The 71,829-nt window shown below is 37.4% G+C and overlaps 6 protein-coding genes across 6 annotated transcripts; all 6 read right to left on the bottom strand.

Annotated features, from left to right (window-relative positions):
• Positions 1 to 3,265: 3,265 nt before the first annotated feature.
• On the bottom strand, positions 3,266 to 23,874 carry LOC139120762 (uncharacterized). Its single transcript, XM_070685314.1, has 14 exons — positions 23,651 to 23,874; positions 22,198 to 22,358; positions 21,755 to 21,887; positions 20,818 to 21,006; positions 19,913 to 20,155; positions 19,664 to 19,690; positions 17,446 to 17,556; positions 16,764 to 16,880; positions 15,514 to 15,684; positions 14,950 to 15,199; positions 14,247 to 14,420; positions 13,923 to 14,041; positions 3,982 to 4,174; positions 3,266 to 3,620 (listed from the first exon to the last, which is right to left on the bottom strand). Exons 1-10 carry the CDS (start codon positions 23,667 to 23,669, stop codon positions 15,096 to 15,098), a joined length of 1,275 nt encoding a protein of 424 aa, XP_070541415.1. The 5' UTR covers positions 23,670 to 23,874; the 3' UTR covers positions 3,266 to 3,620; positions 3,982 to 4,174; positions 13,923 to 14,041; positions 14,247 to 14,420; positions 14,950 to 15,095.
• Positions 23,875 to 23,990: 116 nt separating this feature from the next.
• On the bottom strand, positions 23,991 to 25,103 carry LOC139119582 (snaclec coagulation factor IX/factor X-binding protein subunit B-like). Its single transcript, XM_070683426.1, has 3 exons — positions 24,898 to 25,103; positions 24,263 to 24,387; positions 23,991 to 24,136 (listed from the first exon to the last, which is right to left on the bottom strand). Exons 1-3 carry the CDS (start codon positions 25,101 to 25,103, stop codon positions 23,991 to 23,993), a joined length of 477 nt encoding a protein of 158 aa, XP_070539527.1.
• A 4,657-nt stretch (positions 25,104 to 29,760) lies between these two features.
• On the bottom strand, positions 29,761 to 33,189 carry LOC139119583 (uncharacterized). The gene is made up of 5 exons (XM_070683427.1): positions 33,103 to 33,189; positions 32,720 to 32,764; positions 30,604 to 30,798; positions 30,124 to 30,308; positions 29,761 to 29,940 (listed from the first exon to the last, which is right to left on the bottom strand). Exons 1-5 carry the CDS (start codon positions 33,179 to 33,181, stop codon positions 29,761 to 29,763), a joined length of 684 nt encoding a protein of 227 aa, XP_070539528.1. The 5' UTR covers positions 33,182 to 33,189.
• A 468-nt stretch (positions 33,190 to 33,657) lies between these two features.
• Positions 33,658 to 40,464, bottom strand: LOC139120764 (uncharacterized). Its single transcript, XM_070685316.1, has 9 exons — positions 40,330 to 40,464; positions 39,142 to 39,252; positions 38,605 to 38,720; positions 38,058 to 38,228; positions 37,597 to 37,848; positions 36,798 to 36,971; positions 36,439 to 36,557; positions 35,894 to 36,086; positions 33,658 to 35,429 (listed from the first exon to the last, which is right to left on the bottom strand). Exons 3-9 carry the CDS (start codon positions 38,669 to 38,671, stop codon positions 35,167 to 35,169), a joined length of 1,239 nt encoding a protein of 412 aa, XP_070541417.1. The 5' UTR covers positions 38,672 to 38,720; positions 39,142 to 39,252; positions 40,330 to 40,464; the 3' UTR covers positions 33,658 to 35,166.
• Positions 40,465 to 41,083: 619 nt separating this feature from the next.
• Positions 41,084 to 46,183, bottom strand: LOC139120765 (neurexin-4-like). The gene is made up of 9 exons (XM_070685318.1): positions 46,148 to 46,183; positions 45,703 to 45,889; positions 44,973 to 45,097; positions 44,768 to 44,878; positions 44,309 to 44,434; positions 43,548 to 43,708; positions 42,375 to 42,504; positions 41,673 to 41,861; positions 41,084 to 41,332 (listed from the first exon to the last, which is right to left on the bottom strand). The coding sequence occupies exons 1-9, from the start codon at positions 46,170 to 46,172 to the stop codon at positions 41,157 to 41,159; spliced, it is 1,230 nt and encodes a 409-aa protein (XP_070541419.1). The 5' UTR covers positions 46,173 to 46,183; the 3' UTR covers positions 41,084 to 41,156.
• Positions 46,184 to 46,252: 69 nt separating this feature from the next.
• Positions 46,253 to 53,004, bottom strand: LOC139119584 (uncharacterized). The gene is made up of 9 exons (XM_070683428.1): positions 52,854 to 53,004; positions 52,399 to 52,446; positions 51,343 to 51,537; positions 50,381 to 50,563; positions 49,949 to 50,125; positions 49,550 to 49,725; positions 48,489 to 48,646; positions 47,710 to 48,001; positions 46,253 to 46,270 (listed from the first exon to the last, which is right to left on the bottom strand). The coding sequence occupies exons 1-9, from the start codon at positions 52,873 to 52,875 to the stop codon at positions 46,253 to 46,255; spliced, it is 1,269 nt and encodes a 422-aa protein (XP_070539529.1). The 5' UTR covers positions 52,876 to 53,004.
• Positions 53,005 to 71,829: the final 18,825 nt, after the last annotated feature.

Consider the following 71,829-nt stretch of genomic DNA (forward strand, 5'->3'; position numbering starts at 1 on the left):
GATATATGGAGTGAACTTTCGGACATGACGTAGATATTGAATAATTAAAAATGTAAGTTTAGAAGTCCCGAATATTAAAATGCTGCGAAAAGAGAAACTCTGCTAAACGTCTCATTGAAATCTATTTGAGGTTTCTGCAGATCTGCTCGCGTAAATCATTTAATAAATGTTCGTAATATGTGAATTCAAAATAAGAAAGGAAAGCACTTTAAATGTGAGTGAAAGGCCAGTATGATTTCACCCCACATTACGCATGTCAAAAGGAATCAGCTTGGAAGATTTTCAACCTTGCTGTAAAAAGGAGACAAATGCAACTGACTCAAGTTGTAATCTAGGTTACGAACATGGCCAAAATAAAAGTTACAAAATGACGGATGATTTATATCCGAAGAAGGGATATCTCTGAATATATTGTAAGTTGAATGGCTGTTTTACAAAGACAGAGATTTATAAAAGCCTCGTCCACTAACAGTGAGTGGTGTTACAGTACGACAGGTGGCACACAAAGACGACCTTCTAAAAAGGAATTAAATAAAGCCATAACGGACAAATTTCCTTGACGACATCGGAATGTTTAATTAGTGCAGACATACTATGAAAATGGTCGGTGGCATTGAGCTGATTGATGGCGACAGCTGGAAACAAAAATCTATTGTTTACGCATATCTTGACTACAAGGAACGTTTTTGTTTTCTATGTTTAAAATATATTCTATACGATATGCGTAGCATAAATTTTAAGCTAGGTGTTATTAAATTGAAATTCAAAGAATCGTGTCGATATCCCTCGCCGATCGCCGATCCAACCCGCAAATTTTTGGATCGACCACTATGATTTAACTCTGAAATTACTAGCACGGTCATACGTGGTCTTTCAGTCCCTTGATAGTTTTTTCTTCCTTGAAAAGCATACAGGTCAGCTAAGTTAATAAACCAACTTCGTCGCCATGTTCAAACGGTCATCAAAAATAAAAGTTAATTTTGTCAAATAAGTCTACCAATATTAGTACTGCTTCCTAACTCTATCAACTGAGGCCCAAGGTTCTCTGCTCTATAACCAACCTCCCTTAAAAAAACCAAACCTTTTCCCCGATTGAGCGACAACCTGACTGGCCGTCATTCACGATGTCGAACTGTCGAGAATGATCAGCTTCTGTAAATTTTGGTTCAAACGATATGATTTGTTGAGATGTAAAATCTAGTATATCTGTCTTAGTAGTCCGATTTGTGACGCCAGGTCAGGGTCCGAAACAGAAGTGAAAAATAGGCAACTTGAGATCTTTTATTCTCCAGCAAAATTTGATATTCGATTCACTCCAAGGATATCATGACGCGATGTCTTCGCCCATTTTAACAACTATGTACGTATAAGAGATATCCCCAGTCAAGATTTCAATCTTCATGGAACATTAACTGGTCACATAATGTATGAAAATTTGGGTGGCCTGACAATATGCCACTGATGCCACGGACAATAAACATTTCCCAATTTTTTATGAGACGCTAATATTGAAACTTCAAAAGCATAATGTTTTGGCTAAGCTATGTCTTATAGATAAACACTTCCCGATTTGAAAGAACGTTTGAGGTGTTGGCTAAGCCGGGTCATGTATTTCTCTTTCATTCTTCGACTGTGTTATGTGTACAGGTACTTTGTCATGTGCTGTTCTGTATTTTCCCTATACTATAAATATGCAATACGACTTTTGAGTTATGATTTTTATATAAAAGATGTGTATGATTGCTATTTCTTATAGGTAAACAATTTCCAAATATTTAAAAGAAAGCTATTGATGTTGAAATCTCAATCAAACGTAGTATAAACAATATTCTATCCTAAATAGATCTAACTTTGATACACATTCAGAATGGGTAAAATTTATTTGTGTCAAATATCATATTTTTATGTATCCTGGGGCCAAATGCGTAAAGTATATACTAAAACGTGGTTTGCCTAACTTCAGCCACAGCATGCCAGGGAGCTACTACTCACACTCTGTTTTTTAAGCTGTTGTAAGACAAGCCTGTAAGCTTGTTAAGACAAGACGTTAGTAAGACAGAAAACACATATACTTGAATATTACTTCTTGTGCTGTGTCACGTGATTGAACCTAAGCCAATAACGATCACTGAATGATACTCGAGGTATAATAGCTCTCGATATGTATAAAGTCGGTTTTATTTTGTACAGAGAATTCAAAAGCAAATCATATTCAAAGTCATTCAAATGTAGCTACATCGGTAACTTCCCATTAAAACATATATATCGGTATTTCTGAACAATAAAATATAGCATGTTAAAAACAGTAACTGTTGCTAACATATAAATATGGCCCCTGAAAATATTAAAAAGTGTAAATATTGTCGGTAGAGTGCTTAAGATTGGCATGTAGATCTAATAAGATTAAAACGCACCATACCAAAATTTCTTATCAAAATTTGAACCCTCACTTAAAGCGATGAAATTCGTTTCTTCGCTTCGATAAAGTGTGTGTATGTGCGATGTATGATAGTGAGCATGCGTGCGTGAGTGCTTCACGAGCTCTACAGCGTGTTGAGCGGTCTCAGTCAGAAAAATGTAACAACTTAGCCGGCTATTGAACCATAGACCCTCGAGAGGATCTATGATTGAACCACTCTTTATTGGGAGTGGAGATTTAGCCGAGCGGTTCTCTCTGTGGCCTCTCAGCTAGGCGACGATGCCGTATGTTGTGGGTTCGAATCCGATTGAAAACTAGCCGTATAATTTATGACCAATTATTAGTTATCTGATTTCGTCACACACCTTGCATTTTTCTAATGTGGTTTGTAATTTTGGTACCTCATGTCATGTTCATTTCGAGGTAGCATACAACTACGATATTGCCATGCAGGTGCGCGCAATCACGCCTGCATCGCCTCTCACACACCTATTTTAAGAACATGCATATCAGAACATTTACAACATTCAAACCCTGTAGTTTTTTAGGAGTATCACTGTTTATGATGAATTACGCAATCTCTTGCTGTTCTCAAGCACTAGCAGACCGAAACAAGTGCGAAAAATAATTTCCATAGAAGATTACACCAAGAGGACCAGTTCCTTATGCTCCAAGTATGATCCCTTAAAACCTGTTATAAGCTGCAAGTTCAACACTTTTCTTTCTATAATCACATGGCAGTGAAGCGACATGTTGTTCGACGTTGCAAAAGCTTTCAAAATCGATACCCTAAATTTTACTTTATAATAAATTAAATATTCTCGTTAGAATTTGACGCTCTCGGTGTATTTCCTTAATGTTGTCATCGAGACAGTCCTCAGTGTTCAAATCTTTATATTACGCCATACCTTTCTGTGGGCATATTAGAATGATGTTAATTATAGTCCGGCGTATATGTAGTCATTGTCATCTGTGAGGTCACTTGTGTATGCTTCCTTGACCGCATCGTTCATTTCACAGGTTTTCTTCTCTGATGAGCCGTTCTCATGAAAGTTTACCGATTGACAGGATTTCACGGCAGTGCAGATATTAACACAATGTTTCAGGCTGTAGGCTTGTCTTGAAGATATCTGATGATTTTGTAAATATTTGCCATTTGCAAGTCGGTAGACACTCAAAGCATAGGTACTTCCACGCACCTCTGTTCAATATAAAGACAGAATATTGCGATGATGAATTAATGTTTTGCAACTTTTTGATTGAAAATGAAAGAATATATGACGAGGCATAAAAACGTACTAAAAATGTAAGGCATAAGGATATGGCTCTATAATATCAAACATAATTGGGGGGGGGGGGGTTAATCACTTTTGTATACTTATCTTAAGTTACAAAATCCAGAACAATAGGCTTCATGTTAAAGAAAGAAAAGTTGATATGTAAGTGCAGGAAACTTAGTCAATAAATGTAAGTGCCAGGCCAGAGGAGGTGATTTGTACGAAGTAGTATAGAGTTGATGTAATTCCAAAGCCAATATATAGAATTTTATGCCTCATACTTACTTGATGACCTAGTTGTAAAATTACCCGGTGGATCTGACTGAGGTCCTTCGCCATAACTGTTGTAGGCTACCATGTAATACTCATAGCTGGTCTCTTGTACGAGTGAATTTAACGTTAACGTGTAAGTCGTGGCAGATTCTACCAGCTCGGAAGTGGTAGTTTCGCTTTGCCTGTCTTTTATCCAATAGTAGAACTACAAAAAGTGAAAACCAAGCCATCTTCCATATTAGGCTACCGCAATAAAAAAATAACTAAATATATATGATGAAATATAGATATTAAGAAATCGCCTGGTTTTAAAAGGTCAAAGCAAACTGAATTCATTAAACTGTGTCAATAAGTAAGCTGAAAATAATCTTGTATTAGCGGAACGATTCGTCTCTAAATAATGAGAAGTCAACAATTAAGGAATATATTGTATTATTTGAATAGATTGCAATATATACATTATTTACACCCCCTCCATAAGCGCAATATACTTATGACAAAACATGGAAGAACGTCATTATTTAACCTTTAGGTCGAAAAAAAATTAAATCTCCACTATCTGTTCTATAATGAATCAAACGTACAAAACAAATATATGACACCCCGCAGTAAGTGTAACAACGCCAGTTTACATTTAGCTGGACGCATTGAAACCTGCCACTGATATAAATGTTCTATTGTATCGTGATATTAAGTCTAGGCATAAGTGGACACCATATACCAAAATGAAATACGTCAGAAACACCATGAAGTGTCAATAATGATTAAATTCTTAGTTTTCTTTAGACAGGTTAGTTTGCGCTACATACAGCCTTGGTGTTGCTATTGTTTTCGTACAGGTCACTCGTTAATACTACGCCTGTTCAAGATCAGTGCATTCAACTTTATGACAGAACACGATTCAAAGTGTAAATTATCCTGTTATCATGTATCATGCTCATCAGACTTTGGGTGTAACTGAATCTGGGTATGATGATTGTACCTCTAAAGTCACTTTGGACATATGGCCTAACAAAAGTTCACTAAACATCCAAACGGTCTATTGATCATGCTCGGCAAAACATATAACCAACATGTAACCAATGCACCTAAGGAATTCATTTAATATGCAAATTAGCTAAACACCCTCATCAAACGTTGAGTTAAACGAACTCAGAGTAAGACCAGTTAACCTCAGATGACCGATCGAATTCAGTTATTCAATTTTAATATGTTACCTAATTACGTAAAGTTATCAAGTGGACGTTGCACCCAACACAGCATATTTTGCTCAAAAATCACTTTTTTGCAAATATTCATTCAATTTGAATTAATTTGTTAACCCAAGAATAAGATATTGTTTGGTTCACCTTTTAGCTTGTCAAGCAGTCGGAAGTAGCGTGATAAAGAAGTGTTAATTTATGAAAATATATGCATATCACCCAATTTCCTGGCTTCTTTTTCTCCCAATTTCAAGATTGTCAAACAATTTAACTCCACTCTGGCCGGTCAAATTTTCTGAAATTTTCACATTATATGTTGCTTAAATGGTATATAAGAAAAATATTATTTTTTTGCAATAAAGTTCTTACATTTTAAAATAGAGGCAATTTAATTTCGCTCATCATGATTTTAAAACTTTTATTTGAGTATCAGTCTTTCAACCCATGCCATTTTAGAATGACGACAGATAATGCAAAATGCAAAATAAAATAGTCATTTTTTTCCTACATGTACTCTTTTTCAAGTGAAATATAACATTTCAGAAAATAGCGTCGTATTTGACTTAAATTATTTTACTTATTTATTTATTTATTTTAATTATTATACCAAAATTTAGGATTTTACCCTAAATATACACCCACTTCATCCTTCGAGTAAACTATTGCTACCATACTAAACTTTAGAGTCTCTGCTTTTTGAAAATATAGAGTATGAGGGGTTTCCTTGTCATCTCTGATTAGAAATATTGCTTTGAAAAAAAACTATGATGGCAACAGGCAACTCCACCTCAAATATGCAAATGGACTAATAATGATACATTACACTCATCAACTTTTCGAGAGCAACTAAATCTAGCAAGGGTAATCTAGAAGTTTGATCAAATTCAGAATGTTCAATTTGGTGCTGTCAACTATGATATGAGGCAAGTTTGCGCAATTTACTGTATTGACAATGAGCCAATTATGAACATATCGTGCCCTTGAACTTTCAGTGTATTCAAACCTAACCAGATGTCATATCAAAATCAGTACGTTTAGCATCGAAATTTACAAATGCGTTTATCATCCTGAATTTCTTCCTTATCAAAGTTGATGCTTAAACTTAGTAAGACCATTATCTCAGAGCCTTAGTGGACACCTATGCATTCAGTATCAATACATAGTATAATTACAGAAATTCATTCAATATGCAAATGAGGTTATAAAAAGTATGCCATGCTCCTCAAAGTTTGACTATAAGTCCATATGAGTACATCGTCTGCTCGCACGGGTCCGTTACTTCCCTCTAACCAACTACTGACCAGCTGCCCGAACAAAAGACCTTGGAAAGCGAAGATGATACAAGTAGACTAGAGTATCGTAGAAGGCCCACATAATTCGATCAATCGCAAAATCCTTCAAATGCCGACACCTTTATACATTGTTATGTAGGTCATTTCCCCCACACTCATCATGACCTGAGTTCAATTAGTCTAGAACATTCTCAAGGTCACTGCCCTTGATGACCTCACAACCTTGAATTCAATTAGTCATGTTTGGAATGTTCTGGAAAGTTGATTAGTTGTGTAAGGGAGATAATTTTAGAACAGTAATTAGCATGTCAATAAAAGTTCTAGATTGTTCTTATATGCCTTTATAAAAGGGACGTGCTCAGCTTCCAGTCAGACTTTTGGGATCGTGTCTCTTGTGTGTTGTTAAAACTCCAGCAGTAGTCATTCTCAAGACTTTTCAAGACCTTCACTGCCAACGCTGGATTTATACTGTGGACTTTGTGCAGCTTCAAGCCTGCAAGCCGAAGGACTGTTCATTCATCCGACTGACTGTTACAACTCTGAGACTGGAGCTTTGCCGTCCCAGCTGAGATAAGTAGTCTGTACACTTTAAAGCTTGTATTCTATCCCTAACTTAGCAATTAGTTTTATTTTCGTAATAAATTTTGTTTAAACGGAAACTGCTGAGTTCACCCTTTTGTTCGTTTTCTCTGCACGTAACAAATTGGGGGCTTGTCCGGGATACGAATATTTTGAGCCGTTTGACAACATTTTGACAGCCTTTTCAAAACTACTGTATACTGTGAACTCAGCAAAATTTAATTATGGCGGAATTTAAACCAGAGGAAATGGATGACCTTGATCAGGACACATTTAATTCCCTCAGAAAAGACAACCTCATAGCACTGGCAAATTTCCTTAAAGTAGATGTCAAAAGATCTATGCGCAAGCGAGAAATTCAGTTCAAGATTGCAAAACATTTAGTTAATTCTGGCCATTTTGAAGAGTCTGCCTTAAAAGATTATGAGCCTGAGTCTTCCTTCGAACTCAAAAAATTAGAATTAGAAATACAGGCAGATTTGGAGCTTAAGAAATTGGAATTAGAAAAGGAAAAATTGCAAATGGAAGAAAGGGAAAGGCAGGAAAAATTACAAATGAAAGACAAAGAATTACAAATGGAAGAAAGACAGAGAGAAAAAAGAGAGAGAATTGGAAGAACATCGACTACAGTTAGAAATGAGACGTTTAGAGCTTGGACAGTCAGGAAAATTCTTCCCTTCAGACAAGTTTGACATCACTAAGCATTTCAGGTTAGTTCCCCCTTTCCAAGAAAAGGATGTTGATAAATATTTCTCCATTTTGAGAAAATTGCTCAGAGTCTGAATTGGCCTAAGGAGTCCTGGTCTATGCTTTTGCAGAGTGCTTTGGTGGGTAAAGCCAGAGAAATTTACATTCAGTTGTCAGTAGAGCAGGCTTCAGATTATGATTCTGTGAAGGAATTAATTCTCAAGGGCTATGAGTTGGTGCCTGAAGCTTACCGTCAGAAATTAGGGATTGTGAGAAGGTGAAGGATCAAACTTATGTTGAATTTGCTCGAACAAAAGAACAACTGTTTGATCGTTGGTGTTCTTCTGAAAAGGTCAGTCAGAATTATGACAAATTACGACAGCTTGTTTTGATTGAGGAATTTAAAAGGTGCATCCGGAGTGACATCAAGACGTTTATCAATGAACAAAAGGCAGATACATTGGAGGTTGCTGCACGTTGGCCGATGATTATTCATTGACCCACAAATCTTCCTTTCTCAGCAAACCATCCCAGTCCTTTTCATACAGAAACAATGCAGGTAAATTTAACTCCTCCTTTTCATCCAAGAATTTCTCAAAGGACAGTAGAAAATCAAATGACAACAGTTCACAAAATTCAAGTAACACTCCCACATCATCAGATCCCAAGTCTCAATCTCCTTCTGACAAACAGTTCGGTACACTTTCTTGTAATTATTGTAAGAAAGACGGCCATTTAATGTCAGATTGTTTCAAATTGAAAAGAAAACGTGAAGGTCAAAGTAGTCAAAGTGGATCTAAGCCCACCGGCTTTATTTCTTCATCAACTCGATTAGAGTCTAATAATGTGTGCAACACATTTTCTGAGGTTAAATCCCTCTCATCCCCAATTAGTGAGGTCAAGGTCAATTCTTCTCAAGATAGCATTATGGGTATTTTCGAACCATTTATTCACGATGGTTTTATATCACTTTCTAGTGATTTTTCTTCCGCTACCCCTGTCAAAATTTTAAGAGATACCGGGGCTTCCCAGTCTCTTTTGTTGGCAGATACCCTGCCGTTTTCTGAAAAGTCATTTCAGGTTCTAAAGTTCTTATTAAGGGGGTAGATTGCAATGACTACATTCCTGTTCCTCTCCATAATGTCTATTTGTCTTCGGACTTTGTTTCTGGACCTGTGACTTTAGGTATTAGGCCATTTTTGCCTTTTGAAGGGATTCACTTCTTCTTGGAAACGACCTTGCTGGGGACAAGGTCATTACTAATCCACTTGTGACTGATAATCCTAGTTTAGATCAGGATCCAGAGCCAATGAACAGAATTGAACAAGAGATACCCGATTTATTTCCTTCATGTGCAATTACTCGAGCCATGTCAAAGAAAACTTCCGAGAATCAAAATACTCTCAAAAATAATGTCACAGATGTTGACTAAATGACACCTTTCTCAGTCAGGTGTTTGACACGGATCATTCCGTTAATCCCTCTTGGATTTGAAACTTCCAGTAAAACTTCTGCTGACCAAAGTCAGACATTTTCTAGATCAAATCCCATTGCAGAACAACACAAAGACCCAGATATTTTGTCTTTGTTTGACAGGGAAGATGATGAAGATAAAACTTCAGATAGCTCTGTTTCCTATTATACAAAATCTGGTATTCTCATGCGTAAATGGAGACCTCCAGATGTCTTGGTTGATGACGATTGGGCTATAAAACATCAAATTGTGGTTCCAAAGCCCTACCGTGCTGAAATATTGCGCCTGGCCCATGAAACGCCCTGGGCTGGTCACTTAGGAGTCAGGAAAACTTATCATAAAATTCTCAGTCACTTTTATTGGCCTAATCTCAGGCAGGATGTAGCACATTTCTGTAAAACTTGTCACACATGTCAAATGGTAGGAAAGCCAAATCAGACCATTCCAAAGGCCCCTTTACAGCCAATTCCTGCATTTCAAGAACCATTTAGTAGGATACTAATAGACTGTGTTGGGCCCCTACCAAAAACAAGATCAGGAAATGAGTACATGTTGACAATTATGTGTACATCAACTCGGTTCCCAGAAGCCATACCACTGAGAAACATAAAGACAAAGACTATAGTGAGAGCTTTAGTCAAATTTTTCACTTTATTCGGCCTCCCTAAATGCGTCCAGTCCGATCAAGGCTCCAACTTTATGTCTGGTATTTTTCAACAAGTAATGGATCAGCTAGGCATTAAACAGTATAGGTCATCCGCCTATCATCCAGAAAGTCAGGGTGCTCTTGAGCGATTTCATCAAACTTTGAAAAACATGATTAGGACCTACTGTTTTGACACAGAGAAGCAGTGGGATGAAGGAATTCATTTTTTGCTCTTTGCTGTTAGAGAGTCAATTCAAGAGTCTCTTGGTTTTAGCCCATTTGAGCTTGTATTTGGACATACAGTCCGTGGCCCACTTAAGCTCGTTAAAGAGAAATTCCTATCAGACGATGATGATTGTCTGAATATTTTGCAATATGTCTCAGATTTTCGTACAAAGCTCTCAAAAGCATGTGAATTAGCCAGAGAAAATCTTGAGTCATCTCAGCAGTCAATGAAAACCAAATATGATAAAACACCTCAAAACGGAAGTTTGAACCAGGTCAAAAAGTTCTTGTTCTACTTCCAATTCCTGGCAAACCACTCCATGCTCGTTACTTTGGGCCATACCTAATTGATAAGAAATTGAGTGATTTAAATTACATCATAATAACACCTGACAGGCGAAAACAAAAACAGCTATGTCACATAAATATGCTTAAGCCATATTTGGATAGGGATAATCCTACTATAACTCAGCCTGTCAGTGCAGTCAGTTCAAGCCATTATGAAGATAGTGATACTGAAACTGACTTGAGTGAAAATACTCTAAACTCAAAGCTGGGCTCGGTCAAGCTTCAGAACTCAGAAATCCCGGAGAAGCTGGAGTCTACAAAGTTGGCACACCTCGAGCCGTCACAACAAGAGTTGAAAGAACTGCTCCAAGAATATAAACACCTGTTTCAAGATGTTCCAATGACGACCAACGTCATCTATCACGACATAGATGCTAGGGACAGTAAGCCTGTAAAACAACATCCATACAGACTGAATCCAACGAAAGCGAAATATTTCCAGGAAGAAGTCAAATACCTGCTGAACAATGACTTTATTGAACCCAGTAAAAGTAACTGGAGTTCGCCGTGCATACTTGTTCCCAAATCAGATCACAGTTATCGTATGTGCACGGACTTTAGGAAAGTCAACACTTTAACAAAGACAGACACTTTCCCAATCCCGAGGATTGATGACTGCATCGACCGAGTGGGAAAAGCCAAGTATGTGACGAAATTTGACCCACTGAAGGGATTTTGGCAAGTCCCTCTGACGGATCGTGCTCGTGAAATATCCGCCTTTGTTACACCAGACGGATTGTTCCAGTACAAGGTGATGCCATTCGGAATGAAGAACTCTCTGGCAACGTTCCAACGGATGATCAACGACGTCATATCCGGGCTAGACGGGTGTGCAGCGTACGTTGACGACGTCGTCCTGTATAGTGACACCTGGGAGGAACACATCAAGCTCATGCGGAAGTTCTTTGAGAGACTGAGCAAAGCAATGTTGACTGTCAACCTTGCCAAATCTGAGTTTGGTTGGGCTAGGGTAACTTACCTCGGACATACTGTAGGACAGGGTGAGGTAAAACCTGTTGATGCCAAAATCAGTGCCATTTCAAGTTTTCCCATACCAAACTGCAAACGACAACTGATGCGCTTTCTCGGTATGGCTGGTTACTACAGAAAATTCTGTCCAAATTTCTCCACAATTACTGAGCCTTTGACTAACTTACTTAAAAAGAAAGTAAAGTTTGTTTGGTCAGAGCAATGCCAACAGGCATTTGATACACTTAAAGCCATACTGCAAAGTGCTCCAGTGTTGTCTGCACCAGATTTCACTTTGCCATTCAAATTAGCTGTGGATGCTAGTGATACGGCTGCTGGTGCTGTTTTATTGCAAGAGGATAGTCATGGTGTAGATCATCCTGTTTGCTATTTTTCACGCAAATTTAACAAATCCCAGAGAAACTACTCTACAATTGAAAAAGAGTGTTTATCTTTGATATTAGCTTTACAGCATTTTGAAGTTTATGTTACTTCTTCAAATCAGCCAATAGTGGTTTATATTGATCACAACCCTCTTGTTGTTCTGCAGAAATTTAAAGGCAAAATCAGAGATTGCTAAGATGGAGTTTAATGTTACAGGAGTTTAATCTTGACATTAGACATATCAAAGGCAGAGACAATTTAATTGCAGACTGTCTCTCTCGTATTTAGAGTTTATTGTTGTTCACTTTCAAGAAATTTTACTTTAGAGTAAAACAAATTTGAGTACTTAAATCCTTTTCAAGATTACATTTGTAAAAGAAAGATTTTTCTTTGAAAAATTTCTTTTTTTGAAGAGGGGGTGTGTTATGTAGGTCATTTCCCCCACACTCATCATGACCTGAGTTCAATTAGTCTAGAACATTCTCAAGGTCACTGCCCTTGATGACCTCACAACCTTGAATTCAATTAGTCATGTTTGGAATGTTCTGGAAAGTTGATTAGTTGTGTAAGGGAGATAATTTTAGAACAGTAATTAGCATGTCAATAAAAGTTCTAGATTGTTCTTATATGCCTTTATAAAAGGGACGTGCACAGCTTCCAGTCAGACTTTTGGGATCGTGTCTCTTGTGTGTTGCTAAACTCCAGCAGTAGTCATTCTCAAGACTTCTCAAGACCTTCACTGCCAACGCTGGATTTACTCTGTGGACTTTGTGCAGCTTCAAGCCTGCAAGCCGAAGGACTGTTCATTCATCCGACTGACTGTTACAACTCTGAGACTGGAGCTTTGCCGTCCCAGCTGAGATAAGTAGTCTGTACACTTTAAAGCTTGTATTCTATCCCTAACCTAGCAATTAGTTTTATTTTCGTAATAAATTTTGTTTAAACGGAAACTGCTGAGTTCACCCTTTTGTTCGTTTTCTCTGCACGTAACAACATCAATGTTTTGCACTAGAAGAAGAAAATATTGCAAAAAAACAGCGAGAAATGGACACTTTCTCGCTTTTTTGCGAGAATGCTGCGAGATTATCTTTTCTGTCAATCAATTCCAGTGGGCAAGAAAATGAAATCTCGCAGCATTCTCGCGAACTCAAGTAAGTTAATGCATGGGTGTTTGTACTCATCAAGCCCAAAAGTAAGAAAATGATCAATTATCTTTAAAAACCACCAGATTTGATTGATATTTGGCCTAATTATTGGAATTATTAAATTCTTTAAAAAAATGTCTGCCTAAATTTTGACGAGTTGAGTCACGTGACCAAATCTGATATTTTCCCGCCAAAATTTACGTCTTTATTAATTTTAATATTCCAACCGTAAATCGTTAAATTTTCTTGATTTTCTTTGCACTTTTGGAAAACACATCTATCATATTCTTTCAAAAATACATGGCACTCATGAAACTCTATCTATACTTCTTTCTGATATTCAAAATATTCACGTAAAACGTCAAAAATATTGTATTTGTTGTTTTTTTGTGAAGAATAATATTCAAAATTCAATAATTTTGCATCTGCCACTAGTTCTAACACAAGCTTCCATCCCATTTTACATTAATTGGTCATAATATTTTAATTATTTTTATGTTTAGCGGTTGGAATATTCAGTTATATGCAATATACAATTTTGGCGGGAAAATAACAGATTATTGTAACGTGACCTGACTTAGGTAATATATTATGATAAATTTCAACTTAATCAAATGCGAAACATATTTTTGGCAATTTCACAATTTTCTGACCAGGTCTGCCTAAAAAGTATGTTCAAACTGATTTTACATGTATGGAAGCCTATGCCCATGCATTAACATACCTGAGAAAAGCGAGAAAGTGTCCATTTCTCCCCATTTTCTTGCAATATTTCTACTGCTGTTGTGTTTGTAATTATGTCAATTTCTGCCATACTATTCCTTAAGAGGTTGTTCCTTTCGTTATTTGTCAGGGCTCTCGTAAGTTTCTCCCGCGGCGTAAGTTTGACCGTGTGTTGTGATGATTACTGTAAATACTTTAGTGCTGTAAGACTACCCTAAAAACGTTCTGAAAACGATCGGAAAATGTCTTATTGAAGTATTAACATAATATAATACAGACCTTATAGCCAACGATATCACCATTTTGCCCGTCGGTTTGGGAAATATCAGACCACGTAATCGTCACTGTTGAAGGACTCTTAACATCCGCCGAAATACTGGTAGGAAAGGATGTAAGATCTATAGGGTGAACAAAATGTTACGATAAATAGATTGTGGATTATACGTTGCTCCCTTAACACGTACGATATTTCAACATGAATATTATAATAATTGTTTTCCTGATTGTCGTACGGTATTGAAATTTGTTAACTATTTGTACGACATCGCTGAAATAACATTTCTGAAAGTTTCGCTGAAATAGTCAACGCAAGATTTCACTTACACAAATCATCTTCACAGATGTAATAAATTTGTGTTGTACACCCAACATCTTCATATCCATAATATTGGTCAAGCCTTGCACAGTGTTCTGATCCTCCAGAATTATCAGGAGCACCTGCTATCCAGTAAGAAGTTCCCGTAGCCTCTCCTACTCCATTTTCCCAAACCCATGTACCTTGCGAAAGAAAAAATATTGATTATAGCATTATGTTAACTGATGCACACTTCACAAAAAGTTATATGTTGTTTAGTTTTGAAGCTGACATTATCAATACTACAACTGAGCTCACTTAGGGTTATCTCTTCCATTTCCGTGATGGTAGTATTACTGTAATATTAATAATGTTATGCTTATATTAGTTGTGTCTTTGTTATGCATTGTACAAGTCTTTTGAAATTGCATGATTTTTCATTTTCAGCATACATCTTGAGATAAGACTAAGTCGGTGGGTTTATAATCTGAAGTTCTGTACGCTGGTGTCCGACTTTGGCAAACGTCAGAGGCGTCTAGGTCAGACCTGGATTTTTTCAGCTCAGTTAAACATAAAAATAAATTTCAATTTTGTGTAACGATGACAATGAAAGATAGACAAGATATGAATCAATGTAATTTCTATGAATGTTCGTCCCTGTTTTTGATATGGTCAATGAAAATTTCTTTATGTAAATTTTCAATCCCTTCCTTGAGTATATTAAGCCATTACCTTCTTGCAGTACGTCAGTAAGGCCAACCCAATAATTCCTTGTATAATACCGATAACGTATATACGTATAGACGTAAGTCCATTCATTGTCATCATCAATGATCAACAAATCGCTGTTCATCGATTTGCAATCATCCTGAGCATTATCAACGTTTCTGTCGCAGAACTGAAGAAATAACAGCTATCTCCGGATGAGATCCAACCATTGGGACATGAAGGATTGTTGTAGGCTGTGCAATCGCAGAAGCTCCTGTAATATTGAATAAAGTTAAGCATGCGTAATTAGAGCCAAACCTGGACGAAAGTGAGACTTATGTCGAAAATGGCACCCATTTACTCTAAATAACCAAAATATACTGCAAAATTACAATGTTGCACTGAGCGGTCTAAAATTACTCACAGATGAATTTAAACACTGTCTCACATGTCTATCATCCTAAACATTTTAAAACAGTAAGACCGAATAAATGCTTGACACTGTAATTGCATTAAAAGTTCCCTGTAAGTTTGATCAACTGCATATCTTATTTACATTAACTTTAAAGAGAGACGGTTTAATCTCACCTGAACTGGCTTTACAGATGAATTGATATCCACTTTCAACGTTGACGTCAGCCCAACCGTCATAGCTACGGGCATACATCACAACTGCATTTTCAAGAGCGCCACCATTGGGTTCACCACTGAGCCAACGTGTGAACGAGTGTTGTGTTCCATCTGCTTCGGTCCAAACACCTGAGGAATACAAATGTTAATTATGGCCTGAGTTAAACATCCTGTACACGTGTCGAGCGATTGAAATAGTTTTGATGCACGTCACAAATTTACTGATGTTACCATCAGACCTCTACGACGAAAACCCAAACATTCTGAATGATAATTAAGGAATAATTCGTACCTGTGTACCCTAAGCCTTCGAGTTGCACCATTATTTGACCATGCCGATGTCTACTTTGCCATTAAGAATGGTCAATTTAATTTGGAAAAGTTGTTGGAAATAGTTTGCATCCCGACACGCACAATTAATGCATGGTCACTATACCCAATATATTAAAATGATCTTTCACTTTAAGGTGATAACCGAAGACAAAACTCTATTAGAGACACTTAATTTATGAAGCTATACTCTTTACTTCTGATGTTTAAAAAATGTAAATTGAAGATATGACCCCTGAACGGAAATATTTCGTTATTTTGCAGCATCCAAAAGCATTAGTTTAACGTTAGTTGCAGACATTTGTGACTTGTCGCACAAGAGGGTTTCTCAATGTCTTTCTTCTGTAAAACGTGCTGGTGAATTTGTTGTCCTCTGACTGTAACCGTCTTTTCAATAGATCAATATGTCAACTAAAGGCAACACCTTACTTTGAGTTATATTTCTAAAAGTTTCAGGCCAACAATGGTAAAGAGTCGACTACGACGTGTAGAGAATTAAACATGTGGCTGTTTTATCTGGTAATCGAGATTATTAAAGACGGCGATGTCTTGCACAATGGTCATCAAAAGCAACAAATATAATAAAATAACAAATTATACTGAAACTATAAGATATAATTCGATTAATATTGGTTTACTCCGCGCAAAATAAAAATTACTCATTTCACTTTGACTCTAAATGGCCAGCAAACATTACTACTTAGGGAGATGAACCATAGTAATAAGCTTTAACGATAACAAAGATTCACCAGTGAAATATACGTCTTTTTATTTCTAAAATGCTCTTCAGCAACAGCTTAACCTTTAAAAACTTTATTTCAAAGTTTTTTTTGTAGTGTTTAGGGGTCAATGTAAATTCTTACTGCACCAAAACACACCTTCCTCTTCGATGTCGTTGTAACCAATCAAGAAATCATAAGTCGTTACCAAACTCCATCGCAGCATCTGCCTCAGGAAGGCATACTCAGCGTCATTTGCTGTACTGGTCAAGTGACCTTTGACATACAGAGAAAGACGAACAGACATAGATGCAAAAGGCTTCATGAAAGGGAAATTTAACTCGAATATCATTATTACACTGTAAATTTAATGATTCAATCAGTACGTTATATCTTGTCTTGTTAAAAGATCAGCGGTGCATGAAAATTCGATTATCACTGCATGATTAATATTACAAAATTTACAGCAAGGACAGATAATGGTAACTTTAAGATGCTTTTTCAGAAAATCAAGCTTTTCTTAATTTTTTTTTTCGTAATTGGTTGTAGTGACACAAGTCGCTTTCCTCGTTAATGTTCGTGATTTTTTTGTTGTTACTTTCTCGATTATAACAAAGGGCTTCGCAAAAATGGCGTCATTTCATACCACCACTTTGATCATTCTCGTTAAAATTGGCTTGTTTTGAAACCTTGTTCTTTTCCTTACATTTTTAGTACAAAGTTCGTTTACATCTGTAAATTTGCGAACCATTTCAGTTTCTTACCTGCTAAGCTCTGACATCTTGTTTACATTGAATCAATGTGATGTTAAAGATACTGTAATACTGAATCAATTCCTCACCTCCTTGACTTTGACACCACGTTTCAGCATCATACCAGTTCATGGTGGATGTACTTGGATAATAGCACATCGAGTCATACTCTACCCAACCACTGTTGCAATTGTTTGATTCTGCAAGTACAAGAATAATAGAAGTCTGTGAAAAATCATATATCATGATCATGAATCTTGATTATGTGAAAATCAAAATTTCAATTTTCTCCGAAGCACTAACAAAGCAAAAGAAACCATTTTCATGTTAGATATCGCTAATGTTAGATATCTCGTTTCTGTTATGTCAAAATTTGCATGGTTACCCTGATTTTTAGCTCACGTGTGTAAACACGAGGGCTAATGTCATAGCGATGTCTGTCTGTCTGTCCGTGTGTGTGTGTGTGTGTGTGTGTTAGTGTGTGTGTGTGTGTGTCTGTCTGTCTGTTTACACGATAACTCAAAAACGCCTGAACGGATTCAAATCAGATTTGGTACACAGGTACAGTATGCTACTTGCAAGAACTGATTAGATTTTGGTAAGTGTGGCTTGCATATTAATGAAGTTATGCAATGTCGTTTTTTCATACAATGGTTTCCCTATGGAGACGGTAATGACAGTGTAGACATATATCAAGAAATACTGCACAAAATTTCATGAAACTTTTCACAGATGACAATCTTAGAACATTATCATGATACTGTGAGTGTCATGTCAATTACCTGCTTATTTGCTGCACCAAACTTGATGATACTTGCAACAAATATTGATCTGATATATATCTAATTATACTTAGAAGCATTAGGCAGTGTCAAGTTAATAAATAGCTCATTTGCATATTTTATGAAGGTTTGTAATTAGTCATATAACTCCGATATTACTTCACCGAATGTGATGAAATCTGCTGCAGATACTGATCCGACTGATATCTAACTGTAATGTAAAGCATTTAGTAGTGTGAAATTAATTAAGGGTTCATTTGCATATTGAATGGACTTTGTAATTAGGTATATAACTCTAAATTACGGCACCCAAGTCAGTGAAATTGGGTACAGATATTGTTTTGATAAATATCTAATTGTACTGTGAAGCATTGGCAGTGTCAAGTTAACAAATAGGTAATTTGCATATTTTATGAAGTTTTGTAATTAGTGATATAACTCCAAAATAACTGCACCAAATGTTATGAAATCTGCTGCAGATACTGATCCCACAGATATCTAATTGTGGTGTAGAGCATTTAGTTGTGTAAAGTTAATTAAGGGTTCATTTGCATATTTAATGAACTTTGTAATTAGTGATATTACTCCAAAATTACAGCGTTAAATTTGATGAAACTTGCTACAGATGTTGATGTGATAAATATCCAATTGTACTGAGAAGCATTGAGCAGTGTCACGTTAATAATTAGCTCATTTGCATATTTCATGAAGTCTTATAATCAGTCATATAACTCCGAAATGACTGCATCAAACGTCATGAAAACTGCTGCACATACTGATACGACAGATATCTAACTGTGTTGTAAAGCATTTAGTAGTGTAAAGTTAATTAAGGGTTCATTTGCATATTTAATAAACTTTGTAATTAGGTATATAACTCTGAAATTTCGGCACCAAAATTTTTGAAACGTGCTACAGATATTGATTTGATAAATATTTAATTGTGCAATGAATCATTGAACAGTGTCAAGTTCAGTTAGGGTTTATTTGCATATTTAATGAACTTTGTAATTAGTGACATTACTCTAAAATTACAGCATTAAATTAAATAAAACGTGCTACAAATCTTGATCTGATTGATATCTAATTGTCCCATAAAGCAGTGAGCAGTGTCAAGTTAATTAACAGCTCATTTGCATATTAAATAAAGTTTGTAATTAGTAATTAAACTCTGAGAGTACTGTGCGAAGTTGAAAAAAATACTGCTACATGTATATAGTGATAACATATATCTCATTGTTCTGTGAAGCGTACCACTATTAATGAACCTGTTGTAAAACACGTGAGCATATTCAGTTCATATCTGGTTATTCCTCAATTATAAAGGTCATTGGCTTAAATTTTCTTCAAGGAAAGTTTAAAGTTAAAAACTCTAAGTTTCTCTGCATTCACACCCTTCAATATGGTCTGATAGCTCAGAAACAAATATAAGTCCTGCTTAATCCTTGTACTTTCAGTTATATGTAAGACAGTGTAAGCAACGTTAAATTGACCACACCATGGTAGGAACAATAACACTACGTACCTACAAACAAATTGGTGCCGGCATCAACTGAAAAAAGGTTGAAATGTAGAGTTATATTCCAAATATAGACAATGTTAAGCCAATATCCCACTTTCGCACCTAATTGACTACATAATTCGATTTCAAACCAAGACAGACACATTATTCTTGATAGACTTAATATACATGAAGAAAAAAAGAGATCTGATAACAAAAGTGTGTCAATATGTTTCAACGCAACTTTATAAAGGCTTTAAAGGGGATACTTACATATTGTTATGTATAGATCAAACGATGTACTGCTTCCAATTCCACCCGCCATCACGTGGTTATATTCGCTCAGATAACATATTGAACTAACCAAGTCAAAATCAAATGAACGACATACAAAACTTGTACTTGATGCACATCTGTCAGCGCAGTCAGAAACAGAAGTTGACACTTGTTCGTTGTCGTGACCACTGATGTAACTGTCCGGGATCATCAAGAAATCAGACCGACTTGACAGCACAGCTGATGACGAACAACATACATAGTAGAGATATATAGGAGATGTAATCGAGTGATTTTGAAAATGAAACTTAGTAAAATTCATCCAAGGAACTAAACGTTTATAAGATTCAATCATTTTGATACGATATACGAGATCCTTGAATAATCAACGAAATATTTACTCATTCTATATCACCTGATACTAATACGGTCACATCGCATGGTTAAATTAATGATGCTCGGTTGTATTTAAAAAGGGATATTAAACAATCTACGATGCAATTAACGTTTGTAAATAACTCTGTTTATCTTCATTTTGCAAAAACAGTAACCTTGTATATTCCTGAACACGGAAAATTTTATCAGTTTTGACGCAGATTCCGTGATGTTCACAACATGTTAGTACATGTGCTGCTGTACGCGAAATGTTCAATGTTCAATGTATGTTATTTACTCACGGTAGAAAATCAAAATCTATTTGAGTAACCATGGACCCTAGACAGTCGTTTTCTCGAGGTCAATGGTGCAGCGTATTATGAAATATTGACGATAAACTCTTTAAATGACTGATCTCAATCTTGTAATTATATGTCGACGTCGATCGTAACATGTTGCAATGACCGTGCTGCAAATGTCGGTACAGAATTGTCTGATACATTTATGCAAATAGATATATCTCTTACTTGATGCATCTCCTCTGCAGTATAAGGCACCCAACGTGTGATAACCACTTTCGCCCGAGTCTCCTGTATCTCCGAACCCTAATTTAGTCACTGGCAGATAATCCTTGTCTGTGATTGTTCCCTCGTCGTAACGCCATACATTGTCATTGTTATCACAACTACAAGTTGCAACACCATTATCACAATTACCTGATGAAGAGAGGAAAAGTAAGTTAATGTAGTGTGATATTATCAAACTTTTCGGTCTCTGTATTACTATTCATCTTACAGTTTTTTCCCTCCACAACTTAATGCTTTGCAACCTTATTCATGGGTAACTCATGAAGGGTGTGTACATAGTTCAACCATCCTTTATATGTTGCATATTTGTCATTTTTTCTCAACATCATACATGTTAGCTGACACTTTGCATTGAGCTTGTTTGCAATTTATTGTGTTTTGAGGTCATTTTAAGTGAGAAACGGGAATCACATATGCGCACAATAACTGTATTGCATAAAAATGAAAAAAACGTTATATCAACTCCGCCAGCAGATCAAATTTAACTATGCATGAAAATCTGTAAATCGCCTAATGTATGCCTTTAGTTATGCATCAATATACCAATTATTATCATTCTCAAATTTTACCTTTGTCTGTATTCCTATATGTCAATCTGGTTTAGAATATGTTTGGAATACACACAGGGAATATACAGAGTGCAACTTTTTATGGAATCACGCTATCCATAAGGTGGACATTTACCTCTATTTCAGAGTAAACTGTATTAATTCCATTTACAATATCATTTTAAATGAAAGAAATGCAGAGAACTTTTTATTTATGGCCATGGGCGTGGTCATACGTTTGTGAAGGACAACTTTATTATGGCAATATTTAATTTTAACGGGCTAGTTCATATCGAATAAGCATCATGATTTGTTGTTTACATAGTTACCGTTTGATCCACAAGCACAGAGAGTTTGCCCAAGAGGAGCGCCAGCCCAGTTAACCATAGCATTACCACTTCGGTCAAACCAGGCGCCATAGTTAGACCCGCCTGACTTCAGAATGGAACCATAGCAGTCGTACTGATGAAAGAAAGGTTACTCAGTATAAATTGAATTAAGTGACTGAGGATGTGTTTACACCGTACCTGTTTGGCAATTTCACAAGCGCACATCATTGTGAGGGATGTGCACCGATGGAGGTACAAAACTGTCGATTTAGAATACCGTTGATCGATGTCATGTGTGTCTTTGAAAAAAAATAGTGAGCTTATTGGCTGGAGCATACTTCACACATCCTTCTTTGACCTGCTTGCATGCATTCCAGAAAAAAATCCAGGATCATAATCATACCACATTTATTATCATGTCTGAGAGACTTTGTAATTATCACCTTAATGTACTGCCAACAGCTATCTGAGATGTCTGCAAGTGCTGCCATTTGGTCTGTTGTTACTCCATGCTGATACACAACATCTAATAAATATGATTGCAAGCCTTCATATCCAGACACGTAGCCCCGAGTTTCCTGGTTATGATGAATGACCGTTGTGCCTGATGAAAATTAAAAGATTAGGGTACTTCCTTTTCACCACATTATCAGAAATATCCTGTACTTAAATAAATATCTTGGCGAGCTGAAAATAAACTTTATACTGAAATTTCAGACTTTTGTGATAGCAATATAGACAATTCTAACACGTGACAACAGCATCCGGGCATTTTTACGTACATTTAGACCATTGTTAGGTAAAGGTTAAACCTTTCTCCTCCAAGCCTTGTGGACTTTCCGGATATTGTTGGTTGTTTTTAACAGTGTACCATTTAAGCAGTGAAATGTAGATTGCCACACGCACGAACTTGACACTTACAGAAGTCCCTGGCCTTTTAAACTTATAAACCATCTTAGTTATACAGGGCGCCTGGATAGGACCATACTCATTAACATAAGAAGGCAAACATTACACATCCTCCTACCTTTTTATATAAACGCGATTGGAACTAATTTGGGATAAATGGACCTTCATATTTGTCAAAGGTCTCAAAAGAGTTAGATGCCACATAGCTGGATGTTGCTATCTCACAAATTACTCATAAAAACAAGTGTGTAACGTAAAAAGAAAAGCAGATGAGCTTGCATTGTAGATTAAACTGACATTACTTCACCATCCAATTATCCCAAATTAGCTCCGATCGTATTTATTATCTACTTGGTTTGCTAAGTACAGTAATATTCTCTTCATCAAACTGTAATGAACGGTTTTTAAATACCTATTTCATCAAACATTACTCATTTTAGAATATTTTTGACAGGGCAGGTAGCAATAGTTACAGGTATGCATAGAAAGACAGTCTAATATTTGATAAATTCCACATTATTAGAAGTGGAACAAGGAAACTAGCTGCACCAACTTTGTTTTACATTATCTCTTAACGAAAGAACATTTCATGAACTCTGCAAAACGCACCTGTTAATATATGTAGTGATGTTCAAAAGAGGGAATTGCATTATTTTAGAAGTACTGTGTCAATATGAAATCGATTCTCCTCTCATGTCACTTTATCTGTCTGATTACATGAAACTCTGGGTAATAAGTTTTCAATGCATAAAAACATATGGATTTTATGATTTTTTTCAATGTATGTAATTAATTTTGCTTTACTGCCCAATATCTTCTAAATAATCAAGTACCAAGATGGCAAGCAAACGGCATTTTACCAGATATAAGGTAGGCTTTCAAAAATACATTTTCTAATTTTTTTTTCTGTAGAAAGGTTTGACAATTTGGTATGCCGGTCCACAGACTAATAATCAGCACGCAGCAATTCTAGCTGGTTTTACATACCAATGGAGTCACTAGTCATATCACAGTAGACACGGAACGGATCAACGCCATTGTAAGGTCCATCTGGATCGATGGTAAAGTAACCACTTGACGTGTAGCCATCACGTTTCCACTCAGCACACGAAGCTTTAACGTAAGCCAAGGAAAAAAGGAATTATTTATTAAGTAAAAGCATTACGAAATAAAATATTTTGATTCTCAGCTTACATTAAAATCGACTTTAGTATTTCAGTCCATGCTTTGTGAAGGCCTATCGCATTTTTGACACGCCATCATCTTATTCCCATGACTGATGTAGATATTTATAATTATCTTAAGTTTTTAACTGCTTTGTACACCATCAGTTTCCCTCACTGCATTTGTTAATGTACTTACCAACATCCAATGGATATTTACAGATATACCTGTACGAATTACTACAGGCTGCATCCACCCACGTTGCAGCTGTAGTCCATGTTAACACAGCACAGTCTTCCATACTGTTACCTAGGTTACAAGATTCAGACAGGTGACGTTAGTTTAATGAAAGGAAACTGATCTCAATTCTGAGAGGCATGTTAAGACTTACCCTGCCATCTTGGTAGATCAGAGTACATAAGTAGATATACCTACCGTTGTTAGGTTCTCCAGAAGCCCACTTGGAATAATCATATACAGTGCCATCAATCCATTTCCAGTCATCTTCTTCGTCTAAATCATGTAATCCAATCCAGTAGTTTTCAGTGTCGTAAGTCCATCTGTAAGTACACCCACCACACATGGATTTTTGATGATAAGCTTACGTGAAACTAATTATAAAAGCGAAACTAAAAGTAAGATCGTACGTAAATCTAGGCACAGATGTGGAGGTAGACTCCGAGACAATAATGAGCTATCAGTGTACTTGTCTTTCTCGGGGAAAAGAGACGTCCGTGATTCAACTATGGTGAACTGAGAGCGATATGCACAGTTTTCGAGCAACTGGGAGCGATTTTAAATACTCATGTTATTCATCATAGCGCATGGGAGAAAATATAAGCCTTTTTTGGATGTCTTATTTACCATACTGTATAGTGGTTTCTTCCTTAGAATAATGAACGTCTCAGAACATGACCACTTTTGGCGTTGTTTTGCTGCCTTTCATTTTCACAACGTTTTCATTGTTCTAGTATTCTTTTGTACTTCTCATTAACTTGAAATGACGATACAGTTCCGTTTGCTCAAGATTAAGACGAAAGTCACGTGGATGCTTTGGGATACACTTTTACCTTGACATTGCGAGTGCGTGCATAGCTTCATCGTAACTATGGATACTAATGAGATCAGCATTGCCCCCAAGGTTACGACACGTATCCACAGCTTCAAACCAGGTTTTTGTATCTTCAAATGCTTGATAGCATCCATTGCCATTGTATGTCCATCCAGAGTCACATAGCTCGTCATCAGATGTGTCTACTTGCAGACAGAAAGGCATTCTTAGAAATCGTACACTAAATGTTTATTCATGCAAGGTATGACTTTGATTACATCGAATGAAGCAATAATGATAACTTACTAAATGTTTTAAAAGCTAAACTATTATATATCTGGTACGTGATAACAGTTCTATTGATACATCTCGTAGTGGCGAGAAACTAAAGGACAGGTACTTATTATCCATGTGCTTTTCCGAAATGACATGACCTGACCTGAGGGGTGTTTCCCGCTAATTATACACACCTGGTAATAATATTGCATGACTAATAAAATCACGTGCACATACCTGTTTCTTTGTAGAATATTGCCATGACGGAAGCCGTTGATACTGAGCCTGTTTTGAAAATGAACAAAAATATGCATATTGAAAAGTTCTCTGTGGGTTTCATGTCAAGAAAATACACTTCCGTGAATGTACGACAAGACACACTGGATTCGTTTTTTTTCTCAGACGAGGCAATACAGACACTTTAATGGTAACATAGAAATTATACCATATTTTTATCGTCCTCCTTGTGTTATGATATTATTGTTTCTTGGACCGAATCATAGAATAACTGTAAAATGCAGATATAGCAGGAATGCGAGAAGAGGACCATTGTATGCATTTACCAGAATGCCAAGCTTGTTGTGTTGAAGCAGTGCTGTATACGAAGAAAGGCCTTGTCAGTTTATCGTCCCATTCACAGCCACCACCGCTAGATGTAGGATCAGATACTGCTAGCCAACCAGCGTCACCCCCACATCCACTATACGTATAACTGGCAAAGAAGCGTCTGCAATAACTTGAGCCGCAAGACCTGAAAATATAATGTGAAGGCTATGTTTCAGTGACAATGTCAAGATTCTCAATAACCGTTCGGAAGTGGCCAAAAGAGGACCTCATTACGCTTAAGTACAGTCCTCAATCATCCAGGGACTGTAGCCTAATGTTGCGTCCATTCAAAGTTTGGAAGCGGTCAAAACACATTCAACTGTACAGCACAGTGTTAAAGACTGACTTAATTTGCCTTTATTTTGACATAATCAAGCTATTATAGCTTTGTTGACAGTTATCTTGCACTGTATAGATATCTGTAAACTTGCAGTGTGACACACTGTATGAATACATAAGGTATTGTCCTGAAGTCTCTTCATCGGTTTACTTCACAGCTGGAGTGTAGGTCTTTATTTTTGTCAATTTTCTGCGGAGAAACTTTCTTTTGTGACCTAACTTTATCATTGCATATGCGAGTGCATCGTGAATGGTCGCATTTTGATTATCGCCCCAAGGGTTATTAAGGCAGTGACAGTATGCAGTGTTGCAGCCGGGACCATTGTCCGCTATTGCGGGCCGCCACCTCGAGGCACTCATGAGTCGACTGTGTTGGATGTTGCCTGCAAGTAATATCTGTTACTGACGATTACCTTTGTTTCGCATTATTGTTTTGAGGCTTATATTTACGAACTTTCAAAGCCCTTATTAAAAGTAACTAAAATGCAGCACTTGATTATAATAATAACTTGCTTGTAGTCCGACTGAGCTCTGATTGGAGGCAGATACGGTATACTTCTACAATTCATGCATAGTGACGCGGTTCCGGTACTTGAATTGATTTTTTAGAAAATAATTTATACTAAAATAATACAAAATTTAATTCACAACTGAGGCATGTTGTCCCCAAAATGAGCAAAATATCCCCAATATGAACGGTAGTTGAGTACAGTGTCCCCTGGTTTGAAATTCCTGACTGCAGCACTGAGCAGGCCTATGCACCTCGAAAGTGGAAAACTGAAACTTGGCTCAAACTTTACTCAAGGAATATTTAAACCAATCTCTTCGAATCAATAATAAAAATCGGGGGTCACCGTGCAAATTTAGTACTAAAGAAACAATTTTACGAGATTTGCCGATATTTAAAATTGAAAATGACCGCCATTTCTGTGTTAACTCTATGGAGAAAAATAAAATTTTCGATTTTCGAAAAACTAAGACGTTGAAAAGTTTTCTTACAACAAGAGCTTTACTATGAACCCCCACAGTGGCAGATCAGAGAGGAAATGTAAATGTTTGAGCGTCTGAATGGCTGTCCACGAGGTGAATTCTACCTTTAGGTGACGTAAAAAGTCGAATTAATATCCCATGTTTCCATGTACATATGTTTATAATGTGAGTATGTGTGTCTGTGTGTCTGTTTGTCTGTTTGTGTCCCTATTGTAGGATACAGTTTAGTCGTCTTTCCTTCATTTCTACTCTGCTTCCTTCGACAATTTCGTGGGCAAGTCCGAAACACAGCGGACAAACGATGTAGCGCAAAACAAAGTAAAGACTCTGAAATTAACTTTTGTTTTTTACAAGCTACTGCTTTTGGTCTCTATTTTGTTGAAATATGACCTTTGACATGACCTTCATAAAGTGAGCAAAAACCATGGCTTCATTTCAAGACCGAATATAACCATCAAAGGAAGTTTGCTCAAGCTCAAAACAGGACATTCACTGTTTTTTCCTTACTCACAAAAATGACTGTCGTATTCATCACGTAAAGAAGCATTTGTCTCTCTGTAGAATTAAGGTGGTCTACTACGAAACAAAGGGAAGCAGTCGCTTTACTACTGAAGCCATGATAGGAGGGACTTGTATTCAATGATGTCGATGTCAATATCGTGAAAACATAAACAATAACACATCCATTTTGATTAATTACGTGCCTTTTGGTAAATAAACATCAACAAGAAAGAAAAAAAACAATTTGAAGACATGTATCCTATTTAGTATAAATAATCAAACAACTTACCGTCAAAGGAAAAGTAATTATACCTGCAGTGAAGATATCGCTGTACGGTGCATATGACAAAGCATTTAGAGCAAACCAGTTTGTTCTACTATAACCAGCAGTATCGAAGACTAGGCTCATCATCTCATCACCGCTATCGAACAATGCTAATTTTATCTGCAGGGTAAAACATTATTTTTACTTCTTATTTACAATATATTGTTAAAGTGTATTTCCCAGAGCTGTAGATATTTGGAATATTTATTTTTGAGAATATTTCAAATTATTAACAATAATTATACTAATTTTTAGTTGTTTCCCCAAAAGTCCGCAAGGATATTTTGTTCCATGTTGATTTTTCACCATGGCATATAATATCTATTGTCTTTCACGTATGTATTAACAAAGAACACGATTGGAACTAATTTGGGGTAATTGGATCTTCGTATTTTTCAAATTTCTCAAAAGTGTTAGTTGCCTTCAGCTGAATGTTGAGATATTACAAATTACTCATAAAAATAAGTGTGTAACTTAAAAGGAAGAGCAGATGAGATTATATTTGCGGATTAAATTGGCATTACTTTACCATCCAATTATCCCAAATTAGTTCCAATCGTGTTAAAGTTATTATGTATGGTTTATTTTGATGTTTGACTCCGTCTGTTGTTAATGTGTCAGTATCTTCTAAAATAAACTCGTATCATGATTTTAGATGACAATTCATGAATGAATGATATGTAACAAAGGTCGATGACCGCTGATAGCATTACACAATTTAACGTTGAGAAGTTTGAACTGAAAGGCTGTGGCACTAAAAGGGAACATTTCCATTTGTTGACGGAGGACCCCCCTTAACTGCTTGTCAAAAATGAAACTTGGAACATCTTACGATATACTATATGGTCGTCGTGAAGGGATTCAAATTGCATTTATAATAAATTTTGGACAAACATGTGGATTGATTACGTCTTAATTTTACAGTACATCAGTACGCATGCCATTATTTGTTTTCACATGCTAGCAATAAAATTCGACAACAATATCTCGCGTGGTTCAGTTCAAGGTCCAACCGATCTTTTCGTTATTGTCTCATGATATTCTCTGATGGTTTTTTGGTTTTTTCATTTATTTCCCTCATCACTCTTCTGACATTTTTGACGAGCCAATTCTTTTTAAAAGGCAGGAAATGCGTGCTATATTTGGTACCTGTGTGACACTGCTTGTATCCAAACTATTTCCATCGGAACTCTTGTAATGATCTCCTGTATAGGAAATGTACGGTGCGGTCGTATCACCGTCGTTGTACGTACTTGATCCTATCCATAGATCGTAGACGTTTAAACCACCAAGACTTGATACTACTTTAAATACCACTTTCCATTCTGAAACAATGACATTTCAGACAAAAACAGTGTGTTTCAGATGTATCTCAATATCATAGGTCTATGACTTGCATTATTTCAATAACAAACGCCCTACATTTGTCAATATGAGTATGTGATAAATATCTTTCATGATCCATGCATTTCGTCGAAATGGTGATTTTTGCAAAAGGACTTGTAGAAAATGTCTGCAGAATTAAGGAGCATCAAGCCGAAACACTGACACTTGGAGCACAAATTACTTACAATAATTGTACTTAGAAAAATGACATGTGCAGCTCGCAACCCCTTGCAGACTGAAGAGATAATTATATTTCTTTTGGAGCAACTTCAAAATCTTATAAGTTGAAAAGGGATACTCGAAATATTAGGGTACTTACCACATAACAGTCGATCAATTCTCTGTCTGTCAGTCTGTCTCTATCTCCCCCCTCCCCTCCCCCCCCCCCCCCCCCCCCCCCCCCTCTCTCTCTCTCTCTCTCTCTCTCTCTGTCTCTCTCTCCCTCCATAGGATATTTACTTACGATCGATGGTTCGGCGTAATCTTGGCCACAAGAACCCGAATCACCGCATTGGACGCATTGGTTCGGATATGATATCCCACAATTACAACCACCGTCTCGACAACAAGCACAGTCGTAACGTGTAGTGTCAAATGAGCATTGACATCCAGTCTGTACAGCCGTCCATTCTCTGGCAACTACACATAAAGATTTTAAATGATAATATGGGTAACGTACCATAATAGTGTACTGAACTGAGAAGAAAGTTATTATTTATAGCATCTTAAAGGAGCTTACTGTACACATTGTGTCAGAATACTAGAGGCGTTAAGTCACGAGTATTTGTACAAAATGGAGTCAATTTGATGAAACGCGTGTACCTTTACAAACGAAGGGGCGTTCTGACGCGGTGCCGTCGTAGTCATCCATGTACCACTTGTATACATCCCACCATGATTTCCAAGTCCGTTGTTGCCGCTAGGTTCACCGCCATTCCAATTTGTATAGGTCACCGACCTTCCATCTGTCCACTGCCAGTCTCCCTCTAGAGATACATCGTTAAAACCTGCCAGAGATGAAACACTGTTGATTTTTCTATGGTCACATGTTGAACACTTCTATACAGTCACATGTTGAAAGGTTCTATTTTCAGCCAAAGTTAAGGGTGGCAATTAAACACGTAGCTCCAAAAACGCGAAGAATATTTAATTGACAAAAGTAAACATTTAAACAGGTAAACGGGTGAATAATGACAGTCTTTTAGATATTGTCTCATTTGTGACAGTGAATTTCTCAGTGTGAAACGATCGTAAACATTAATCATCTATAGGTGAAGCAGTTGACTAAGAGGATATACTAACCGATGTGTATTGCGATACTGATCATGCCAAGGACGTGTGAATTCTCTCCACTGCTGAGAATGCTGACCAGATCACTACCGTCAGCCGCACTACGACACCACGCCACTGCGGCTTCCCATGTGTATTCATTTGAATTATGATAGTAACAGTAACTGCTGTATTCAGTCCAGTCCCTGGGACAGTTGGTGTGACAATCTGTACATTTTCATAAATTATTACGAAGAAAGTTTTAAATCTAATTTTCAATTATCTGAACTCTGATAAAAAATCAATAGTTCTTAACTAATTATCAGATCAATCCTACCTGCTACATACACGTTTTAATCGTTACAATTTTTGGTTCTGTCTGCATCATAAGGATTTGGAAGAAAGTGACCCATATTATTCGTTTGTACACCATTGGTATAGGGATCTTTGATTTCAAATTAGGTGAGAAACTATCAGAGAAGTTGGAGTGCAGTTATCAAGGCTATTCTCCATGCCAGTGACTATTATTGTATATATCATGTATTGTACAGTGTATACACTTTACAATACATGATATATACAATAAATAGGTATAAGACGGCAATTCAAATCTCGGAACATTATCGAACATTTATACCAGAAGAGATCAGCAGTCAACCAATATAGGTGTATAGTGACAACAAGTCATGACAGTGGATTTTTGGTGATCATGCACACTTGCAACAGTCTTCCATCTTACCCAAGGCAATAAATAATAGTCACTTAACATATAAACATTATTTGTTAATCTTTTAAAACCGGTTCGTACTTAATCTAAACATAAAGCAACATATTCATATAACGATTGCAATTTCAAAGGAGAACAAACGACTGGAACACAACTTCTCGTCTTCTTTCCTTTCCTTCTCTGCCAGTGTTTTTAGAGCTGTTATTTTCTCTTTTATTTGTACTTTAAATCCTGGCTAAACTGGAAACCGTTTTATATATATATATATATATATATATATATATATATATATATATATATATATATATATATATATATATATATATATATATATATATATATATATATATATATATATATATATATATATATATATAACGGTTATAGCTATGGAGGGTAATATCATATAAACACCATTCGGAACATGATTCATCTCTCTCTCTCTCTCTCTCTCTCTCTCTCTCTCTCTCTCTCTCTCTCTCTCTCTCTCTCTCCTCTCTCTTCTCAAATGTCAAAATCATATCACTTCGGTATATACAAAATTTGATTGTGGCAAATAGTACACGTCCGAGACGGTTGTACTGTATACCACTACTAAAATAATCGATTGCATAGTGACGTAATGAAAGATTCAATAAACAAAAACATGCGAGTACGTCTTTGCTTAAAAACGGCACGGAAAATCAAAGAGCTTCATTAATTATTCACTGTTATCCCGATTGCTCTATTACGGACTATTTGAGGTAACAATAGTGAGTGTTAATTTTAGAATAAAGCGACATAGGAGAAGTGGATTGTTTGTACATGTACTTTACAATGTCGGTGACATCGCATAAAATATGACGTCGTACAAATTTTGTCCGTTCCATCGACATCTACAACAAGCACGCGAGATGATTCATACAAGTTTTTCTTCGATATTCCAAATGAGACTTAGAACGAAAACACTATGAGGCACAAAAAGCAGTAACATAATGCACTTTCGGTCATGTTTTGTTCAATTGCGCATGAGATGTATAATGTATGACCCTTTGTAATCATGGCAAGAGTAGGATTTTCCCTCAATTAATCGTACGTAATTTTGGTGGTTTTAATTGTGGGGGGTTCTTACTAAAATTCTGTAATCAAACCATTACTAGAATTTTACGTTTCATAAATAACACGATTGGTACTAATTTAGGATAATGGGATTTTCATTTTTTTCAAATTTCTCAAGAGTGTTAGGTGCCCAGTAGCTGACTGTTTTCATATTACAAATTACTCATAGAAACAATTGCACAACTTAAAAAGAAAAGCAGATGAGCTTACATTTGTAGATTAAACCGACATCACTTCACCATCCAATTATTCCAAATTAGTTCCAATCGTGTGAAATGGTAATTAATTCAATGACTTGTATAGTGTTTTTGTCGATAAACTTACCGATTTGCCTCGGTACCTGTAGCAAGACGACTAATGCCACCAAACCTAAAGTTGCAGAAAGATTAGTAAACATGCAGGCACCCATACAACCGAAGGTGTGGACCTTATACAGAGCAAGTACTGAATTCCGCTGAATATCATAGAATAATTTAGGTGCGGAATTACTTTGAACAGTTCAGCCCAATTACATCTTGCAGCTGATAATTATATAATGCCGACTTCAAACGTTGTTATCAAGTAAACTGTCAAATACCTATCTATGGCGCATCCAAATATTCCTCTCTTACTCGTTAACTGCAGAAACCAACCCCTTAAAAACGAATTAAAAATTACTGAATACAAGTAATAGTGACATTTATCCATTGAAACGTAACACTGCTCACCTGCTGTAGATTTCAGTACCATCGTTCCATCGAATCCAGAGCATGTACTGCCGCAGGATGAATTGACAAGACGTCTCATTGAGGACAGTTTGAGACCTCACACAAATATGTCACGTGACCGTATTGGTTGCACATGTTATGTAACTGTATTGATTTCTCGATCGACATTGTCCGCTGTACAGCAGTTCGAAAGGAATCTCTATAAGGAGTTTAAGACACTTCAGAATGGAAAGATAAACTATCTTCCTACTTTAACTCAATCTTCAAGACAACACATCTTGATTTTTAAAATTTAGTTTTCCATCAAAACAAGAAAAAAAGGTCACTAAATTACTGTGAACTCTAGACTTGCCATATTTCCCTGATTATTTGTAATCGTATCTCACTCGGATAACTGAAACATTAATGTTGGTCCTAAATGTTTGAATTGAAAAGTATCGGCATGTTTGGTACAAACAGTCCCCTTCAGGAACATCATTGTTTAACAACGTTCAACACCAATCTAGCTATCACAGTTAAGCCGAACACAATGAACACGCGGAAATAAAGGCCAGTGCTCGTAAACTTACGCATAAACTTTATTTAGGCAGTTTTTGCATCGTATATAATACACGTAAATTCAAAACTTATGCTCAAATCAATTGAATAAAAATTAAAACTTATTTACACTTATTTTAAAATACAAAAATGTCACGCAGTCAAAGGTTCACTCGTACTTAAGGAGGAATGATTCACGTACACTATCGATTTAAACCTGACAAGGACGAATTAAAATGACAATGGTCGGCATAAAGACAGTGTATTTCATAAACGGCGATTCTTGTCTTCCGATACATTGCCTTTAAAAAGATCATGCTTGTCACATTTATGTTAAACATGGTCACTCCTGTTCAGTAACTGTATTCTTTGCCCGAAGAAAGCAAACAGAAACAATTTATCTTTGTATCTGCTTATTTATTTCTAATATCGACAATACTGTCTCGTCTTTGGCTCGTCACTTAGGCAGGGGGTATCCGTATTAAAATTCCGTCCAAATAACATTCCATATGTCTATGAGATAGTGTTCCCGAACATTGACAAGTGTATTTCCACTGAGCACGGTTATCTAAAAAATTGTAGAATAACCGTGCACTGAGTGTACATTTATTTATGACTGATATTTATTAGATACCCACACACCATACAAATCATATAAGCAATTCTCTTTTGCTCATGATGTGACTACAAAAAGGTATTTTTTGATGTATATGATAGTGGTGAAACGTTTGTTATCTATATTTAGGACAAATGTCATCTTCCCAACATTTCAATGAAAGAAGTTCTTAAATTGAACGGTGGCAAGATGATGAAAATGTCAAATTCTCAAAAGCACTACATAAGATGGATGACAAGCTATGTATATTTTTGAATATGGATAGATCTACAAAACTGTTAAAGTAGTGTGCGCCTCGAAAGTGAAGGACTGGAACATTTCAAACTTGCAACAACTCAAACTTTCCTCAAGAAATCCTTCAACCATTCCCTTTCAAAATCAGGGGTCACCTGCAAATTTTTATGCTAGAGAAACAAAGGACCCTAAATTTACTTATATCTGAAATTAAAATGGCGCAACCCCCCCCCCCCCCTCCCCCGTGTCAACTCTATGGAGAAAAACAAAATTTTCGAATTTCCAAAAACTAAGCCGTTGAAAAGTTTTCTTACACCAAAAGCTTTTAATTTAACGGCCAAAAGTGGTATATCAGAAAGTAATTGTAAAAGTTTGAGAGTCCGAAAATCTGTCCCAGAGACGCATTCTACCTTAATACATCAAGTGGGCTGAATGTGTTACATAATTGCTAAGTACAGTTGGTCAGAGAGGAATGTCTTTCTTGCATTCACTTGGTCTGACTCGAAGCTCTTCCAAATTCCTGTTGAGCAAAATTTGTCTAACAGCAATATAACTTAGAAACTGACATACTAATTACTGAACAGCCTTGTGAGACAGCTGCGAGCAACCCTTGTCACTTTGACTTGTTTTTTTTTTCTACAGCAAGTTTATTTACATATCGTACATGAACAGGCCAATCACAGTCCAGCATAGATATAGTCTGAATCGCTTACTACATCACTAGAATATGACTCTCTCGTTCCTTCATTGATTTCACACGTTTTTGCTCGGGTCGTCGCCTTATGATGAAAATTCACCGACTGACAGCTGAGAACTCCTGTGCAAATGTTGGTGCAATGTTGTAGAGTGATGGCCTCGGTGCTGAAAATGACGTGACTTTGTAAATACACGCCCTTTGCAATGCGATAGATGTTCAAGGCGTAGTTCTCACTCCGCAATTCTGTAAAGGAAACGAGAGAAACACAAACCAAAATTAAGTAGAAATCGGTAAAACCACACTCATTATAATAGTCAAGCTGAAATTATCAAATATGTACGAGAGGAAAAAACGCTATAGTGTTCGGAACTGTATAGTGAAGGATTTGTCATACTAAAATTAAACTGTTCCCTGTGAGTTTATATCTTTCCACCAATTTTGATGAAAAGGATACCCTAATAAACAGTGCATGTCTCATTTTCTCTGAATCAAACAAGATTTTTTATAAAACCAGCCCAACTTGACCTATATTTAGAGTCATATTCCGGGAAACATGCAGGTATAAACTATTCAGGTCTGTTTGATCTACATTTCAATGATGCAACTGTAATACAATTTAAGTGGATCGATATCGCTTGATCAGTAATAACAATATACCCTGTCAACTCAAGATTGTGAGTTAGATATTCAAAACTTTCATCTCTTACGTGCTGATACTGTCGTAAAATTGCCTGGTGGGTCTGAGGCGACACCCTCTCCGTAGCTGTTGTATCCAGTCATGTAAAACTCGTAGGTTGTACCCGGTGATAGTGAATCAAAAACCAACTCAAATGTATCGGGGGAACTTATTGTCACTGATTGCGTGGTTTCACTCTGTTTATTGCGAATCCAATAGTAAAACTGAAAGGAAAACGTTTGTGGATGTGACTATGAACTCAAAAACACATGATAGATACACTACCTATGAAGTTTGCGGAGCAGCAATTGAAACATACTGAATGTTGTAAACTAAAGTAAAATCAATGTACTTCTTATTGCGACCACGCAATAAGGCTAACATTCGACATTTGTTTGATTAATTGATTAATAGTCAATATTTTCATTGAAGTCAAAATAATTCCATCTGTAATCAAGTTTTTCATCTTAACTGAATCATTAAAGTGATTAAAATTAACTTCGTATAAACTTCGTAATGTCACGGATCGTCTACCGTTTAAAAATAAAAATTGCTCGCTAAAGGTTTTACACTTACCTTGTAACCAATCAAATCTGCATTCTGCGAATCCATTTGTAATGGAGTTGTCCACGTGATTACAGCACTGGTCGTACTTTGAATCGTAGTTTGTATGCTTCTAGGGGCATCACTTATATCTAAGAGAAAATCATGATTATTTCAATAAACAATTTTCTTACAAATATTCTGATTGCTGAACCAAAGCTTATCGTTCATAAAGTTCGGTAGAATAGGTCGCATAAAATAAATCTATTTTAAACGAGTGTTTTGCATGGCTTCACAGTCATCGTCAATCCTCTTCTTCAGAAGACTCATGATAATCGATGACAGAGTGGTCAATGTACCAAGCCAAGTAAAAGGGCTGAATGAGAACTTACACAAGTCATCTTCACAAATGTAGTAAATAGCGCCGTCACAGCTTGCGTCTTGGTATCCATTGTATCTGTCTAGTCTAGCACAATGTTCTGATCCACCAGAATTATCAGGTGCTCCAGCCAACCAATGATATGTTCCTGTTGGCTCCTTTCCGCCATTCTCCCACACCCAGGTACCTGTCAAATCAAACTTTGCTATGAAATTGGAGGAAATTTCTGCATACATTTCTATGTACAACGGTTCAGGTTACTCACGAAGGGCAAGACCATAAGAAGCACGGACACTTTGATATAAGCAATTTGTCTTGATGTGACTTTCACATAGAAGTAAGGGGCTCTTATATTTGCAATGATCATGCAAGGTTTATTACAGTACAAACAGTAAGAAACTGGAAAGGGAACAACAACGACGACAACAACAACGACGACGACGACGGCGACGATGACAACAACAACAACAACAACAACAACAACAACAACAACAATCTATCATGCGCCATATGCCCGCAACTAATGCGATTGAAGGCACAAAAAGACACATTTAGGCGGGGCATTCAAAAGTAAGTCAACAGTGATTGGAGGATAGTGAAATGATTCAGAAGCGCCCCTTTGGCTAAATGGATCTCGCCTTGGATTCGCACGGCAATGAAGAAACCATTGCACAAATATGTTGTTACTTGCTCTCCAACGTGAATTTATGATAATTTAATTGTTGAAATCTAAATAATATGATCAACTTTAATTTGTTATATGTATTAACAATCATAAACACCAAGCAGGACATAATTTGGGGCTTGCTCACCCTCTACACCAATGTCCGTCAAGCCAACCCAGTAGTCACGTGTGTAATACCGATATCGGATATACCCCAAGGTGTAATTCCATTCAGCTTCACTATCGATGGTTATCAGGTCACTGTCCATTGATTTGCATTGAGTCTGTGCTTGGGAATATGTCTTTTGATCGGAACTGAAATAATAGCAGCTGCCTCCATTGGATTCCCAGCCATTGGAACATGACGGGTTGACAGTTGGTTGCGGTATTGCCGATGCTCCTACAAATCAGAATAGGAAAGTATCTCGTCAACATCTGTTTTCGGTTGACAGGCAATATTTTGACGAAACAACTTTGTCGTTTCGTGATGTTTTGGATCGGACGAATAACAAGGACAACATATAACGGTGAAAAGCCAATGATCCGAGCAATGCAACGCTCTACTGATCGCCTTAAGCTTGTGTTCCTTGGTACCCATGTTTTTCTTACCTATGTCAGCCTTGCAGATAAATTGACGTGAACTTTCAACATTGACATCAATCCAATCGTCTGCGTCACGTGCGTACATCATCACTGCGTTCTCAAGCACGCCCCCATTGGGTTCACTGCTTCGCCAACGTGAGTATGAGTGTTGAGTACCATCAGCTTCAACCCAATTATCTTGAGTGATGAAAAGAAAGAGGAATCATCGTGATGAGCTGTACCGAGACGCAAACAAAGCCTCGACTCGGGTATCGAAACTACATTTGGATTTCCATCAGATTAACTCATGTACTATTTACATATTTTTACAAGAAATGAAGAGCGTCATTATCACCAGATAGATAACGACTCCTCTACTTAGATAATGTCTCATCTTCTTATCATTTCAGTCTAATGCATTCGATCAAACTCAAGCAGTAAAGACAAACATTTCTTCAATTTAAAAGAGCGAAGGCATACTGTACATTCAAAAACAAATAGAGATCTGTTATGACGTGGTTGGATATCAGGCTAGGCTTGTATGACATAGATGTGAAGTATTGTATCGTAGTACCTTCGTTGTCCAAATCATTGTAACCTATCAAAAAGCTATCAGTAGAGGAGACAGTCCATCGTAACATTATCCGCAAGAATGCGTACTCCTCTCGTTTTCGGTGCTTGTCAAATGACCTGTGAATAAATGACACAGTTATTGATTGCAGCTTTGTCCATGTCATGCACGTCAATGCTCCTCCAGACAGGTGAAAGTACTGCCACCAACATATCATAACACTGACGTCAAAAAGGTGCAAGTATTCGCTGAATGTTTCAAAGCTATAATCAATGGCTGCATATATTCCCAAGTTGGCAAATTAGCTTGAAAAGGAGTGGTAATACTCCGAAACTACTACACTGGAAGTATCGATGAAATGCTGTAGGCCAATCCTAGGTGAACGGGCTAATGCAAAATCTCAGAACGACCACTTTCATGTCTTCAGCAAAGGAGACAAAATGATATCCGTATTAAAGCATGTTTCAAGGAGTCAGTTTTCACAGCCAGTCTTCTTCGAAACCATGATGATGTCATTTTTGCAAAAAGTCAATATCTTACCTCCTTGACTTTGGCACCACGTTTCAGCGTCATACCAGTTCTTTGTGCTTGTACTCGGATAATAACACATAGAGTTATACTCTACCCAATTGTCATTACAACTTCCTGGCTCTGTGAGGCAATCACAAAAACTCTAGATCAATACATTCGAAATTAAAATATTCGGTCCATGCAAGTAAAAACGAAATTACATCGTGATCAACGAAAGAAAGCTGGATTTCTTCTTCACCGCTTCCCAATCATAAAAGCAATCAGGAAAATTTCTCCGAATTACTTGCGCCGCTTGTACTGATTAGGTCATAAATGAAAACCACACGCACAGTCTGAACTGACGGGACGCGAGTTGTTGTTTTCACTCAAAAGGGACTTTGCCAGGAAGTGTGAGTGAGTGTACGTATGTTCCAACACTTTTCTGTTTACATCATAACACATTTTCAGTTTACATCATAATTTTAGAAAGTATGACTGTTCCGACGTTACGTTTTTCCTCCATGACTGTCATTTGAGATCTCGGCAAGGCTCCATTTTGTCTACAATAATATTTTGTATTTGTTCTGATATAGAATTTACAACCCTTTTCAGAATTAGAGCGCGAAGCCACTGCAGTGAACTGCAATAAAACTGCTTACACTAATTAGTTTCAGCTGTAGCCGTGGCCACTTTGGTGTTGAACAAGGCTACTTGATAAAGACCAAAAAGTCTGCTTGTACAAAGGCAAAATTAGCTCTGTCTGAGGCTCGAGTTGTAAATGAGAGTTTACGATTGGCACCCTGTGTTCAAGATTAAGATACAATGTAACATTACCATGCACTGGTCCATGTACAAATCTTTTTTATTTCAACTTCCCAGACAAACTGTCTGCATGGGACATACAATGTTGTCGACTTTGCCAGCTGGCTACAGCTGAAACTAATTAGTGTAAGCAGTTTTATTGCAGTTCACTGCAGTGGCTTCGCGCTCTAATTCTGAAAAGGAATTTATTGCAGACTGCAGTCAAAAGATCATCCAATATATTCATTTCTAGAAGATATATAATTTCTAGTCAACTCAACAAGGGCAATTACCAAAACAGTAATATTAGAAGTGCATGGGGGTCATGAAACAACTGACAAGTCCATTAAACTCATCTTACAGCACTAGAAAATATAGCCCGGGCAGAAATTAATTCAATCGGCCAATTATACTCACCCTTGAATAAGTTGACGCCTTCATCAACTGAAAACAAAGTATATATATGAGGTGAAATAAGAGTAACATTTTGGGCAAATGATAAAGGCTGACTAATTGTGTAACATTTTCTGACGGTAAAGATTCTGTTTTTTTTATGTATGTTATGTAGATTGTGAATTTTGAATTCAAGTCGGTGGTCCTAAGAGGGAATTTCATTGCGTAAAAATCTTATGTACAGATATTAGATTTATTAGCACTCATCAAAAATTCGCAGTTGTTGCTAAATTGAAGCCATGATTTAATTTCATATTCTCATGACGTCGTTTCTATTTCTCCTTGAAAGCGAATGTTCTTTGTGAAAGCCAACTGGCGAAATTTCCGCCTTGATATGCAGATGGTGAGACATCAATGGATGGACGGATTGTAGGTAGATAATTGATGAATAGAGACATACCTACTTTCAGACCTACCTACCTACCTACCTACCTACCTACCTACCTACCTACCTACCTACCTACCTACACGCATACACACATACAGACAGGCAGACATACATACATACATACATACATACATACATACATACATGCATGCATGCATGCATGCACGCACGCACGCACGCACGCACGCACGCACAACACACACACACACACACACATACATACATACATACATACATACATACATACATACACAGAATGAGAATCTTTTGGGTTTTGTTTTTTTTACAATTATACTTGACAATTGAGTGATGAAATTCAATATAGATTGACTCACATATCCTGAGAAAAGATGTTTGGATGCGCTGCTGGTAACGCCACCGGCCATAACATTATTATAGTCACTCAAGCTACAGTAACCATTGACTCGTCATATTCACATGAAATACAGGTGAAACTTGTACTTGATAAACATTCATCTGCGCAATCTGAGGCACTTGACGTTGCGACCACCTCGTTGTCATGGCCATTGATGTAGTTAAACGGTATGAGGTGAAAATCAGAGCGTGACGTAAGCACAGCTGTAATAGACACAAAATGGTTACATCATGATGTCGAAAAAAATCATTGCAAGTAGGTGCAAATAATCGTGGTGTAATTGACAAGTGATGCTTTTTGAGTGTTTATTTTCGAATTCGGAACTTAAAATTTAGTTACCTGTACATTGCAAAATATTATTAAGTCAAGCTATCCTTGAGAATGGTATACAGTCATGTAATCAAGCTTAGTTTAAACGTACATATCATACAATTAGTTCATTTATTGTGGTATCACAATGTAAACGCCTAGTTGAGCAACAGTGTGTTGGACAAAAGTTTTAAAAATTGTCATTCATGGGTTATGTTTGTATGAAATAATTACCAGACATGTCTCCCCTGCAGTAAAGCGCCCCCAATGTAAAGTATCCTTGTTCACTACTATCACCGGTATCACCGAACGCCAGCTTGGTGACAGGCAAGTAGTCTTTATCAGTAATCGTTCCTTCATCATAGCGCCAATTAGCGTCGTTGTTATCACAGCTACAAGTCGCTTTGCCTCCATCACAGTTGCCTGATAAAGTTGGAAGGAAAAACAAGATGAAATTAACCAGATCAAACAGCTATACCTACAGGCCTTCGTCCGTTTCTCAGTGTAGAGTTGCTATGATATCACACTCAGATGCCCATGATCTTAAAAAAAAATTATGTTGTCTTAAAAGTGCCGCAATTCATGGCTTATACTATAAAAAAAATACATTGTTGCCGTAGGAGTCTATGTCATTTGTTTCGTGTTCAGTACGTGTATCTTGGATTATTCCAAATTACACTCATTTGTCATGCTGTCACTGTAATATGTGATTAAAATCATCGCCTGTCACGAGATGTGATGCTAAATATAAGGAGAATGCAAGTAAACTAACAGGGCTTTTATCGCGTAAACGCGTAATTCTTATTCTTTTCCGCAGAGCAAGCTCACAGAACTTTTTAGATTCACTGGACGCGTATGACACCTTTGTTTGAACATTTCTCTAAAACGATTTCTTAGTTCCAATCAATAATTGACCAATCTCTTGGCTATGCTTACCGTTTAGCCCACATTCACATTGAGCCTGTCCGTTGGTGCCACCAGCCCAGTTGGTCATCTGGGTACCATCACGATTATACCATGCAGCATAGTTTGAACTACTGTATATGATAGAGCCTAAACACTCATACTGTTAGATAGAGAAGACAAATCAGTTGTGGTGAAGCCGATGACAGGCCGTCTACGATTCAAACCTTTTGACAGTTAACATTTGTATTTCTTCGCCATTTTCTGTGTTAGATATGTCAGTTTCTTAATCAAGCAACTACCTATCTTTCAAATGAAGAAGGTTCTCAAATTTACATTAGCGTTGCGCTCACGAGCACACTGAAGATCAGGAAAACAGTGATCATCCACCATATTTTCGATGGGAATCAAATTTCCCGTATTTCACAGATATTTGAGATACCCCGAACACGACCATTTTCTTTACGGATTTCAAACAACGTTCTTCTCAAGCAGTCAAACCAGCAAAGAATTTTAAGATTCTGACTGTGCGAAAACTTGTCTGTGATTCGAATAATTTCGGAATTGAACGGTCCGATCGTCTCTTTACATTAATTTGATTTTCTTAACCTTTTTATTTTTAAGCATATGCTCATCTGTACGCAGAATAACTCCAACATGTTATAATTCAAATTGTTTACAAATATTTCGGAAAGCATGAGCGTGATCAATCTAAGTAAGCTCAGATGTAGAGATGGCGATATTTGCATCTTTGCCTGTTCTTTTCTCGTTAGCAGATAATCGCCTTACCGTATCTGACTAACTGCTGTAAAAGTCACGCTCAAAACACGCGCTTTGCAAGAGCAACCTGGTAACGTTTTTCAATACAATGCTGCAATCCATAACAATTGACAATTTAAACCTCTTTCCGATTTTTACGACGACATTTTTATCTCATTAGTTTTTCCTTTTAAATTAATATGTATCTGTGTTTAATTCATCGAGACTCACGCTGTTGTGAACTATCTCCATGCAAACCAGTATCCAATGTTATGGTTACGTATCCGAAATGTGTCTTACATATCAGACACAGAGGAACAACACGATGTCGGGGTGCTCAGTAGTGGGAAAACTTTTATAATGGTTTTCCAATACGAGACAAAATAAGTGAGATAGTGAAAACAAATACCATCAAACGTGTGTAGTTGTAGTGCAGTGTATATTTACCTTCAGATACTGTGAACAGCTCTCTGATAAATCGAGAAGGGCCTTCACTTGATCCATTGTCACACCGTGGTCATAGACAACGTCAACTGCATAGCTCAAAGGATTTTCATATCCATTAACGTGGCCACGTGCTTCTTGGCCATGGTGGAGAACAGTTATACCTGGGAGGAAATGTAAATGATCAGAATATCTTTGCTAATGAACTCTGGAATGACTACGTTGTATTGAAGTGAGCTGCAACCTATCATGATTACTCGAAAATTGCCGAGCAAAGACAGGAGCTTTAATTTTGACGTGATACATCAAGATAGTATGCGCCTCGAAAGTGAAAGACTTATACTTTTGCTCAAACTTTCCTCAATGAAATTTTCAACCTCTCTCTCACCAAATCAAGATTAAAAACCAGAGATCATCGTGTAAAGTTTGGTACTAGAGAAACAGATTATCTAAAATAATTACCCATATTTTTAAAATGACCGCCATCCCTGTATTCACTCTATATGCAGAACAATAAAAGTTTCGAAAATCTAACGCATCTACTACTTGTAGATCAGGTTGGAGAATTAAAAAAGTGTTTGATTCAGAATATCTGTCGGCTCCTCGAGGAGCATTCTACCTGAGGTGCCCATCGGACCAATATTTCTTAATATCATCTTTTGCCGACTTCATCGGAAAAAGCCTAAAGCTCTACTCCATATAGGAATGACAGGGAACATCGGATAGATATTTGAAATGCTATAGTTTATTGGCAGTGTCCTTACCAACGCTTTCACTGGTCATGTCACAGTAGACACGGAACGGATCAACGCCGTTGTAAGGTCCATCTGGATCGATGGTATACTGACCACTTGATGTGTAACCATTACGTTTCCACTCAGCACATGACGCTTAAAGACAAAATTTCCATAGCAAATCAAATAATTGTAACCATGGAGCTAATATCCTGGGAAACACGCATGGAAGAATGGAAATAACGCCGACGGCTACTCACATTATCGTTGCTAAAACGATATTTGGGTATTCGACTTGAAACCATTGCTCCCATTAGCAAATTGTGACGGTAATGTTAAAATCCTTCCTAACTCTTATTCATCAGAAACTATTTGTGGCTCGTTGTGACAACCATGCTTAATTCTTTCGAGTGACGAGAGTGCATTTTCGTGTTAGAGAGAGAATGTACGGATATGATAATGTAATTTAGAAATTTAATTTGTACTTACCGACATTCAATGGATATTTACAGATATACCTGTACGAGTTACCACATCCCGCATCATTCCACGTTGCAGCACTATTCCATGTTAGTACTGAACAATCTTCCATGCCATTCCCTGAGATTAAAATATGTATGGATGATTTTAGAGTGCAATTATTTTGTCAAATACCGATTCTCCCTTGCACATTTCTGTTCATAATTATACCTACCGTTACTAGGTTCTCCAGAAGCCCACTTGGAATAGTCATAGACAGTGCCATCAATCCATTTCCAGTCACCTTCGTCATCTAAATCATGTAGTCCAATCCAGTAGGATTCAGCGTCGTAAGTCCATCTGTACAGTTTGATCGATAAATCATAGAAATTAAGTACCGGCTATTAACAGGAAGTAAGATTTACTATGAAAGTACCTTCTTCTTAATATGGCAAAAGGGGTTAGAGCAATAACTTAATTTTGCGAACAGACAGGCAAATTTTAAGTAAACATGAGCTACAGGCACTGAAAGCTAGCAGATAAAGAGATTGTACAAATTTAAATGTCAATGGCATTTGTAATTAAGGCATTAGGGCTTGAAATATCTATCACCATGCAAACGCTGAAGAAGCTATGGTAAGAAGTATTAGCATGTATGTATGTATGTATGTATGTATGTATGTATGTATGTATGTATGTGTCTTTAGGTGCATGATTGAAAATGTTGTTTCTTTTATGATGTCAGTATCAGTGTGATGCATCTATGCTTCTGTAATCACGTTTCTGTCTATATGTCATGACATTCTTGACGTTTAAAATGGTCGCATTTTAAGAAAATTCTTCATCGAATTATGTAATGTGTAAATATTTTCTCTATAGGTCAAATGTTTAAATGAACCGTCATATTTTGGTGAATATACATCACTACAAAAGCTCGGTACCAGACAGGAATGTAGATATCTTACCTTGACATTGCAAGTGCGTGCATAGCTTCATCGTAACTATGGATACTAATAAGATCGACATTGTCTCCAAGGTCACGACAGGCATCAACAGCTTCAAACCAGGTTTTTGTATCTTCAAATGCTTTATAACACCCGTTGCCATTGTGTGTCCATCCAGAGTCACATAGCTCGTCATCAGATGTGTCAACTGTCACACAATGATATCAACAATAGCAAAATGAAAGGAGACTTAGATCAGCTGTGGTAGGACATATCAATGTTGGTATTGGGTTTCATTTGACGATTGATTGACAAGAAACGAAATGTATGTTAACATTTGGACATACTCATCACTACATTGATCACGTATAGTCGATGATAATCGGTTGCTGTGCAAATTTTTTTGCGACAAATATTCATTCCTGTGAAATTTATCTTCATATTTTAGGAGAAGACGATGACATACCTGACTCTTTATAGAAAATTGCCATGACCGGTGCTGTATTTGCTGTAATGTACAAGTAAAGATATATTTGTATTCGTGTGGTAATCGTATCATAGATACAACATTTCATGTAAAGGTTTCATGCTGTTGGCAATATAAACAACATATAAAATGTTAGTATGAACTTTCACCCCAATACTTTGCATAATTGACGTCTGAGAATTAGAACTGAGCCTTCGAAAGATGCTACCTTTACTGCACTTTGCGATCGCATGTGACGATGTTATACGCGTAAACCTACAGAGTCGACTGCTAGTACTTATCCTATAGTCCGTGAACCCTTACACATGATATTTATCATCTCTAGGTGAATTATTGAAACCATACGACAATAAGGACAATGTATTTCTCCCATAATATTTACTACATTAATCAAGCCAGACAACTACAGACGCATATATCAACCCCCCCCAAAAAAATTATCGATGGTTGTTGTTTTTCTGACATGGAAAGAAATTATATGTACAACGTACCCTCGACGGAAGCCTATTGGCACTTTGATAAAGTTTGTCTGAGCTTTTCTTTTGTTGTTACATTTTATTTGACTTCCAAAGATATCTCAAACCCGTGAGGAACGTGCATGTATTATTAGTTGATGTCTCCAAGTTTACAATTCAACTATATAATGCTTTTATCTTACCTCATATAATGTACTGTTTGGAAATCTGGGGAAACACTTTTTCCAGCTATTTAGAGCCAATTTTTCGCCTTCAGAAACGGATTGTTCGGTCAATTACCTTTTCTCATTTCATTGCTCATTCCGAACCTCTGTTTTACAAACTGAATATTTTAGATATCTACAAACTGAGTAATTATTGTACTTGTATGTTTGTTTATGATTTGAAACATAACAATCTTCCTCATACAGTTGAACACTATTTTGAGATTCCAAAGCACTCGTATCCAACACGATTAACACAAGTTGAAAATTTTCGTATTCCAGGCTCAATTTGACAATTTCACAACTTAACATTAGGTATGCAGCTGTGAAACACTGGAATTCGCTGCCTGACTATCTCAAACAATTGTCAAGTAGACAAGTTTTCAAGTCTGCATTGAAACATCACTTACTGAATTTACATTAAATCTGTGTTTGTTTCTATCCTCCATCACACTTAAGCTTGTACCGAATAGTTATTAGTATACTCACGGCCATGAACTCGACTAGTCCTTTTAGACTATTTTCATGGCCCCCACAGAGTTTACAATATTGCAATGTTCTTTTCTTTTCTTTGACTTTGTACAATTTCAGTAATACACAGTTTTCTGATAATTTTCATTATTGTACATACTGTGAAGCATCTGGTGAAATAAAGCATTCAATTCAATTCAATTCATTCAACACTATTGTAAAAAGCGATAGCCCCGGGCGACTGCAACCTTCATAAATTATTTCCTTACTGCGCAAAATGCATCAAAGGCATATATTGCTAAATTAGCAAGTCGATTAAGTAAACGAGAAACGGGTATCTTATGTGAAGCGGACTAATTGACTGTATATATGTAACGTGTATTGTTATTGCCATCAAACGAATCGAGATCGTAACAAGAACAGCAACAACGACAACGAAAATAACAACAACATAAGCATTAGTACTATAATGATGAATGTTATGATAATGGTAATCACCAGAAGCGAATGCTTGGCGTGTGGTTGCTGTGCTGTACAGAAATGCTGGTCTAGTCACGGCATTATCCCAATCACATCCACCTCCATGAGGCGGATCTGAAACAACGATCCATCCGGCATCTCCATTACAACCGCTGTAGTAACTGGAGAGGAAAAAATGCCTAAGGATGTTTCCGTTGTCGTGACTGAAAAGCAAACAAAAATTCAGGTCAAATAATGTACATTTAGTCGGACATAGTTGATTAAAAGTTTGAAAATGTAATATTTACAGGAATCTCAGAATGGGCACACTACTTTTGCGGTTAAGTATTTTCAACCACAAACAGAGCGATAATTGTCAACAACAGAAGAACACATTTTATAATAAACTTGGTGAAAGAATACATATACAAGTCACGAATTAAAGGGTAGACGTTACCCCGTGTGACCACAAAGTACCATATCACTGTAGTGTGTTTGGATGAGAAGATTCAAAGATCGTAGTCTTCGGTTTGTCATCGCAAGGCAAAAACCCTGTTTCAAATTTCTTCTTGATGTGTGGTAATTTGTCCACGCAACAGCTGCAATTGTAAAAGTTGAAATCTTATCGATCAATTTCTATCAACTCTCATAGATCGGAGAATGTGATTTTGATGACATTTGTTGGTGGGAATCGTGACAATCGACACTTACCCAGACATTGAAAAGTAGTTATACCCTGCCGTGTAGATATCAGTATATGGTGCATACGTCAGATAGGAAGATGAAAACCAGCTTGTTCTACTCGTACCGGAGACGTCAAAGACCACGCCAACCATTTCAACTCCACCATCGAAGAATGCTAATTTAACCTGCAGTGATGGAGATAGTTATAATGATGTTTTTAAATCATCTTTTAGACTATTTTATTATGCGTGAAAAGTATGACATAAATGTTCACTGCCTATACACTGCTTAAGTCAGAACATCTGCACAAAAATAAGTTATGAAAGAAATGTATTTCTTCACTTTAGAATAAGAAGTGTATTGCAGTCCACATAATATGCCTCATATTAATATATACTCCATATAGAGGACTGGTACCTTTGTTCATTGTAAACTGTAGCGTATTATCCTGTTTAATTACTTGGGTTGAGTACGGTGAAATAGTGGCTGCCGTCCAACAATCGATATGTTGTGTAGAATTTGACTCTGACGAACAATTGGGAAAATATTAAAAACATAATCCATCCCCATAGTAAGTTAAATTCCCTTTACAGGATTATGTATCCAATTTGCTATGACTGCCTTGCTCAATGTCAAAACTCCAGATATGAGTGTGAATGTGGTACCCTAGCCACCGATTTACGATATTTTCCAACAATTATTTGAAATTGTAATGGAATTTTCAAAAGTCTATACAACTTTGTAACGTCTAAGAGTGTCATGTCCCTACACAAACTTTCCGTAGAAAGGGGTGTCCTTTCTTTCCTAATGTTTTCATGTGATGAAAAAAGTGAAAAAGGATTCATCTACAAGAAGTGTTTTGTCATTGATTGGTAACAACTGAATGAAGTAATGTTTAGGGTTTATGTGCATATCATTGCGTCATTCAGTATCCATGGGAATATCTGGCATTTGGACTAAACCTGAGGAAAGGACAAACTACTGAGAGAATTTTGCACCACACAACACACCTTATATGAAACAAAAACACAATGTTCTTGGAACCTGAGAAGAACTGAGGTGACTATAAATCAAAGTGTTCACTGTACCTGTCCGATACTGCTTGTATCCCAGCTATTTGCTTCAGAACTTTTATAATGATCTGATGTATATGAGATATACGGTGCGTACGTATCACCGTCATTGTACGTACTCGATCCTGTCCATAAATTGTAGACGTTCAAACTACCAAGACTTGATACTGCTTTAAATACCACTTTCCATTCTGCAAAATTATGATAAACATCCATCATCATTATCATCATCATCATCATCATCATCATCATCATCATCATCATGGACAATTACACCTAAACCACCATCATTATCATAGTAGTAGTTTGTAGTCTATGGTAATTGATGGTTAGGCATGTAGTGAGGCAAGCAAACCACCAATTCAGCCCTCAAATTACCATAGAAATGTTGGCGCTCAAGATAGGTATACTTACGATCAAATGGCCCTGAGTAATCTTGACCACAAGCATTGGCGTCACCGCATTCGACACATTGGTGTGGGTATGATATACCACAATTACAACCACCGTCTCGACAACATGCACAGTCGTAACGTGTAGTGTCAAAATAGCATTGACATCCAGTCTGTACGGACGTCCATTCCTTGGCGACTACACCAAACAAAAAGAGAGAAACAACAAACAAACAAAATAGCATTACAATGAAGAATAAAATATATAGTAGATGAAACATTTCCGGGTCGTAAAAATGAAAACAAAATCGTTTCATGGATTTAATATTCACATGGACTACGAAATAACATTGTTTTGTTGCAGTCGTTGTTAGTGCAAGAGGTTTTCGTTTAAATCAGCTCAATTAGTTGTAGTCGTCTTACAGTAAACTGTACACACTGCAATGAAACATACCTTTACAGACGAATGGCCTGGAACCGGAGCAAGCGTAATCGTCCCATGTCCCAGATGTATACATGCCAGCACAGTTTCCTAGCCCACTATTACCACTTGGTTCATTGCCATTCCAATTGGTGTAGGTCACAGACCTGCCATCGCTCCACTGCCAGTCACCCTCAAGCGAAAGGTCATTGAATCCTGCAAGAAAGACAATCAGCGTACAGACATGGAAATGTTCCATTTAGTCTAAGACGAGCGAATGATGAGCAAACTTTTAAGAAAACAAAAACTTCAAACTGAACATTTAAAATCACATAAATTCCTTTATCATCTTACGTGTCAGTCATGGAAATTTTTGACATTATGACCCCATGATTATAATGATAACCATCAGGACTTGTCGCAAATAAAATATTTAATTTAACCTATACACAATTTTCGTCTCGTATGCACTCAACAACACAGCTGTTGCACTATTTGTGGTCAATCCATAAGTGCCTAGCCAACGAAATATCACATAGTACCCCTCAACTTTTGTAAAAGATAAGAAAGATTCTAATTGACAGAACCATTGTTTAAACTTTGAACAATTACAAAAACGTTTTATTTATACTGGTTGTTTCAGATACTTGGAATCAAGCTATATAAAAGATGAGTACAAGGCGTTCAATCAATCAAGCTTTACCGTTGTGTTGCAAATAGACCGTTTTGACCATGAAATATTTACCAGATATGGTAATTATTTTTGAGTCGAAATTTCAAATACATTAACTTAATATATTTACGAGACATTATTTTGGAGTGGTAAATTTCAAAACCATAAAGATATACTTTCTTATTATACTGTTGTTACGCAATGCACTGCAAAGTAGATGTTCTGAGAGCAACTATTTAAAGGTTAAAAATATGCAAAATGCTCGACAACATTTCTTGACATGATTATGAACCCATAGGATTAATTGAGATTATGGACTAACCTATGTGGATGCTTGAACTAATCATGTTGTCCACGTGTGTATTTTCTCCGCTACTGAGAATACTAACGAGATCACCACCATTCACCGCGTTACGGCACCAAGTACGAGCGTCTTCCCATGTGTAAGATCCGGTATTCAAGTAGTAGCAGTAGTTATCATACTCGCTCCAGTCTTTTTTGCAACTTGTGTGAGCATCTTCGCACAAATTAATAATATTACATATAGTCGATGTGATGTCAGTGTGATTAACAAGTAGTCACTTAATACAGTAAGATTTGCAATTTGTGTGTCGATAGTCGACACGTAAGGATTACTAAATGTCAACTTACATCATTTGTGTATTTAACTATTGTAACAGAAATAACAAACATTAGAACGGAAATGCAGAGCGGTAGAAATAACTTTAAAAAACTCACTGTAAAGCTAACATGTAAAATGGCGATGTTTTGGTAGGAAACTTTTCAATAGTTTGCATAATTTATGACGTGCTATTGATTTGACATTGCCTTTTGTCTCCAGCACAAGAAACAAAAGGTTCCTCTAAGTTCGAACCCTATGATCGATATGTGGCTGGAAAAATCAATAATTTTGTTCGTCGACTCTGCTGGAATCTCTCTGAGCATGTCCTGTATTTTATACAAGAATTTCAAACAACGGAGAAAATTCTTCTACAAATGATTTGTTGAAGAAATATTCTGCTAAATAATGCTAGATATCACCTATGAAGTGCGTATTCCATCTAAAATGTCGACAAATTTAAAGTAAATCGTTTGAATTTAAACTGAAAACTTGTAGTCCCGATCGAGTTTCTTAAGTATCAAGCCAAGATAGTATTTAAACTCTAAAGTCATTTGATAAATTCAAATCTAACGCAGAATATAGCTGATAATTGTCTTCCAGTTCTCTTCTCAAGTAAAGTTTCTTATCAACACATGCTGCTAATAATTACATGGAATGTATAATACTCTGCAATAATCGTCCATCTGACTTGCATTCAAGTCACTTCGCGATCGATTGGGGATTGAAACTCAGAACGTCCCTACCATGAACACTTACCAACTTGACATCTCACGAGAAGCAGTATTAGATTGACTCCGATGAACCCTGTATTGATGTGAACAAATGGATAAACAAAACATTACTACAGACTGCTGCTACATCAGATACGTTCTGTAAGTCTAAACAAGACTGACTTAAACAGACACACACCGCAAACTGAAACCGATTTACTTTCTATTGTACAAGCGGGGAACACCTTTAGCAACCAAAAAGCAAACATATCTATAAAGGATATGAGGTTATGAGTCAAGAGATTGTCGTCAAGAATAATGGTAACATGATTAGCAATTCAAGTTTGCATTGCATACATTCTAAACTTTTCAAATTTGATCTACAGTGCATTCGGTAAACTCAGAACAAATTATCCTCGGCGGGTTTGAGTTAAACTCGCGTAATTGTAACGCTGCGTAAATTTGTTGAGCTAAAGTTTGAAATGTTATGTACGAACTCACCAATATTTGTCCGTATGTCCATATTGGAGTCGGCTAAACAGCGACGATAGGAAAAAACTACTTTGGTTTCGCTAATCCTATCTGTCTTCTTGGTGTGGTAGTCATGTGACTGATTACGTCGCAATGTATTATTGTACTGTAATCAATGCAGCGGTCCACGTCCCTCCATGATCCGAATCTGTGTTTGTTAGACTACACTGCGATACACAATGAAACCGTAACACTGATCAAGGAATTCCTAAAATTTTGAAATGGATCAAATCTGTGGCAAGGCGAAAGGTCTTATTGAAACCGTGTTCTAAGTTTAATATATCGTCCATCATATTGATAAAGGCAAGTTTGCTGTTTCGTATCGGTCGGTTTGAATTGTTTCACTGAAAATTGCGAGCATTTAATAAATGGATATAATAAATGGAAAGATTATAGTGCTTTCTGCTAAATTCTTTACAAGTAAGCGAGAAATAATCGACGAGTGCTCGACCAACACATCACTTTGCGTTGACCTACCACTACGAAACAGCATGGATTTCTACCCCCGACGTGTATCATTGATTTCTGTGTGAAGTCGGACATCTGTATGGGGAATAACTTGCTATATCATCTCGGTTTGGAGGACAACCTGAAAGTATGAGAACACGTGGTGTCGGTAGATATTTCTTAAATGTTCTCGTACACCATTTCCTCTTGGTAATCATAAAGTGACTTCACTTGAAGGGGAAGATCTCCAGGAGGGAAATACTTGACTATCAGTTATGAGGGAAACTTGGCGGATGCTAAGGATTTCTCCTTACGTGTCGTTTTGAACAAGTATAGATACATTTCCAATGCAGACTATTTTACACACCTGGCAATTTTAATTAATATTGCTAATTTCATCAGAATCTGGGTATGGCAAAACCAACACATTCTTCAACGTGTTATCAACTACATATTTCATTCAAATTATAGTATTACATGTATATGCTGGCGGTGGTTGTTGTTGTGGTACTGGAAAATTACAAAGTCCGGTAACCTGTGTCAGTTTACACACTGTGAGTGGCGAAAGTATAGTCTCATTAAAGTTTCCGTGCTCGTGTATCGTGTATCTCTCTTTGGCTGAATTGGCGTTTAAATTTATTCTTGTTGTTGTTGTTCAGCGGTAAAACTTTACTAAAGAGTATTTTTTAAATTAAATATCAGCATGGCATAAATACAAGTAATGAAGAAATACATCAAAGTACTCATCGTCACAAGTTTCACAATGAACTTGTCTGGCATCATTCTTTGGATTGCTTCCTGCTGGATTTTCATCGGCGATCGTTAAAGTACTAAGATGATATCGAGGAACAGTAAAGAGGAAAAAGGTTTGTTTTTATAGGTGCTCACGTGTGAACACGTGGGCATATGTCGCAGCGATGTCTGTCTGTCTGTCTGTCTGTCTGTTGGTCCATTTTCTCAAAAACGGCTGAACGTATTTCAGTCAAATTTGGTAGACATCTTCAGAATTCAAATGGCTAGAACTGAAAAGGTTTTGGTGGGCGTGGCTTGAATATTAATGAAGTTATGAAAGTTTTAATTTTTCTGTTACGCCGCGTATGACAAGTGAAAACAATCGACTGTTTGAGGGCGCTGTGAAATGTGCTTGTCCAGGTTGGCTACAGCTGGATAGCCCTGCGTACGATGCTGTGTGTTCCGCTACAGCTAATAGCCCCGCTCACCACAGCCCTGCAAAGACCCGTACGTAGAGTTGGTGACTTCAAATCCATTTTTGGACTTGACGTAAAAAGCCAAATTACTGCCGAAATTCAGCGTTCTTGGCCCAAGTCGTATCCCTGCCTACCTCAGCTACTCGATCGCTTTCAAAAATGCCAGTCTTTTATTCTTTTTCGTAAATAACCGTCGATGTCGGCAACTCTCTCGCTAGCCTTGCGTACGTACGCACTGTACGCTGTGCATTTCCTGTGTGCGTTCCTAACACACAGCGTACACTGCGTACGTACGCAGGGCTAGCGAGAGAGTTGCCGACATCGACGGTTATTTACGAAAAAAGAATAAAAGACTGGCATTTTTGGAAGCGATCGAGTAGCTGAGGTAGGCAGGGATACGACTTGGGCCCAAGAACGCTGAATTTCGGCAGTAATTTGGCTTTTTACGTCAAGTCCAAAAATGGATTTGAAGTCACCAACTCTACGTACGGGTCTTTGCAGGGCTGTGGTGAGCGGGGCTATTAGCTGTAGCGGAACACACAGCATCGTACGCAGGGCTAACAGCTGGATAGCTCTGGTTTCAACCACGGTCCCTCCGTGTTTCAACCTCGTATTGAACATTAAAATATACTCATTCAACTCACTATTCAAGATAAAATATCGTTTAGCAAATTAGCTTTATCCTTGGTAATTGATTGTTTCCCTCGCTGCTCGATCGCCAGAATGAGTACATACGTTCTCTACCTTGCCTCATGGCATGGAAGTGCTGATGAATAATAACTTTGGGTCAAAGGTATTGAAGTGTCCAATCAGGTTCGTGCACAGAGTCCAAGGCCATGACCTACTTCATGTACTTCTGCACTGTTTTGATTTTGCTTCGCCAAGAAACGTGTTCGTCATTGTCCATAGAAGTATGTTTGCTCTCCTTTGAGGTTGTTTGTGAAACAAATTCCGGGATAGGCCTTGGAATGCATACGATCGGCATCGCGGCAGTGCATGTAGCTAGCCCTACGAGTATGACGAGAGTGTCCGGCTTTGGCTACGCCGCCTCCCACCTCCGGTAGGCGGCGTAGCCAAAGCCGGACACTTTCGCCATACTCGTAGGCTATGCATGTAGCGTACCATGCTTGTGTAACTGCCGAGCTCAACGTGCATTCACGGTTGATACTCGTGTACAATCATGATGTGTTCAATTCTGATGAAGATTCATAAGTCTTACTTTAGCAGTCTTTTTTCCGTACGATAATCCCGACAATACGTGTTACTGTTAGACGAGGTGGCCATTTTATGATAAGTTTCAATACTGCACAGCTACATAGCGTCACTATCGTGTGATCGAGGTACAGCGTTGTTGAACGGGATACAGAAACTCTGCAGAGGGAGAAACGATCGTTGACATGAACAGTCAATGTACTTCAGCACGTAGTCCGCAGATAGCGGATCGAGAAAATAAACGTGTCCCAGTAAATAACGGAATATTTATGTACATTAACTCGATATTAATCAAATTTCCAGCTCATCGCAAAAAAATGTATTGCAAAGATTAATTTGTCACTGACAAATACTGCACTGTATGGAAAAAACAGTCTGTAGAATTGTTCAACTGTCAAGTGGTATTACCCGAGACAAACACTTGTGTTGTCAATTTTGATTTCATTTCATAAACTTCATACTTCATCGAGTATCGTGTGTTTCAGCCTTTGTGAAGCCATTTTATTGATATTTTCAATTTTTGTCTTGGCTTTGTTGTGGAACATGTTGAATCGTCTCCGTGGACATGTAGGCAAAAGTGTGACGGGGTCGAAGTGACTTGGGTACCTGGGGCCGACCAAAACCAGTGTGAATTACTGGGGTCAAAGCGGACAGCGGCCGGGATGACGTGTTCCCCAAGCGAGCTACCTTCAGAAGTCTGTTTCATCGCAAAAAACGTCAACTTTTAAAACCCGTCATTTATTTACTGATGTTATTCTCAGCATCACAAACATATACGCCTCTGCTATGTATCACAGCAAATAGTTATATTTGAGCGCCCCGTAAATGGGATCCTCGTTTTTTTGCGAACCGGAAGTGTGTCTTGCTCAATGCATTTCCTACCCATAGCGAGGGAAACTGCCCGCGTTCCCATGCTCCCATGCACCCTTTTTCAATGCCAGTGCAACGCCATCTGTGCAAAATTTGTGGTGGTATGCTCCCGTGTGATGGAAAACCTCTCTTATTCTAACAATGACGTAGTTGACTTTGGACTTCGATTTCGTAAATGTGATGTCCATGCAGTGAGTTTGGGTTGGCGCGCTTATAATGCAATCTTCGCCCGCCTGCGGTCCGATATCCCGCATTTATTAGCGATATTTATCTGTTTTGACTTGACCAAAGTTGGCAAAACTTGCTATGTACATTAAAGATACTATGATACAAGATTATTGAAAGTCATTTGACATTTTTTTCAGCCAATTCCCAATATGCATATTTAATGAACCTTCCAAATTAGGGATATATACTGGCATTTACTTGATAAAATTTGGCGAAACATGCTGTGTACATTGATCATTATACCAGGTTATAACAGTATTGAAAGTCATTTTGCATTTTCATGTCAGCTAATTCGTAATTTGCATAATAGCTAACAAGCTTTCACGGTTTGGCATATAGAGCTTGAAGGACTTGACCAAAGGTAATTACACATGCTATATTGTGATACAATGACAGTACTCAAAGAAATTAATTATTTTTATTTCAGCTAATTACATATTTGAATACTTAATGACCTTTAGAATTGATCTGTGGTGAAATTCATTGTGTTGATCATAACACTTTAAATGTAGCAAAGCATGTAGCAAAGGTTCAAACTTGCACATAAATGCAATATATAATGAAACACGTGAGCATTTTCAGTTCATATCTGGTTATAGGTGCGACTTTGTACACATTCTAGTAAATTGCCCTCATGAAGAAAGAAAGACACAATATGGAAGAGTGCGTCTCCGAGTCGGGGACAGATATTCGGACTCTCATGCATTTGCAATTCTTTTCAGATCTACCGCTTGTGGGGGTTCATTTTAAAGTTCTTGGTGTAAAAAAGTTTTTCACCATCTTACTTTTCCGAAAATCGAAAATTTTACTTTTCTTAATGCATGTAGAGTTAACACGGGATGGTGGACATTTTTGAATTTCAAATATAGGTAAATCTTGGGTAATTTGGCTCTCTAGTACCAAAATTTGCACGGTGACCCCCGGTTTTTATTCTTGAGTTTGAAAGTGGATGATTGAAATATTCCCAGAGAAAGTTTGGGCAAACGTTTAAGTCTTTCATTTTCCAGGCACAAGTTTAAAGTGGACATGTGATTGGTATAATATTTGGATTACCATAACAGAAATATATCGTGCGGTTTACAGTCTCAGTTTATTCAAACCGTAGTCTACAGATATAGTCCTGCTTCTAAAAGTTGAAATAAATACGTTTTAGATATTCACAACTTAGTAACAAAGCATATAAGAGTGTTAGAATTGGATTAGCCAACATACATTGAAAATTGATATCTAAAATCTTAACTAATTGTAGTAAAACAGTTTCATGATCAAACGATAATCCGAATACAACGTTTTGAAAAGGAACTTCAAAGGATGGAGGCCTGTTTATACACTGTCCAATACAATAATGGACTTTCCCAGACCAATGACACGTGGTGTACGTAACATCATGTGAATAGCGGTATCACCGTAGAGACAGTTCAACATGCTGTAGGGAGTAGAACAAGAACGCAGTCGTATAAACTGAACAAAAATACTTGTATTGTGTATCAACATCATTTTTTTGGTAGTTAAGTTTTATAATAATGTTTCAATGCCTTATAAACTTATTTACACGGCCTAAGTATTTATATGTATCAGTCTTATGGTATATTGACATTTCCATGTATTTGAAACTGAAAGCAATCTAAGTGTACATCGATAGGCTGACTCTGTACAGTTCAACATGAGGTTTGAGTCAAAATAAAAAAAAGCAAACATACTGAAAAGTGTCAAAATTTTATGTTGTAATTGCTTGCTTAAAAGCGTATGATCAGAAAAAATGTAGCTATTGTTCTACTTTTACGTTAGGGATGTGAATTAAGGCATATAAGAATAACTAAATATGAAAAAAAACTATGGGCTTACTATGCTTGATTTCCTACAAATAATATACGATGGAAAATTACAGTTTTTCACTAAAATCACTTAAAATCACTTAAAATCAATATATTAAACCATTCCTTTCAATTTAATGCAGTGAAAGAAATGTTCATATTCTCACCTTACAAGAGTCACAATTAAGTAAAATTTTGAAAAACAAACATTCTATTTAAATGATCCAATGTGTGAATAAAATGTGTGAATTCTTGTTTTTCATCAAATTTTTGCTATTAGCACACCCAAAGTTTCAGAGATCAAAAGTTTTATTTTATGGAACTTGATATCCAGTATTGTAAATTCTATGAAACGTTTATAAGTAACATCTAGGTCATGTGTCTTGTACTTTTTATAAAAAAAAATATTTCTCCGGTAGGTCACCATGCTTACTTTTTCACTATTTGGCAAAGTGTAGACATGGATTCAAAATTTTCATACTCTCTCATGATCGCCCGACAATTTGGTTGCTCTTCAGCGGGTTCTATTGACCCGACCAGATGTTGAATTAACTCGAGTCGGCTTAGATCGATAAATCCAAAAAGTCCACTAATGCATTTAAAAATGAATCAATTAAAGAACTTGCCTTAGGAATATGGCTCTACAAACTGCTGGCAACATTTCTATAACCACTAAAAATATATATGTCTGCGTCAAATATAGTGTCGAAAATCTCCGAGCAGAACTGCACAATACATGTTTATTATTTTTTCCATGCGTGAACGTCCCTTATAAATGTGCGGCTATATAATAGTTTAGGGGGGACTCTAGACGGAAGGATTTGAAGGTTTTGAGGGGGGGGGGTCTGAAAGAAATATGATTTCAATCGCGGTTTCTCCAGTCATCTCACCATTATTTGTGAATGCAGCCATGATTACTGGATTAGGTTAGCGGCAACATCTAACAGACTAAAACAACGCTGGACTCAGCAAGCCGTCTGCTGGAAACTGCTTTATTATCTGATGAGCAGTTAGCAGTCTCACTGGTGAGACCATGCCCACAAACAGTGCTTGAACCAGTAAGGCTGCGACAGGGAAATCCATCATGGCACATAGAAAGATGCAAAATTTGCCATTTTAACAGATGATGGCGTAAAACTAAAACCTAGCATACAACTCTTCCCATAGAAAATTTGAACGACCTAAGTAAATTCTATGAAAATAGATGAGATTAATAAACGTTGAAACTCATTCAAGGTTTTAAAAATGCATCCTTCGATGAACTCTATGGCTACAGTTTTGTCACAAGATTTAATTGTCACTGGTAAATCTCTAGCAATGGCAATATTTGCTAAATCTAGTAATTTTATGCTTTCACTTTGCAGAATCCTCGGTAAAATTGGCTTGGAAGTTGACATGGTTTCGATATGTTCAGAAACTGGAGCTGGTCACCTTGGAAGTGTAAGGGAGTCGTCATTATTTACGGCCGGGGGGTCGGAGAAACTTCATCGGAAACTCTGAAATTTCGAGTAACCAGGTCAACACTTGACAATTCAACCACGTATGACGCATACGTGTCATATCTGGTTTCCAATCTCGCACATTTAACTTGTTCACCAAATTTAACAGCAGTATAACGCTCAACATCTTCTAGCGAAGTTGATAGTTGAAAAAGTGAAACGAATATTTTCGTAGAACGATGTGGTCGAACGCCTTGAATACCACTAGTCGCATTCTGCCATGCTCCTATTACGGGCGCTTCGCTTCTTTTTCCGGCCTTGAACAAGAACAAATCCGTCGTCACCGGCATCAGGCGGATTGCTGAGCGATTTCTGTCGGGTCTCGGATACTGATGCGACCAACATCTTTGAGTATAGAGCGCCTTGACACAAGTATGTCCCACTGCATTGTTAGGAGTGGTGGCAGGATCATTAACGCCGTTGTCAATAATGTGTCTACTTTTCACACCTCCCGTCTTGTAATTATCACCTTCAAGGTGCGGTAACATGTACATCTTCGACCAACCCCATTACAGAGTCATCAACTTTTTGAATTTGTGAATATTGTTTCATATGGACAGACAGGATGGAGTTTACCTCATTACGTAATGCCCGAATTTCCGTCAGCAAACCAGTGACATCAATGCGTGTGATATCAACAGGAGGAAGTTTCGATAAATCCTTTGCAACAAAATTGGGCATCTCTTCTTCTTCTTCTTCTAACTGTTGCAATAAATTATACATATCCTGCACGTTGTTCATGGCCTTGCCGACGTTTATACCTAGTGTCGGTGGCAAGGACAAAGGTCGAATAGCAATTTCATTGCAGACTCGACGTCATTTTCATTATAAAAGTCAACACACACTTTCAACAGAGACTCCATCGGCATGATGTCCATCTTACACACCATAAAACACAGAAGCTCATTTATGACAACATCACTCTGGATGATAAGGCACTCTAGAATTCGCTAATATAATACTTGAAGAGATTCCTCTCGTCTCTCCATTAACCCCAGCGTCACTGTATACACCAGCGTCAATGCATACACCCATCATCATTATCGGATTGGTTTTCAATGCTGCTTTGCGAAACGCTTGCAAAGTAACCAAACCGTTTTTGGGCCTAGTATGAAGTCACGTTGAGCAGACCTATTAACACTGCAGTATGGATGTTACTTTGCAGTCATCGCATGTCCGAGTCAACGACATGATTATAATCAATGAAGAATAAACACTACCACTTCGAGTCACGGCCACGTCGGGAAAAATCCCAAAATCGCACTTCTAACGACACGAATGCTTACCACAGTAACCAGTCACTGCAGCGTAAACTCTGCCACTTCGTTCTCCTTGCTAAAACGGGTCTCGGTAGTGATTTTGGATGGATCTATTTAGTTAGTAGAGCACGGACGGAGCGATGTTGACACCGCGCGAGCGCCATTGTCAATGTAATGCTAAATTTTTCAAAAATTAAAGATGTCAAACGAACAAAGATGACGTTTTTGGTAAAGCTTTGAAATATTAGACAATGTTATACTCCTTCATTTAAAAATTGAAGTAAAAAAAGCTACCTTTACATAAGAGAGCACATCTCGGAGATTGCAACTTTGACGATATGTCCTTATTTTGGAGGAACACAATCATAAAAGGGTTATTCGTTTTTTAGCTACTATAGACTATAGTCTATAGAAGCTATTGGGATGGGTATCCGTCCGGCGTCCGTCGTCAGTCTGTATGTATGTATGTATGTATGTATGTATGTATGTATGTATGTATGTATGTATGTATGTCCGTTTGTGAGGCGTCCGTCCACTCAAATATCTTGAGAACCGCAGTACTTACTGATTTGATATTTGTTGTGTAGATGATTAATATGATTTTGAGAAACTTTTTTTTTTTATTTTTTGATATTGTTGAAAATAGGCAAATTAATGCCAAAAAGGTGTTTTTGGTAAAAAATCTTCTTCTTCATAACCGCCGGTCAGACAGCTTTGTTATTTGGTATACAGGTCCCCTAGGGATAACCCAACTTAGATTTGTTCAAATTGTGATGAAATATGCAAATGTGTATTTTTAAGGAATTTTTTTGTCATTTTTGGTCAAAGTTTGACTTACATTGTATGTAATTCTTGTACTGTAAAAACCCTATCAATTCACCCAGAAAAAATAATTAATATGTTTTTAAATAATTGAATTAATTAGGAAATCATCAAAGCCAAAATAATTTTAGAGTGGAATTATCAGAAAGTTAAACTTTTTTTGACAGTTCATAGTGAATTGAGGATTAAAACATGTAAAGGCAACTTTCCTGAATCCCAACTTTGATATATTCTGAACCACCATTTATGTTATCTAAAAGAAATTGCTCATAATAGTTTGTCATGATAGGGTGGTCAAACAAATAGAGATAGAGAAAGTTCTAATTTTATGGTTGACTTGGTAAGGATAAAATAAGATTACTTTTGGAGGAAAAAAATAGAGTGGTCAATTTAAAGAATGGTCAAAGTGATAGGGTTTTTATGGTAAAGCTGGGCTGTAAGATTCCTCATGTGCTATTTATAGCAATTATGCAATCTGTGTAAACAGTGCAATGAAAGTGTAACATGATTCCTTATAATGCTTTTGATGACCTTGAACTTCTTAAGTTTCAAACATTTGTCTCTTTAGTGTGCTTTCTCTGAGTACGTACAGTCTCAACTTATTCAACAGAACTTACTTACAATGTTACTTAATTTGAAAGTTAAAATGTGCTTGGCTAATAGGATGAATCTACTGATATTAAAAGATAAGCAGCTCAAGATTCTTTATAACCTGACAGATATGCTGTTTTTTATGACGTAAATCTTGATTTAAGCAAGTCTTGTTTACTTTAATTAGAATGTAATTAACTCTCGTTTATTTGCTATTATAGACTAAATATAGTCTGATGAAATATGCAAATCTGTATTTTTACGGAATTTTTTTCCATTTTTGGTCAGGCCATCCTGAAATGAGCTATCAAAGATATCCACCTTCATCAATACATGTGTCACAAAAGGTTATTCTCTACATAACACAGCAGAGCTCTGTCAACTGTTGAGTCGCTTGTTTTTTCAAAACCGCTGGTCAGACAGCTTTAATATTTGGTTTACATGTCCCTAGGATGACCTTAGTGAGATAATTTCATACAGTCAGGAAATACTTAATTTTGTATCCATGTCTATAGTAGCTTCAGGGACTTTGGCCCTATGTTTCATGTTACGGACCTTGACGAGCGAAACTGCCAATTTCTGAGACAATGAGAACAATACATTCATGGAGATTTTCCTTGAAAATCGCTTGGATGATTACAGTTGTGATGTTTGAGGGTCTGACGTCACGATTTATTTGCGGTCCTGGTTTGTAACTTAATCAAGAAGCGAAGAACCTCAGAGAATGATCGATTTCATGCAACTCTCAGCTTTTAAAGCTTATGGCATTAAGCATATAAAGAAGGTTGATTCACCCCTTCCCACTTCAAGATATAATTTTTTTTAATTTATTTCTTAAATTTCTTAAAATTCCTTCGAGATCCATCATGGTTGTGGTAGCCTGACTTTCTTGAGCTTCAACTGCGACAGGTAAATACTGCATTACGACTGAAACGCAGCTCCACTGCAGCTTATTATCGAAAGCAAGTAGTTTTCGCTATGAACAACAGGTACTTGGAAAATGATTTCAGTCACGGTTTTCGAAAGAAGCGAAGTTTTGGAAGCTGCCTGAATTGTTAGATTTTATCCATAAGATCAATACGTCTTTGAGGTTGACAGGGCAACCATCAAAAAAGCAATTAAATTGTGAGATTGAAAAATTAAAAAAAGAAAGTTATCGAGATTGCAAATCGAAGGAGGAAGAACTCTCGGCTACGGTACCACAGTAAGATGTAATCGATGATGTGCAAAACTTGTCCATCAAAGTAATATAACTAAAGATTAAAATCACAAAAAGGAGAGGCGACAGTATTCTTTTACTTCTGAAGAAGTGAGCCGAAGGAACGCATAAACGTAACGTAAAAATGATATGATTGCAAGATTTATTAAATTAATATTAAACACTTCCTGTTTTTTAAAGACTGAACCGGATCGTATTGATTATTCTTACTATACACACAACATGCAGAGAGAGAGAGAGAGAGAGAGAGAGAGAGAGAGAGAGAGAGAGAGAGAGAGAGAGAGAGAGAGAGAGAGAGAGAGGGAGGGAGGCTATGAACACAGTAAGTAACTTATTGATATCCAAAACAGAGTCCCGGAATTAAGCTCGCTGCAGTGTATTTGATTGCAAATGTATCAACGAATTTCCTTTAAACAGTTATCTTGATATATTGATAGCCAATATTCTGCTGATCGTAACTGCAGCGACGGGGTTGAATGACACCGAAGAGTTCAGTTAGTAAAGCCTTGTTCGATTCAACGGCTACCCATCACAGCTAACGTGGACTTGAAAACGGTCAGATGAAGAGCTACGGCCCATCTTCATCGAACTATACGCAAAAGGAAGACCTTTCTTGGGAATATTTGCTCAGGAATCCACGAACTACGACTACGGTCTCTCAAGTTCTAATAGCCTCTATGCACACAACACTCTAAAGCACATTACCACATTGTCTCCTCAATCTCTAGCCGCGGAAATTCTGCACAGTTCAGTCGACGGGACCAAAAGGGACTGAAAGTAGGCCAGGGCGTCAGTGTCGCTGCATACTCCCGCTGAAAAACTGCGCACGAACACCTTTTTGCACGAACAGCTTAGTTGGCGGCACCTGATACTCCTGAGAAAACACGATCGTTTTCAATTTATAAAGGTGAAGGACACATGAGATAACAATACCTTACACCAATTAAGGCGAGGAAAAAAAAATTATCTGTTCAACGGGCCCGACCGACCCATATTTGGACTACTCCACATTTTTCTTTTTTTTCCCAAAATCTTTACGAATCTGAAGAAACGCGGAGATGTTATTCAGTGAACATCTGTCTGTAAGATGAATGACCTTCACATTTTCGATGACATTGACTTGAGTGAGATTAATACAGGCTATGATTTGAAGAGTAAAGGTGGAAGCGCATCACAAACATTTGGTCAAGGTGAAGGGCAGGGTTAATACGCCGTGGAAAATAAACTATTACGCCACACGGTGTTCCGTATAGCTTAGACACTCTGTACTGTATTGTTTCACCGGCGTTTATTTCACGTCCGAGTGGTTGTACAGTCTATATTTTCTAGTGTTCCTATTTTCAGTGTTCCTTGAAAATTCTTTATTGTTCTTTGAGTCATCACTCGTTCCGATTTTCATCATGGCTTTCTCCTATCGAATGTGTGATTGTAAGCAGCAGTTCTCACTGCAGGACGGACATGATTTGTGTTTCCGTTGTCGAGAATGCACAAGGAGTCAACCTTGTGACATTTGTTTGACTTGGACACAGGACGAATGGTCTAATTTCGCTCCCTCGCTCGACGATGTCACCCCGGACATCCCCGGGGCTGACCCGTCAGTTTCTGAGTCGCGAGTTTTGGTTGGAATGCACCGTGCTCATATGGCTGGTGACACCAACACAGAAATTAGCTCCGTTAGATTCAGGTGCCGCCAATGAAGCAAAAAGGTGTTCATGCTAAGTTTTTCAGCGGGCAGGCAGATTTCAAAACTAATCAGCGGGCGGGGAGAAAATATCGATATTTACTGTGGGCGGGAAGAAATTTCATTACTTTCAGCAGGCGGGGAGAAAATTTTTGACAGTGGGCACCGGAAAATACGTAGAGGGAGGGAAAGCGGCGTGCTTAATAGAACCTAACTTAGAGGGGAGCAATGTTCCAAGGTATACTGCTAACTGCTTGCATGGTTTTGTGTTGATCTGGGTTGCATAGTGGGCATCTAGTTGGCAATGGGGAATTTCAGTAGTAGGGAGAGGGCAGCGGGGAGCTTGAATTGTTGTGGGGAGTGGGGAGCGGGCAGACTGTAGATACCGGAGGGCAGTGGGCATCAAAATTCAGTGGGAAGGCACATTTTCACTGTATACCAGTGGGAGGGCAGTTATGAACAGCTCTCACTTTCCCCTCCAAGTTTTAGGTCAGGGTCAAAAATAAGAAAAATCGGTATATCAGCCTTCAAAACAGGTTTTGTGATGATTTTGAGAAATTCATGAAATTTACCAGTTGGCGGCACCTGTAGATTGACCTGTAGAAGTGAAGGCAAAGAAGCTGTTCTGAGACAACCAACCCATGTCAACAAAAAATTGAAAAAAATCATGAACGTACTAAACAACATATCCAGTATATGTTATGTGACTAAAAAAAAGCATGAAACACACAAAAAGTGTTTATATTATATGTTCTGTTTAAGAAAAACCAAAAAAAAATAAAAAAAAATACGACCTATCTACCCAACTTTGAAGTCATCCCGCCCGTTGAACAGCTTTTTTTTTGGCCTAATCTTAAAATCATTAGTATAAATGCGCTTGATTAATGACAGTAAAGTTTGACCTCCATAACTTCAGACATGTTTGCATTTCATGCCATTAGCTCAAATTTACGTTTCACGATATTAAAACTTAAAATATTAAATATTTATTATAATTAAAGAGACACTTCCCAATCCCTGGTTCTGGCATTTAGTGCTTGTGTACATTGACTATTTACACAGTCATCTGTTCTCCTTTGAAAGTTGTGCTCAGTTTATCAATTTCTTAAGGGCTAAGCTGATAAAAATCTAAAGATAAGAGCGCAATTTTGTCAGTGAACAAAATATCAACATATTCACGTATGGTATTCTTACATGTGTATTCCTCCATCCACTTCATTCCATGTACCCAGCGGCCCAAGACGCAAAATGGTTCTTCACCACGAAACAAATTGGTCTGTGCGCGGTGCAGTTACACGAAATCACGCGTACGCCTGATGGTGGCGCAGTGGTGTGTATCCGTGCTCAGTAACATGTGTTTTCCATTTCTATGTTACGTTTCTTACTTATGCGGTCCGTGAGTTGAGTGACTTGTCTTCAGTTTTTGAAAGCATCTTTCATAAACTGAAGCTAACTTGTCAGATGTAAACACCTGTTATCTTTGATACAAAACAGTATCGGCGAAGACTCGACTTCTAAATCTCCCCAACTCTACAACGTAATATGTAGAATCCAAATCTACGTATTATAATAAATGAATGGCTTAGCATACAGCATAAATTATCTTACAGATACGTCAGAAAACATTAAAGAACAGGAAATATTGTCAGAACAGGATGAGATGATCTCTCAAGTGGAAACTTGTGTCAACGTCAACCTTCGGTCATTGCTAATGAATTTAGCATCTGTCAAAACAATACATCACTCAACACAAGGCCGGTTACTCCAAGATAGGGAATGTAAACAGGCTTAGTGAATCCCGGGGAGCTACGTCTGCTAGCAAGTTACTATCGGTCAAGTTGATTACTATTGGTCAACTTTGAACTTCTGAAATCATTGGGAAGGAATGAGAAGGTTTACGCTATAATACTTTATTCTAACCTGGAAGTAAATCGTTCGATTATTTTTTAGGGACCGTTCAGTTTTTACGGCCTGGGGGGGGGGGCCGGAAAATCTTGTCGCCGGTGTTCAAAAAAATGATGACCCCCCTGAATTTTTCGCGAAAAAATGATGACCCCCCTTTGTCAGACGAAAAAAATTTGATGACCCCCCCCCGCTGAATAATAACCAAAACCCATATGTCAAATTTACCGGCACGGTTTGGATTTGAACTCCGGTACGCGGCGCACTTTATTCGTGTAGCAGAGATGAAAGTACACAAACTTCTCAGCCACATCCATGCAAAACATCTGTTAATTAGGACGACTGTAAGGCAATTTTGAACTTCATTTCCATGGACAACTTATGTCCATGGACATTGTACAAAGTAAACTTTATTTGAGTGGTTCGCCAAAGGCAGCCCTCCGGTTAAGAGGGTCATGGGCCATTACGTAAAGTCAACTTTATTCTAGTTGGCAACCAAAGGTGGCCCGCTGGTAAAAGAGGGTCGATCATGGCCATTGCACGAAGTAAACTTTACTGACCATGGCCGCTGAAGGCGTCCGGCCGTTAAGATGGTCATGCGGAATTACAATAAAGTCAATTTATTGTAGTGGGCCGCCGCAGGCGGCCCGCCGTGTAAAGAGGGTCGATCATGGCCATTGCATGAAGTAAACCTAATTGGAGTGGGCCGCCAAAGGCGTCTGCCCGTTAAGAGGGTCATGGGTAATACATAAAGTATATATTTATTGTAGTGGGCCGCCGAAGGCGGCCCGCCGGTAAAGAGGGTCGATCATGGCCATGGCATAAAGTGAACTTTATTGTAGGTATTATGTTTTTCAAAATGTGGTGACCCCCCCTTTCCTACCAGTGAAAAAGTGATGACCCCCCCTTCGTGGATTCCAAAATTATGATGACCCCCCCCTGGATTTTGCCGGCCCCCCCGGGCCGTAAAAACTGAACGGTACCTTAGGTTTAACATTTTTGTCGACGCGTCACATAAAAATGGACTGAGACTACAACATTTCGTTCATGTCTCGAAATCATAGCAAGTACTTCCTGTACTGGTGCAAACTCTACAACACTGTCTGATATCAAATATGTTTGCTAAGTTGCAAAAATATTTTACAAGTTGCTTGTCTAAATCAAAGGAAAACAGCAAGAAACTCTAAAAGTATTACACGTAAATATGACGACGTGTATAATGTCGCTTACTGTTCAAATCGTCTCTTCCACAGGTCCGCGACTTCTGGTGATCACGTGACAACGACGTCGAGCTTACTAATGGAACATATCGTGTGGTTCACAATATGATTTTCTGCAGCTCTCCCTCGGTGAGGGGAGGATTGCAGAAAATAAAGACAGTAATATAATAGTGTAAATGTCTGGCCCATTCTCTTCACCTATTCTAAGTGACTGGCTAGTTTCTTCAGCCTGGGGGGTGGGGGGGCGGTGGATTCATGGGGGGGGGGGGTCACCCTGTTTTTGACTTTGGTGATAGGGGGGTCACCATGTTTTTGAAATGCCCAATAGGGGGTCAGTGTGTTTTTGAATTTTGACACAGGCTCATCATTGCCTAAAATGCTAGTGTCAGCCACAAATTTCATCATTCAGTTGTATTTTTCGGCGCGCCCTTCGGGCGCGTAACTTAAATAATCAGTCATATTTTTCAGCACGCCCAACTTTAACATATCAAGCATACATATATCAGAGATATCAGCATGTTCAATATTTTTCAGCGTGCTCTTCAAGCTCATTACTTTAATAAATCAGAGTGACATTTTTCAGCACGCCCTCCAGGTGCATGACTTTAGTATACATGGCATATACATAAGAGATATCGGGATGTTTCATATTTTTCGGAGCGCCCTTCGGGCGCCATACTTTAATAAATCAGACATATATGTCAGAGATATCTTGATGTTTGCTGAGTGAAAGTGTATACCGTTATGAAATCTGCATTTCATATGAAAAGCATGACAAATTCTCTCTCTATGAGAATTCAGTATGAGAAAGCAACATGCACTATTATTTCACAATATATATTTGATACAGTGACAAAGTATCTTTCCTTCTCATTGATGCAACTATTTTCCTTTGTGTCTCAGGTTTTCTGTAGTAAGATGCTTTTTTTATGAACAAAATAACAGTTAAAAAGGCACTTTTTGTCATTATTATCTGTGCTTTTATGGTTTCAATGTTACAAGAAAAGGTCCCCTCAGACACTGTCCACATCAGATTTGGCTAAAAAAGCTCTCTATGGCTCCTGAGGAGATTTAATTGGATGGTTGGCAAGTCTTAACACCCATCAAAGTTTTTGATTCACTGCTTTTTCCTCTTTGTACGTAAATGTTATTGTACTCTGCATCCACTGATACATACCGGTATGTTATCATTCCAATCCTGTTCACATCCACATTTCTCACTCATTATCACTATCAGGTGTGATTGCCACAACGATACCTTGTATGACTATGTTTGCCTGTTTCCATTTGTCTCTCTGAACACCAAATTGTAGCCATTTCAATTCCCAATATATAACATGTCCACACAAACATTGCAAATTTCCAACCGACCAACAACTCTGATCAGTCTGACTGCGAGTTCTTGAGAAAAAAAACACATACAGTGTAGTGGAATTCAACTCCCTTCAGATGCTGACACTCTCCGCCTTCATACTAAGTCAATCAGAGAGATGGAAACAGATCATCTGCATACCGGTAGTCAAATTACCAATACAGATTTTTGTTTACTGTTTGTGAATTCTGCAATATCGCTGTTTGTGAAATCACGTACTTGTCAAGGCATCATAAAATTAAAGAAGTTCACTGGTGTCACTGTAATACATCAATGAAATGTAGAAACTTTCATAGCTTCTGAAGTTCAATATATGGTCAGCTGTCTACCAGGTACAAATTATATTGTGAAGTTCAATATATTGTGTATTATTTTTTACACACCTATGTGTGTAACCTATGCCATATAATTGTACGGTAAGTTACTGTATCTGTGGATGTGGAGTACAATAACATTTATGTACGGTACCATAACTTTGGGTGTTATTTCATGCTATTTGACCATTGACCTTGTGACAGTTTCCCATAACAACTCAAAAAACAAGCCAAGAATTACCAATTTTATTGTCAAAGTATGAAAAGTTAATATCACCCAGTCATGCAGGAGAGTGATGGCAAGGCCAAAAATTTTGATTCTATGTGAAATAATCCTGCTGAAATACAGTTTCTTCACGCTGTTTTGAGTTCATTGAATATTAAAGGGATGGTCAACTGAAAATATCATCTACTGTATACAGGTGTATATTTATGCCAGAAATGCATTTATCATTACTTTTTGCACAGAAAGTGCGGTTTGTTGAAGTTATACACGAAAATAAATACTAAAATCAATTAATATGGAGCTTTTTCTATTCGACCGTGCACAGCCATATTTGCTACTCATCCGTAAAGACAATTATCATCAAAAGCCACAGCTATGAAAATGATACAAGTTCGTTGATGCCAAAAGCAGTGTTGTTTGACGTTATGTAACGAGAAATAATTGGTGATCATAGGTTCTAATTTTTACAATGAAATTTGAAATGCAGTTACCAATGCATTGGATCGGTTGATTTCCATTCAACCAGTTCTTGCGTCTCTGATTCCAGAATCAATTTGTCCACAAACTGTATAAAATTAAGCACACAAAATTTTGATTTACCTGGTAGAATCAATTTTGCTCATATATTGCATTAGTATACTTCAATAGTTCTACTAAATCACCTTTTTATAAAGTGTCTACGGACATTGGGAGGATGGCAGGGGGTGTAGAAGGGGTTCAATTTTTGTTCTTTTTCACTACGGTCATTGCAGTGTAAACATTGAAGTGTCTCTCTTCTCAGTAATCAGACCAGTGATAAATTATTTTGTCCTGTCACGCTACAATTGATTAGAACTCTTTAAATTTATACTAAAAACTGCTAAAATCAAAACACTCATTGACAAAAGAAAGTGACCAGTCCAAAGGGAAGCTGCTACCACATGGCACCTGAACGAACTTTTTGTTCACCGTTCACACCCGACACCCGTGAAAGTGAATTAAAACAAAATAAAACACATGTTCAATAAAGTTTGACAAGTGCTCTATGCACGTAAGCTAAACTATTAACTAAAACTCACGAAG

This window comes from Ptychodera flava, chromosome 20 (assembly GCF_041260155.1).
Source record: "Ptychodera flava strain L36383 chromosome 20, AS_Pfla_20210202, whole genome shotgun sequence".
Taxonomy (NCBI): Eukaryota; Metazoa; Hemichordata; class Enteropneusta; family Ptychoderidae; genus Ptychodera; species Ptychodera flava.

What these genes read in the sequence shown, in the direction of transcription:
- LOC139120762 (XM_070685314.1), bottom strand. An exon ending in CTGTGCTTGTGGATCAAACG is followed by an intron (nt 21,007 to 21,754) that starts GTAACTATGTAA and finishes TCTCTTCATCAG; the next exon opens with GTAATTGTGATAATGGTGTT. An exon ending in CATCTGTAAAGCCAGTTCAG is followed by an intron (nt 15,200 to 15,513) that starts GTGAGATTAAAC and finishes TCAATATTACAG; the next exon opens with GAGCTTCTGCGATTGCACAG.
- LOC139119583 (XM_070683427.1), bottom strand. Translation starts at nt 33,181, where the DNA reads ATGAGACGTCTTGTCAATTCATCCTGCGGCAGTACATGCTCTGGATTC. An exon ending in CAGTATCGCAATACACATCG is followed by an intron (nt 30,309 to 30,603) that starts GTTAGTATATCC and finishes CATCTCTGGCAG; the next exon opens with GTTTTAACGATGTATCTCTA. An exon ending in ACGCCCCTTCGTTTGTAAAG is followed by an intron (nt 29,941 to 30,123) that starts GTACACGCGTTT and finishes CTTTATGTGTAG; the next exon opens with TTGCCAGAGAATGGACGGCT.
- LOC139119582 (XM_070683426.1), bottom strand. Translation starts at nt 25,103, where the DNA reads ATGCCTTTCTGTCTGCAAGTAGACACATCTGATGACGAGCTATGTGAC. An exon ending in CACGCACTCGCAATGTCAAG is followed by an intron (nt 24,388 to 24,897) that starts GTAAAAGTGTAT and finishes GTGTACTTACAG; the next exon opens with ATGGACTTACGACACTGAAA. An exon ending in TTCTGGAGAACCTAACAACG is followed by an intron (nt 24,137 to 24,262) that starts GTAGGTATATCT and finishes CTTGTAACCTAG; the next exon opens with GTAACAGTATGGAAGACTGT.
- LOC139119584 (XM_070683428.1), bottom strand. Translation starts at nt 52,875, where the DNA reads ATGGACATACGGACAAATATTG. An exon ending in TCTCGTGAGATGTCAAGTTG is followed by an intron (nt 51,538 to 52,398) that starts GTAAGTGTTCAT and finishes ATTTGTGCGAAG; the next exon opens with ATGCTCACACAAGTTGCAAA. An exon ending in ATACAAGCAGTATCGGACAG is followed by an intron (nt 48,647 to 49,549) that starts GTACAGTGAACA and finishes CCATCACTGCAG; the next exon opens with GTTAAATTAGCATTCTTCGA.
- LOC139120765 (XM_070685318.1), bottom strand. Translation starts at nt 46,172, where the DNA reads ATGGCAATTTTCTATAAAGAGTCAG. An exon ending in AATTTTCTATAAAGAGTCAG is followed by an intron (nt 45,890 to 46,147) that starts GTATGTCATCGT and finishes ATTGTGTGACAG; the next exon opens with TTGACACATCTGATGACGAG. An exon ending in CTGCAGGGGAGACATGTCTG is followed by an intron (nt 41,333 to 41,672) that starts GTAATTATTTCA and finishes TGTCTATTACAG; the next exon opens with CTGTGCTTACGTCACGCTCT.
- LOC139120764 (XM_070685316.1), bottom strand. Translation starts at nt 38,671, where the DNA reads ATGTTACGATGGACTGTCTCCTCTACTGATAGCTTTTTGATAGGTTAC. An exon ending in CAATGATTTGGACAACGAAG is followed by an intron (nt 38,229 to 38,604) that starts GTACTACGATAC and finishes TCATCACTCAAG; the next exon opens with ATAATTGGGTTGAAGCTGAT. An exon ending in GACGGACATTGGTGTAGAGG is followed by an intron (nt 36,972 to 37,596) that starts GTGAGCAAGCCC and finishes TTGATTTGACAG; the next exon opens with GTACCTGGGTGTGGGAGAAT.